General features: G+C 47.8%; 3 protein-coding genes across 3 annotated transcripts in view; all 3 read right to left on the reverse strand.

The window, feature by feature from the left end:
• Positions 1-25476: 25476 nt before the first annotated feature.
• LOC123148695 (YTH domain-containing protein 1) lies at positions 25477-33882 on the reverse strand. The gene is made up of 13 exons (XM_044568187.1): positions 33822-33882; positions 29605-29795; positions 29286-29478; positions 28965-29203; positions 28657-28863; positions 28458-28562; positions 28127-28229; positions 27633-28002; positions 27307-27550; positions 26970-27227; positions 26854-26892; positions 26520-26772; positions 25477-25784 (listed from the first exon to the last, which is right to left on the reverse strand). Exons 2-8 carry the CDS (start codon positions 29788-29790, stop codon positions 27998-28000), a joined length of 1038 nt encoding a protein of 345 aa, XP_044424122.1. The 5' UTR covers positions 29791-29795; positions 33822-33882; the 3' UTR covers positions 25477-25784; positions 26520-26772; positions 26854-26892; positions 26970-27227; positions 27307-27550; positions 27633-27997.
• LOC123148694 (uncharacterized) lies at positions 29969-32638 on the reverse strand. The gene is made up of 3 exons (XM_044568186.1): positions 30722-32638; positions 30550-30646; positions 29969-30431 (listed from the first exon to the last, which is right to left on the reverse strand). Exons 1-3 carry the CDS (start codon positions 32461-32463, stop codon positions 30417-30419), a joined length of 1854 nt encoding a protein of 617 aa, XP_044424121.1. The 5' UTR covers positions 32464-32638; the 3' UTR covers positions 29969-30416.
• A 34655-nt stretch (positions 33883-68537) lies between the features above and the next one.
• The window catches only part of LOC123150304 (putative ubiquitin-like-specific protease 1B), a 3733-nt gene continuing 181 nt past the window's right edge, over positions 68538-72089 (reverse strand). The window contains exons 1-10 of the mRNA XM_044570160.1: positions 71455-72089; positions 71159-71353; positions 70563-70700; positions 70113-70453; positions 69818-69989; positions 69618-69716; positions 69390-69521; positions 69182-69282; positions 68906-69083; positions 68538-68810 (exon numbers count right to left, since the gene is read on the reverse strand). The exon at positions 71455-72089 is cut by the window's right edge and continues 181 nt beyond it. Coding sequence (XP_044426095.1) covers positions 68754-68810; positions 68906-69083; positions 69182-69282; positions 69390-69521; positions 69618-69716; positions 69818-69989; positions 70113-70453; positions 70563-70700; positions 71159-71353; positions 71455-71592 — 1551 coding nt within the window. The 5' untranslated portion in view covers positions 71593-72089 and the 3' untranslated portion in view covers positions 68538-68753. The remainder of the gene's footprint in view (positions 68811-68905; positions 69084-69181; positions 69283-69389; positions 69522-69617; positions 69717-69817; positions 69990-70112; positions 70454-70562; positions 70701-71158; positions 71354-71454) is intronic.

The following is a 72089-nucleotide window of genomic DNA, read 5'->3' on the forward strand; positions in this document are numbered from 1 at the left end:
ACATATTTTTCGATTTCGTCTTTCGCTTGAGGACAAGCGAGGTCTAAGCTTGGGGGAGTTGATACGTCCATTTTGCATCATGCTTTTATATTGATATTTATTGCATTATGGGTTGTTATTACACATTATGTCACAATACTTATGCATATTCTCTCTTATTTTACAAGGCTTACATGAAGAGGGAGAATGGCGGCAGCTGGGATTCTGGGCTGGAAAAGGAGCAAATATTAGAGACCTATTCTGCACAGCTCCAAAAGTCCTGAAACTTCACAGAAGTTATTTCCTGAATATATAATAAATATTGAGCGCAAGAAGTACCAGAGGGGGGCCACCCACCAGCCACGAGGGTGGGGGGCGCGCCCTACCCCCTGGGCGCGCCCCCTACCTCGTGGGCCCCCTGGTGGCCCTCCGATGCCCATACTCTGCTATATGAGGTCTTTCGTCGAGGAAAAAATCATAAGCAAGCTTTCGGTAAGAAACTCTGCCTCCACGAGGCGGAACCTTAGCGGAACTAATCTAGGGCTCCGGTAGAGCTGTTCTGTCGGGGAAACTTCCCTCCAGGACGGGGAAATCATCACAATCGTCATCACCAACGATCATCTCATCGGGAGGGGGTCAATCTCCATCAACATCTTCACCAGCACCATCTCATCTCAAACCCTAATTCATCTCTTGTATCCAATCTTTGTATCCAAACCTCAGATTGGTACCTCTGGGTTGCTAGTAGTGTTGATTACTCCTTGTAGTTGATCCTAGTTGGTTTACTTGGTGGAAGATCATATGTTCAGATCCATTATGCATATCAATACCCCTCTGATTATGAACATGAATATGCTTTGTTAGTAGTTACGTTTGTTCCTGAGGACATGGGAGAAGTCTTGCTATTAGTAGTCATGTGAATTTGGTATTCGTTTGATATTTTGATGAGATGTATGTTGTTATCCCTCTAGTGCACTACTAGGAAAAGGGCTATAGATGAAATTGACAATAATGGCGCGCCAGAGAAGTGGTGCGCCACTACTATATACTAATGGCGTACCATGTGGTGATGCGCCATTAGTGTGGAAGACACTAATGGCGCACCAGGCACAAGGTGCGCCACAAGTAACAATTTTTTTTTCATTTTTCAAAACATACTAATGGCGCATCCTGGCAAAGTGCGCCATTAGTAGTTCTAACTCGTAAAGGCGCACCAGCCATGGAGTGCGCCACTACTGTGTTTTTTAATTCTTTTTTTGCGCCATTAGTATATATATTTTTTTCTTTTTTTGCAAAACTACTAATGGTGCACGGCCAGGAGGTGCGCCATTAGTATGTTGGGTTACTAATGGCGCATGGCTGTGTGGTGCGCCATTAGTAACCTGGGACCAGCTAGATATTTTGGACAGCCACACCTACACACTCACTTTCCCCACTTCATTCCCTCCACCTCCTTCTCCAAGCTTGTCGGCTGCCTCCTCCTCCTCACCTCATTTGCACCATAGATTCATCAAAATTAAGTGGTGAAATTACCTTTTTTGATAGGTAAGTAAGGGGAAAGCTATCTTCATGTTGTAGATCTACTTTCTTTCTGCCTAGCTTGCTCCAACAACGTGCACATGCACTTTTTGTGGCCTAGCTAGATCTATGTATGTTTGTGGTGTTGCATATGTTTGTGGTGTTTCATATATGTTTGTGTTTGCAGGTACCGGTATTTGAAATGCAATAGTTGCCAATATTTTGCCGGAATGTTGATTCATATCCGTTTCGGCGAGAATTTTGGCACTATGCATTCTTTTTGGTCCTATTTTTAGGGAAAGTCATGCCAAAATTTTTCTTCGTTCTAAAATATCATTTTGCTCTACCCCGCAGGCGACCATGGTCCGCACGATGACCGAAGGCATCGTGAATAGGTTTTTGAGCTCCGCGAAGGCTGAGATGCTTCAAAAGAACGAGACGGAGATAAGATGTCCGTGTCGAAGATGCAAACTGAAGAGCCTTATTGCGGACCCGGATTCCGGGCAGGTGCGGGACCACCTGCTCTTGCGTGGTTTCATGGATGGCTATCGGTGCCAAGGTGATGAAGATGACTATGAAGTCGTCCATGGGGGCCGGGCAAGAAATGAGGAAGGGCAGCAAGACAACCACCGCGGCTCGGGCGGGCGAGAAGGCGAAGAATCTCCAGGACATGATCACGACGGTGATGTTGTACGTAGTCATCATGTAGGAGATGCCGGACATGATGATGAGGAAGATGCCGGAGCAGACGAAGGGCATGATCATGAAGATGAAGATGACGGCGGATCAGACGACGATGGACCATCGATGGGCTGGGTGTAGGACCCTCATATTTAAGAGCTTCTTCTCAAGCAGACGGATAACGCAAGAGCTGCCGCCCGAGAGAAAGCCAAGCTGGATCAACTGGAGATAGACGCGGTTACTCCATTGTATGAAGGATGCAGACCCGAGGATACCCGCCTGAAAGTAACGCTCATGGCTCTGGAGATGAAGGTAAAACACAAAATGACCGACGCATGCTTCGACGAGAACATGTCATTCTGGCACGAACGTCTTCCCAAGGGGAACAAGTGCCCGACCAGTTTCGAGGAGGCGAAGAAAGTCGTGTGTCCTCTGGATTTACCGCACGTGAAATACCATTTGTGCATGAACAATTTCATCATTTATCGGGACGAGCACACAGAGTCTACCATATGTCTGGTGTGCGGCGTCACTCGATACAAGAAGAGGAAGAAAGCTCCTCGAAAAGTGGTGTGGTACGTTCCGATCACTCGTCGTCTGCAGCGGTATTTCGCGGACCCTAAGGTAGCAAAGCTCCTGCATTGGCATGCGGATAGGGAGGAGAAGAAGCGAGAAGATGATGCAAATGATCCGGAGATAAATAAAAAAGACAAGATGCTGAGTCACCCTAAGGATGGGAGCCAGTGGCAAACGTTGAACTTCGAACACCCAGAATTTGGGAAGGATCCAAGGAACATCGTGCTGGGCGCGAGCACCGATGGAGTCAATCCGTTTGGTAGCCAGAGAAGCACACATAGCACCTGGCCTGTGTTTGTGTGGATGTACAACCTTCCCCCCTGGTTGTGCATGAAGAGGAAGTACATTCACATGAGTATGCTAATTGAAGGGCCAAAACAACCAGAGGACGACATCAATCTGTATCTGGGGCTGCTGAAAGAGGAGCTAGACATGCTATGTAAAACGCCAGCCAATACGTGGGACACCGCAGAGAAAGAATATTTCCCTATCAGAGTCGCACTGCTCACGACGGTGCACGACTATCTCGGTTATGGATATCTCGCGGGGCAGGTGGTCCATGGATTTTCTGGATGCGTCAGGTGCATGGATGACACAATGTATCGCCAACTAGATAGAGATCCTGGGTCTTCGAAAATCGTGTTCATGGGACATCGAAGGTGGCTTCGCGATGATGACCCATGGAGGAAACGCAAGGATCTGTTCGATGGTGAAACCGAACCCCAAAGACGCCCGCGTACGAGGAGCGGCGAGGAAATAGACGGGTTGTTGAAAAATTGGAAAGATTGCCCACTGTCGGGAAAGAAGCAAAAGGCGCCAGAGCCGGGAAAGAAGCGAAAGGCGCCAGAGCCGCTGCTCAAGGTATGGAAAACAAGGTCTGTTTTCTGGGACTTGCCGTACTGGAAGATCCACCGTGTGCCTCACAGCCTTGATGCCATGCATATCATGAAGAACGTGTGCGAGAGTCTACTTGGTACCCTCCTCAACATGCCAGAGAGGACCAAAGATGAGCCGAAAGCAAGGGCAGACTTGAAATCAATGGGCATCAGGCAGGAGCTTCACGCTAATGATGATGATGAGGCGAAGCAGGACACAGAAAGTCGTCGAAAAGGCAAAAAGGCCAAGAAGACGGGAAATGACTACCCTCCCGCGTGCTTCACTCTAAGTCAGGAGGAGATCGAGCAGTTTTTCACCTGCCTCGTAGGAGTAAAACTTCCTTACGGTTACGCAGGGAAGATAAGCAGATACCTAGACCCAGCGAAGAAGAAGTTCAGCGGGATGAAGTCTCACGACTGTCACGTGCTGATGACGCAGATACTTCCAGTTGCAATCCGTGGGATCATGGACGCGCACGTCCGTGAAACGCTATTTGGCCTATGCAACTTTTTCGACGTCATCTCTCAGAAGTCGGTTGGCGTGAGGCAACTCAGAAGGCTACAGGAAGATATCGTGGCGATACTATGCGAGCTTGAGATGTACTTCCCGCCCGCATTCTTCGATGTTATGGTGCATCTGCTGGTCCATATCGTGGAGCATATCATCCAACTCGGGCCGATGTTCCTGCACAGCATGATGTCGTTCGAAAGGATGAATGGTGTCATCAAAGGATACGTTCGCAACATGTCACGTCCAGAGGGAAGCATAGCCAGGGGCTTTCTGACCGAAGAGTGCATCTCCTACTGCACGAATTATCTAGGCATTGAGAACCCCGTTGGTCTGCCCATCAACAGGCACCTCGGTGGGCTCGCTGGATGGGGTCACCGTGAGGGTCGCCGTGAAATGCATGTCGACTTCGAGGGTCGAGTCGTCGACTTTGAAAGAGCAAACCTTGTCGCGCTACAACACATAGACGTGGTCGATCCTTGGGTGGTAGAGCACAAAACCTTTATTGAGAAGACGTACAATGACCGAGGCCAACAGAGGATGGACGGAGATATAATCAAAGAGCACAACTCATGTTTCACGCATTGGTTCAAGCAGAAGCTTCTGTCGTACCCTTTACATGAGGATTCTTCCATGGAAGAACAACTCATATTCGCCTTGTCACAGGGCGCCGAGCACAACCTGATGACCTATGAGGCGTACGATATCAACGGCTACACATTCTACACCGAGGACAAGGACATGAAGAGCGATGGTTATCAGAACTCTGGGGTAGCGATGGAATCCTACACCTGTAACGACAAGGACAGATACTACGGAAGGATCGAGGAGATCTGGGAGCCGCGCTACGCTGGAGAGAAGGTCCCGATGTTCCGTGTCATATGGGCCAAGAGCGTCCTAAAAGAAGACCGGTATTTCACCACCATGGTTATACCCGAAGCCAAATCCAAGACCGCGGGCGCAAACGTCACCACGAAAACTGAGCCATGGGTACTGGCTTCCCAAGTGGACCAATGCTTCTTCATTACCGACCTGTCAAAGCCCAGTCGTGTTGTCGTGAGGATAGGCAAAAGGAAGATCATCGGAATGGATGGAGTAGCCAATGAGCAAGACTTCGACAAGTACGGCGACCCGAAGATCGAACATGACGACGACGATGAAGTAGCAGCATACACCACAAGAAGAAGCAGGACCACCCTACCTAAAGGACGTCCGTTCCACAGAAGAACTCCATTTGCGAAAAAGAAGGGCAATAAGATTGTGAATAGATAGCTAGCTAACATCGATTGTATTTAAATCATAGCCTTCATTTCTCGATTGTATTCATGGGCACTTTAATTTTGAACTCATGGATATTTCTTAAATTTCATGGACACTCGATCTCGATCCCCCTCCATCTCGATCGCTATCCCACCTCGCCAGATCCGGTCACCCTCGCCGCCGAGCACCCCCCGCACCCTCTCCCCCGCTCCATCGGCCGCCGCCGCCGACCCCCGCACCCTCTCCCCCGCACACTCCCCGGCCCGCTCCACCATCACAAATGAATGCAACTAAAATTGCAAAAAAAAACAAATTTAAACAAGTTATTACTGTTTTTATAAAAAATTATTACTATTATGATTTAAACAAGTTTGAACATATTTAAACACAAATAAATATCAAACAGCATTTTAAATGTTGTTAACATGGCAACAAACTGTATATTATTTTTCTACATGAAATTCTGAGCATCTAGCATATGTGACATGTTATATTTGGATGCATGGTTAAAAAGATATGTGCAAAGAATAAAATGCATAAGAACAAAAATTGGGGAGCCTGGGAATCGAACCCAGGACCTCCTAGTGTGTGTGCTATGTGCTGACCAGTCATGCTAGTGTGTGTGTGTTGTGATGGGGATACGGTTAGGGGGAATATAACCTGAGTGCTCGAACTGTAATCAAAACAAAATTCTAATGGCACACCAGGGGGAGGTGCGCCATCGCTATCGTTGTACTTATGGTGCACTAGGGGGAGGTGCGCCATTGCTAACCCTCCCCCACTCCACCTATTCCCCTCCCTCGCCAGATCCCCACTCGACCTAACTTTGCCCCCTCCGCCCCAACCGTATGCCGCCGCCCCGCCTTGCTCCGCCCCCTCCATCCGCCGCGCCTGCACACCGTCGACGACGCTGCCACCTCTCCTTCTCCGCCTTCTTCTTCCCTACCTTCACTGCCTCTCCTTCCCCGCAAAGAAGCCGCCCGTCCAGGCCCAGATCGAGCCCACCCCCGCCGCCCCCGCGCCCCCACCACCGCAGCTCCCCCGCGCCGCCGCCCCCGCTCCCCCTTCACAGACCTCCCCGTCCGCGCGCGGCTGCGCCTCCTGGCTATGGTCTTGCGCAGGCCCCGAGCCCTAGGGTTCTGGCTCCAAGGTGGGTGGCAAGCTCGCCGGTGCAACCCCGGCGCCGTGTACGACCTCGACTACATATTCGCAGGTGAGCCCCTCCCCTCTCCTCCCCCTTCCCCTTCCTTCTTCTTTGGGAACAATCAGTCATTCGGGAATAATAGATAGGTTTTTGGTGATAGGTTTTTGGTGATAAATCAGTCATTCATGAACCATGCAGTACCTGGATGAGAACGAGAAGCTAATCCTAGCCATTGTCGACAAGCGGAGCAAGGGGAAGGTGGATAAGTGTGCACGGTGAGCCCAATCTCTGATCTGATCTGGTATCCTTGTGAACTAGTAGCAACTGTGCTGTTGTAGCTGTGCACTCATGATGGAATGTTGCAGTGCTTTATGTAGTTTTTGCTATCTTAGCTCTTATGGTAACATCAGTTAGGAGTAGTGTTAGCAACAACTAGAATATGCTAGTAGTACTATGTTTGGACAATCAAATGTGTTCACAAATGAAATGATCCACGTAGGTCTTAATGGTGACAATACTAATTTTAGTATGTTGGTTGAGACCTGAGTTGATTTGTGCTAGTTCTAGGCTCATGAAAAAGTATCCTGCTGATATACACGTGATTACTGTGTAGAAAAGTACTATTGTTTCTTGTTAAGTGCACTTCTGATATATATCTATCAAGTGTTCGCGGTAGTGCCCAAACAATAGATAATGGGTTGTAGTGCTTTTTGTTCTACCTTAGTACGATGTCGCTTAGCATGGCAGATTAATCTGCCCTATGTATGTGTTTAATTATATTCATGGTTGCTTTATGTGTTTGTTGATTATGCAGGTTCCCTGGCTAGGCCTCTGGGTGAGTGCATCATCGGCTCCTGCTGCAGCTGCTCCTGCTACTTCCAAGGTTTGCTCCTACATGTCCCTTTGAGAGTTTGAGCACTTGAACTGTGGCTTTATTTGCCCCTTGAAGGCTTTTATTGTTACGTTAATAACTTCTATAGTGGCTGCAGCATGTGCTATAAATCTAGATTGTACTTCAGTTCCAGATTTCTATGCATGCCACCTTGTTGTGATTAGTTAGGTTAGTTTAGTTCCACATGTCTGAAATATATTTATTGTTCAGGGTTGATTGCAAATTAGTTTTGGTGCCTCTAGTGGAGTAGAGTGTGGAGAGCCAAGAAGCTTTATCTCTTTAAATTCAGTTAATTTCCTTACTGAAATTAGGTTGTTGCCTTGATATAGTATTGTACAGTGGCTCTGCCTCTGGAAATTTTATTTGATTGTGAGATGATTGGATTTTGAAATGTAGGCATATGGTACTGAACTATAGTACTGCTGTTGTATATAAATGGGCTGCTGTAGAACTGTTCTTCATCTTTACAGTGTTGTTGTATAGAAATATGCTGAATTCTCTGCTCTGATTGTTGCAAAAAATGGGGTCCTGGGAGACGCCGCTGCTACTTGAGACCCTTGAGAGGCCCTTCGTGTCGTGATGAATTTGCAGGTACCCCGAGAGGCCCTTGAGTTTGCCGGAATGTCAATGAACTTCTGTTCCGGCAAATTCGGGTACTCCATATGTCCTATTTTTAGCAAAGGTCATGCTGAAATTTTTCGTGAATTTTAGCATTACTTTGCTAAAAATCGGACATATGGGGTACTTGCGACTAATGCATGGGCCGGGGTATCTTAGTACTTAGTTAAGTAGGATCAACTGCCCCGCCATTCTTGCTGCATTAAACCATAGGTGGCAATAGAGCCAAGTGGTTAGGCCCAACTTAGAATTCTCCTTAGCATCGATAAACCCTAGATGATAAACCCAACATAGGTGGCAATAGAGCCAAGTGATTAGTGCCAAGTGATTAGGCCTAACCTAGGGTGCCTCGGCATCGATAAACCCTAAATGATGAAAACTTAACTTGGCTTCTATAGGGTGCCTCGGTGTCAATGAGAACCTAAATGATGTACGCTTAGGCTTTTAGGGTGCCTCAGCGTCGACAAACCCTAAATGATAAAAGCTTAGCTTTTAGGATGCCTCGGTGTCGACAAACCCTAAATGATGAGACCATGATCTTGTTCCTTGACAATAACCAACATTTTGACCAAACTTTTTTCCTATTTAGAGCTAAACATGGCCCACAACGATGAGGCCGGCGGTTCGGGCGGCAAGCAATTCTGGGAGCTACCCCAGGAGTTGGAGGAAGAACCTCACCGCTATGAGGACGCCGCGGAAGACACCGATCCTGACTAGACAACCCCTAGTGGCGTCGGGGATGACACCACTAATGATGGTGCCGCGGATGCCACCACTGATGATGGTGGCGCACGCATAGATGGCAGCCAACTGAAGAGGCAACGGAAGGACCGGCGCCCGAACGTGCTCGGCACCGTCAGGGAGGAATTTACTGAAGTGAACTCCGACGGGCATCCGACGGCACCCAAACACGTAGTCAAGGGGTACTCGGTTCAGCTCGGGTGCATTCTCTGGAGCACCATCTCGATCAACACCGAGAACCTAAGGCATAAGGACTGAGGGAATTTGCGCAGCCTCCTCTTCACGAAGCGGCACGAACGATACAAGTTCCCCGCTGAGTTTGCAAACACACGCCTCTCAGGGAATAAAGTGAATGGTGCCGCCCTCACGAGGATGAGCATGGCCCTGTCTACTTGGAAAAGCACGGTGAAGGCAATGATTGACAAAGGTGATAGTTATGAGAAGATCAAGGTGAAATATCCTTTGATGAGCGAAGATGACTACAAGGAGTTCAAGATCATGTGTGAGAGCCCCTCAACCTCCGAATCAAGTCAGTGGGGGAAAGAAATGCGGAAGTTGAACTTAGGGGTCCACCAACTCGGTCCCGGCGGTTACAGAGTGGCGGAGCCTATATGGGACAAGGAGGACACGGAGCGTGCCGAGCAAGGCCTACCGCCCTGCTTCGAGAAATACCATGACAAGCAGACCAGGAACTTTCTCAGGGCCCGGTACAAGGAGGACCCGGTAACAAAGGAGCTTACCACGGATCCGAAGACCAAGGCGCTTGAGCTTGTTCTGGTAAGGAATACACCCCCGCGTAATTACCTCCATATGGTTGCATTCTAATTAATCCCCAATATTTCTAAATGGTTCACGTTCCTTCCGCAAGACAAAGAAAGCACTAGCGCAGGGTCATCTCAGAGCTCCCCTTTCGACACCCCTTTGAATAGGGCGTTGAACGTAATGAAAAACAAGGATAAGCTCAGTAAGCCGACGTCAGCTGATCGTGTGGCCGGAAAAGGCTTGTCCACAAAATGGTCGTCATACTATACCGCTGGTGGGCGAAAGGAGAAAAAGACCAGCTCGGAAAGCCAGTCGCGCGAGGTTGAAGCACTCAAGGCGCAAGTGGCACGGATTCGGAGATGGTCCAAGAGCAAGTGCAACAACAACTGGGATCGATGCTCACCGGCATTATGCCTACCTTGATTCATGGGATAACGATGTGGATTGCGGGTGGCCAACAGGGGCCGCCCCCGATTCCCAGCTTCACGGCCAGCAACTCGCACAACGCGCAGGCGGCGCCATTGGTGTTTTGGCGGCGGCGGTATTGGTGTCTCCGGCGGCGGCGCCATTGGTGTCTCCGGCGGCGGCGGTATTGGTGTCTCCAACGCCGGCATTGGAGCTTAATGCACTCGGGTGTTGCACGCCCGCCGTCAGTTGCACGCCCGCTGTTGGCGGTGCCTCGACATTAGCCGAGCTCGATGCCATCATCACGGTAACTAATTAAGCTTCTCGGCCGAGGACTTCATCTCATTGCCTTTGACTGGGCATCCCTGACGCCCTACATGTTTTCGCAGGGCGTCGCCAACGTTCTGTGCACTCTCCTGCACTTCGTGAACGACGAGTTTGTCAATGTCGCCAAGGGCAAAATCGTTCAACCGGGCAACCCCGTGTTCCACGGTAAACCGATGCCACCCACCGTGTATAGGGTTCAACTGGTTCGGGTGCTGCCAGGCTGCGACGAGTTGTTACCTCCGATTCAACCCGCCGGGGCCGACGAAGATGATCTGATGACCCTCAGCACCTGCCTAAGCTGGCCCCTGCTTTGGCCGAAGAGCCAGATTCGTTTGGGGGCGGGGGACACCACCCCAAAGACAACACCGCCAGTCCTGCTGGCGCCAAGCCATGGCAAGACAGCCGCAACGCTACCGGATATGCCGGACATCCCTATGGCACAAGATCCGAACATGCATATGGCACAGGATCTGGACGACGACGACAACAACGACGGCCGTACATTTAGCAACGTTGATAAGTACTTTGCCGAACATGGGTACGATGACGAATTCTGCGGGCCTCTTTCTCAAGAACCAACCAAGACGACCGCGGTCTAGCTGGTACGGCGGAGAAACCCAGTTGTAACAGGCGTCGTCTGGCATTCAGTTCTCAGGAGACGCCTCCATCTGTCGACTTCACCGAGCCTCAGATAGTCGAGGTGCCAAATATTATCAGCCCCAACACACTCAAGAAGGCGGTCTGTGAGCAGAACTCGGTCCCATTACAACAGAAGAAGAAGGGACGGAAAAGAAAGAGTAACAAGGGTGCGAGCCAGCCGGGACCGAGTACAATCCATGCTCAGGACGGGCCACCTTCACCTAAGGATATCTCGAGGAGGGTGCATGTGGCGGGTAGGGCGATGCTACCGACAAATATGCTCAATGCTGCAACTAGTGCTATGCGCAGTCTGCATGACAATGTTCTTTCTTTGGAGAAGCGGAGTCTCAGAGAGAATGATGTGGCATACCCGGTTTTCGTGGCCAAGGTGCCATAGGGCAAGGGCTTTGTGGATGGTGCCATCGGGGGTACGATTGTCCTGCGGTTTGATGACATCTTTGCTATGTTTAACCTTCATCCGCTGCACTACACCTTTGTTCGGCTGTTTTCGCTGAGTATGGAGATGCGGATCATTAGAGACAAGACCCCGGACATCGTGATAGTCGACCCCTTCTACATGCGTGCCAAGCTCTTGGGCAGCGCTGGGGACCGCCAAGTCGCGAGTTCACACCTCGAAGGCGTCATTCTGGCAAACCCAGATAAGGATAACTTCCTCGTGGCTTACTTTCCCGAGTAAGTCATCCCTTAACCGCCCCGTAACATATGATTTCTTAGATTTCGATCGTTCTTTTTTTTCTAACATTCCGTGTTCTGTGCAGTGACACACATTGCACACTCATCCTCTTAAGCCTGAAATATTCCATGGCCACGTATTTTGACCCGAACCGTGACTCCAAGATGGACTACACAAATATCAAGAAAGTTCTTGATGATGTTCTCCCCGGCTACGCCAAATCTGGAGGCACCTTCACCAGGCCAGTTCGTAGGTATGGCAAGCACGTGTTTTCCCACAATACTAAGTTCTACTGCATCAAGCAGCCGCCTGGCGGTCAGAAGGATGCCTACTACGCCCTCCATCACATGCGGGCGATCGTAAGGGACCATAATCACCTTCTGCTACTAGATAATCTCAAAGATTGGGCCACGAGCTTGTCGGCAATCCAGGATGCGGACATCAGATAAGAATTCTTTCGCATCCAGTCGGAGTTCGCGGACATCATCCATCAAGATGTTCTTCATACCTCGGGGCAGTTCTACCTCAGATATCAACCGTCCAACGGGGAGATAGACGGAACGCTACAAATGCAGGCTGACAACACCCGCGATTTCATGACCATCACGACATACGGCGGCTTCATCCACGCTCCGGTCCCATGAGTCGAGTCGACAGTAGTGATGCTATGCGTAGTTCTGAAACATTGATTGGCTCATGTTGTAATTAAACTTTAATGAACTTGTATGTCTCTTTGGTTTGGACAGTCGTTCAACTTAGATGTAATCGATGCTATTTATTAGTAGGACCATGAATCGTGCTATTAATGTCATGTCTTGCTTTTCTCTTTCGATCCTTTTGTTGCATACTTATATATTGCTTATGTATGTATTGTCTGTTGTTTGGCTTGTGCATAGAGATGTCGTCGTATGTCGTGTACAAGGGTAAGGTTCCCGGAGTCTACGACGACTGGGAGGAGTGTCGGAGACAGGTTCACCGTTTCGGCGGTAACAGTTACAAAGGGTACACCACTAGGGCGGAGGCGGCATCTAGATACGCCCGCTATCTAGCGGGAGAGAGGAGGGAGCGTTGGAGGAACCGGATGAAGACCAGTTTCATCGCGATGATGCTCATCGTGATGACCGCAGCTCTCTTCTATGTGATGGTAGTTTAGATGATCAATATCGACTTGTAATGTGAAGAAAAACTCGATACTCGCGGTCTCGAGACTTGTAATGTTTTATCTTTGTTCGGTCTTTTGAATTCGGAGACTAATATGATGAATTGTATTCGGAGACTAATCTTCTATTGTATTCGATGAATCTGTTGTTGCTGTGTGTTGTTGTCTATATTCTGTCAAATAATATATTTTGTAACCTGTGCAAAAATCAGAAAAAAAACCTAATATTCATACTAATGGCGCATCACTATAGAGTGCGCCATTAGTATGCCAAAGTATACTAATGGCGCATCACACAACAGTGCACCATTAGTATGCCAAAGCACATGGTTAAATATGTCCCCCTGGGAGGCATACTAATGGCGCATGGTGTTCTATACTAATGGCGCACTGCGTGGTGCGCCATTAGTATACCAGATACTAATGGCACACCAGTGGTGCGCCATTAGTAAGAAATACTACTGGCGTGATACTAATGGCGCACCAGTAGTGCGCCATTAGTAGGCCTTTTCCTAGTAGTGGTGGTGTCATGTGAACATTGACTACATGACACATCACCATTGTTTGGGCCTAGAGGGAGGCATTGGGAAGTAATAAGTAGATGATGGGTTGCTAGAGTGACATAAGCTTAAATCCTAGTTTATGCGTTGCTTCGTAAGGGGCTGATTTGGATCCATATGTTTCATGCTATGGTTAGGTTTACCTTAATACTTCTGTTGTAGTTGCGGATGCTTGCAATGGGCCGGGGGTTAATCATAAGTGGGATGCTTGTCCAAGTAAGGACAGCACCCAAGCACCGGTCCACCCACATATCAGATTATCAAAGTACCGAACGCGAATCATATGAACGTGATGAAAACTAGCTTGACGATAATTCCCATGTGTCCTCGGGAGCGCTTTCCTTCATATAAGAGTTTGTCCAGGCTTGTCCTTTTCTACAAAAAAGGATTGGGCCATCTTGCTGCACATTATTTACTTTTATTGCTTGCTACTCGTTACAAATTACCTTATCACAAAACTATCTATTACCGATAATTTCAGTGCTTGCAGAGAATACCTTACTGTTGGGTTCGACACTCTTACTTATTGAAAAGCTACGAGAGATCCCCTACACTTGTGGGTCATCAAGCATCTGGCTTGAACCAAGATTTTCGACTGCCTGTGGGAGGCTGCATGTGTAGACGTGGTCTATCACAAATATTCTATTGATCGACTCGAGCATTAACATTATCCTTTGTCTTATCAGGAATGTTGAGGATCGTGTGAAAAAAGGACTCTGCGACATTCTTTTCGGTGCGCATCACGTCGATGTGGTATGGAAGTTTGAGGTCCTTAAAATAGGGAAGCTGCATGAAGGAGGTAATGTGAGTCCAGTTGTGCATCTCACCATATCATTCAAAACATTTTTTTCCTTTGCCTTTTCCTTTGCCCTCGCCCTCGCCCTTGTCTTCGCCTGTGGCTTTGCCTTTGCCTTTCCCTTCACTGGTAGGCTTAAGAGCTTTCAGCTGAGCAAGCACATCCCCACAAGAAAAAGTTGGAATCTCGTTTACTTCATGGACAACTTTGCCTTTTGTGAAGTTCTTCTTGTCTTCCCTATCAGGATGGTCTGGAGGGAGGAACTGTCGATGCAGGTCAAAGGAAACATACTTGCCACCCTTCTTCAGCCAAATGAAAATCAAGGCCTGCATGCACACTGGGCAAGGCATCTTCCCACTTGTACACCATCCGCAGAACAGGGCATAGCCGGGAAAGTCATGCATGCAATACTGTAGCCAAACTTTCATCAACAAAATTTTCTGCAGATGCCGGTCGTATGTCAACCTCGGGAAGTACCAAGAATGGTGCAAATCATCCACCAACGGCTGCATAAACACACTCAAATTATTCCTCGGATATTCAGGCCCCGGAATTATAAGTGACAGGAACACGGTCTTGCATTGCATTATGGCGCCGGGAGGGAGATTGAGCGGAATAACAAATGCGGGCCAGCAGCTGTATGGATTAGACGACATACCATATGGATTGAACCCATCACCTGATATAGCAATTATGACATTCCCAACCTCGGCTGCTTCCTCCGGGTACTCTATATCGAATGACTTACATGCTTCACCTTCTGATGGATGTACAATTCTTTTTGGATTGTACCTTTTTCCTTCCTTGTGCCACTTCATCATTTTGGCAGACTCCTCGGTGATGAAAAGGCACTGCAGTCTTTTATAAAATCAAGATACCGAAGAACCTTCATAGGGATTTTTAGCTGCTACTTTTGACCATGCTCATCGACCACCTCAATAACCGAGAGGAACCGCACTTCCTATAGTAGTTGTCATTCGCATACTCATGCCTAAACAAAAGGCAATTCTTTGGAAAAACATGTATTTTCTCATAATCCATGGAGAGCGCCTTCATGATTTTCTTCGTAGCGTACATGGTTTTCAGCAGTTCATGGCCCTCAGGCAGGATGTTAGCCCATACTCCTAGGAATGCTTCGAAGCAACCTCGGCTACAGCCTTACTCAGCCTTGACTGCCATCAGTTGCGAGATGGCATCCAGCACAGAGAGCTTGGCATCTTCATAAAGAGGTTTCTTTGACGAGGCCAAGATATCCAGGAAGGCCTTTGCGGTTTCTTCCGCTCCTCCGGTTTATTTGTTGAATGTGACGAAGGTGTCGGCTGTGCAGCAAAGACATCATCTAGCATGTCTCTAACACCATCGTCCTCATAACCAGCGATGCGTTGTCGTATCACCTCCTCTCTACCATGGTCCCGCTGGGTAAAGTTTATCGGCATATTAAAGTTGGGCATAAATCCATGCGTGCGAAGGTGCTTAGTCATCTCACTCTTATCTCTGCGCATACGTCTCTTACATTTGGCACACGGGCATTCTGGCACAATCCTCATTGGACTACGGAATATCTCTTTCAAAAACACATCAGTTTTCTCGACCCACTCTGTTGTTACTTGATTTCGACGGAAAAATCCACTATACATCCACTGATTACCTACCATCTCTACTTTATCGGAAGCCACACAACAAAATTAAGGATTCATTTAAAATACTCACATCAATATTTTATATTTTACAGGGTTGAGGAGAAATGACATTTAATCCACCTACATCTCTAATAGGTAAAGATGGGTCCTAATCCCGCCCGAGAATGTGTAGATTGAGTACGTTGTCCATGCTCTACCCCATTCCGAGACAAAATTTCGGCAGCACCTCCCCGTTGTTCTCCAAATACACGTCTCAGCAAAATGCCGAGAGAATGTGCATCCGAAAAACAACGGGGAGGCGCCGCCGAAATCATGTCTCGAAATGGGGTAGAGCATGGACAACGTACCCAATCTACACATCCTCGGGCTGTCCGTGGAAAACGCTGGACAATCCGAAAGAGCTGCGGTGCTAAATATACAATTGAATGCATATTTATTGATGCAACCCTTTCGGACGGGAGAAGCCTAGGTTACGCCACTTGATGTGAAAATGAAATATAGTGACATGGCAAAAAAGCAGACGAGTCCATGGAATTATTGCTCACCCTCCGATGTAGAGGATGTAGTCGATCAGAGGGATGATCATGGACCAACACCACCAACATCGGCGATCACTCCATGAAGATGGAACACCACAAATCCTGTTAATTCCACCGAGTGAAAAAAATTAGGTCATCACCTCACATTAAGCATTGGCACAACATTATGAATCAACATGAAACAACATGTCAAATTGCAAAAAAAAGCTTCATTATCTATTTTAGAAACTAAGTGTGTCGAATTGCTTCTTATGAATCAACATGACCTAACACTAACTTGACCAAATACTAACTTGACAAATATCCATCCATCTATTCATCTATATTTGACAAACTAAGTGTCTTAAACATTTATTAACCTGACTAACATCCATTCACAAACTTACTAAAAACTATCTACTATGCATCTAAAAACCTAATAAAACTAAACAAAACAAAAAAATACATTTTATTCAAATATCTAGCATACGCATCTAATATCCATTCATCCATGCATCTAATATCCATCCATGCATCTAACAGTGGCATTCATCTAGCAAATGAAATAAATTGAAAAAAGGCTCACCTCGCCGGAGAAGGAGCAAGCAGGAAGTCGGGGTGGGGGCAGGGCGTCCGGGGCAGGGGCAGAGCGGCGGCGGCACGCGCAGGTGGGGGCAAGTGGGCCGGCAACGACGCGGGTGGGGGTCGAGTGGGGCAGCAGTGGCGAGGGGGCAGGGTGGAGTGGGAGGCGGCAGGGCAGGGGCGAGTACAACGGCGGCAGCAAGGGGCGGGGAGTCGGGGGTGGGGTGGTGGTGGGTAGGGCGGTCGCGGCGGCACGGGGATGAGGTGGAGTGGGATGGGCGGCGGTGACGCGGGTGGGGGAGGCAGGGGCGGGGGCGAGGCGAGGGGGTGGGGGCAAGTGCGGCGGCGGCGAGTGGGCGGCGGCAGGGGGCGGGGCGAGTGCATCGGCGGCGAGTGGGCGGCGCCAAGGGCGGGGGCGAGATCAGCGGCGGCGGCGAGCAGTTGGGGTCGTCGGGGCTAGGCGCTAGGGGAGAATGAGTGGACACGAGCAGCCGCGAGGGGATAAGGCGATCTATGCCGACGGCTGCCATCTGCATAGACACCACGTCATCAATCTGCGTGACCCCGGCCCTATGGCCGCAGCGCCGTCGGCATAGTTATATTTTTCCTTTTTATTTCATATAGATTTGTTTTATGTTTTTTACGTATTATTATTTGATTAACTTACATGAACCATGTGTAAATATAAGCATACGGCGTCTCCGGAGTGTGCAAACGCCCGGCAGGCGTCTCCGAAGTGTGACCCCCTCACATTCGGGGTTATCGCAGAACGTCCACTACCGTGTCGTCGCCGTCCTTGAGGGGGGGCCACACCCCGGAGACGGGTGCCGCCTCTTCAGACATGCCACCACACCACTCCGCATGTATGAGGGGCCGGTGCAACGCTCCAGTAGCATTGCTAAGCCCCTCCCCTCCCCCAGGGCCCCCATCCCGCCTAACCCTGGAGCGGTTGACCACGAGATCTAGCCCTTTGACTTACCACGGACGAGCTTTGACCAGTGGACCTCTCCACCCGGTTGTGTTAGGTCAGCCTAGAGGGGCACCTGGGAGAAACATCCGGGCCAAACCCACAGCTAAATACCCTCCGTGTAGACCTGACGCGGCCGTTTCCCCCCTCCAGGTGCGGGCGGTGGCGCCGTCCGTGCGGGGGGCACACCCCGAAGATGTGTGCCGCCTCTTCAGACGTGCCACAACACCACCCCGCATGTATGAGGGGCCAGTGCGACGCTCCGATGGCATTGCTACCCCCCCCCCCAGGGCCCCCGTCCCACCTAACCCTGGAGCGGTTGACCACGAGATCTAGCCCTTTCACTTCCCACGGACGGGCTTTGACCAGTGGACCTCTCCACCCGGTTGTGTTAGGTCAGCCCAAAGGGACACCTGGGAGCAACTTTCGGGCCAAACCCACAGCTACATCCCATCTGTGTAGACCCAACGCGTCTGTCACTCCCTCCAGGTGCCGGCGGCAGCGCCGTCTGTGGGGGGCACACCCCGGAGACACATGCCGCCTCTTCAGACATGCCACAACACCACCCCGCATGTATGAGGGGCCGGTGTGACGCTCCGGTGGCATTGCAACCCCCCCCCCTCAGGGCCCCCATCCCGCCTAACCTTGGAGCGGTTGACCACAAGATCTAGCCCTTTGACTTCCCATCGACGGGCTTTGACCAGTGGACCTCTCCACCCGGTTGTGTTAGGTCAGCATAGAGGAACACCTGGGAGCAACTTCCGGGCCAAACCCACAGCTACATCCCCTCCGTGTAGACCCGACGCGTCCGTTTCCCCCCTCCAGGTGCCGGCGGCGCCGCCGTCCGTGAGAGGGGGCACACCCCGAAGACGCGCGCCGCCTCTTCAGACATGCCACAACACCACCCCGCATGTATGATGGGCCGGTGCGATGCTCCAGTGGCATTGCTACCCCCCTCCCCCCCCCCCCAGGGCCCCCGTCCCACCTAACCCTGGAGCGGTTGACCACGAGATCTAGCCCTTTGACTTCCCATGGACGTTCTTTGACCAGTGGACCTCTCCACCCGGTTGTGTTAGGTCAGCCAAGAGGGACACCTGGGAGCAACTTCCGGGCCAAACCCAAAGCTACATCCCCTCCGTGTAGACCTGACGTGTCTGTCACTACAAGAAACCTGTTAATACATGACGGATTTCTGGTGACGTTCTCAGATATCGTCACCGATGATGACAGTTTCTCTTATCCGTCATGGAAAGCGTCATGGATCAGCAGGATGTGACCGCACCCCCTTGCTAGTGCTTAGTCTTCTCTTTTTTTATACATCATTCAGACCGTCACCGATGGTTGCTACTGACGTGTCCCATGTGACTCTTTATTTGTCCCACCTGTCAGTTGGTGTAGCCAATGATTTATATTAAAACTAAAAGAGAATGCACGAACTTTCCAGAGAGCGCGCGGACATGTAAAATTTTAAGTCGCCCACGTGGGCCGGTGGCAATTTTTTTGACCCGGACTACTTAAGCCCACGATCCACACCCATCTAACCCTAATCCCCTTTCTCTCCTCCGTTTCCTCCGCCGCCACAGCTGCCCGCGCCCGATTTCGGTGATTGCAGCGGCTATTGCCGGCGCGGAGCACCCCACTGAGCTCGCTTCGCTCGGGTCCATCCTCCCCTCCGCAAGATTTCCCCCTCCCGGCCGCTCGCCGAAAATCCAGTCCCGTGCTAGGGTTTTCTACTCCGGCACACCCTTCATCGTCGGCGCATCTCCGGCGGCCTCTGGCAGCTCTTATTCGTCGTCTATGGCGCCCGCAGTTGTCGGTCCACCTCGAGCAGGTCGGCGCGGAGGATCTCCTCCCGCAGGTTCCATGGACACGGCGCACCCTGCAGTTGCTGGCCCGGGATGAGGGCGGGCACGGCGAGCCTTGTCCTGCTCGACGACGATGCCGGCGAACGCCGGTGCTCCTCCTGGTCGACCTCTAAGGAGGAGCGCCAGTACAGCATCAGCACGCCCTGCGGCTGAACCCCCCTTCTCCACCCATCCAGTGGCGTACAGTATGTCAGCAAGTCCAACACCCCCTTAGCCCTGCGGCCCTGCCTCCTATCCTCTAGCTCCAATAGTTTTTATTTACCGTTAAGGTACATGAATCACTCGTGGAAATATTCTGATATTTATGTACTGACTTGGTTCTTGGGCAGGAGGAGTTAGTGCAGAATCAATATCAGAACCATCAGAAGTTCAGGATTGGACGTGGTGTTATTTTGTTCCAGTTTCTAGACAGAGCCATATATGTACGTATATCTATGTTATATGCAGTATGCTGGTACATATATCTATGTTATATGCAGTATGCTAGTATGTTCAAATCATCGTTCCAATCCATATATACCACATTAAAAATGTATTACAGGCATCGGCAGTATTCCATCTCAATGCAAGCACAATGTCTCTCCCTTTGTCAGCTTGACAAACTGCACTTTGCAGTATCTCTGCTGCTTAGAGCTCTAAGAAGCTTGATTTTTGTGTAAAAAAATAATTCTTCGTGGTTTTATCCAAAATTTACATCCCTTCAAAAGCTTAGCATATATAAGAATAGGAGTTTTATGTTACTTCCATGTTTACATCATGAATGCCATGGTTTTCAACATTTTCAGTTGTATTTGGTAGTGCGAGGTTAGTTGTCCTCCTATAAAGCTAACAAGTTGTTTATTGTGCATGAACTCTTTCTGGTGAACATTAGGTGAAAAATGACCAAGCAAGAACATATCCATGAATTGAGTTACTTATTCCATGTATTCGGGCCTATTTTTTATCCTTTTTAGAACAAGACAGTGCATTCATGTATCAGCTACATGGCAAAATGTTGTGCTATCGTTTCTGGATAAATGGTGCTTAGGTGGTGTATAGTCAGTTCCCTTCACTCTCCCTCTCCCAGTTTTACATTCTTTCCCCATCTTTTTATTTCAAATTGAGACATTTATGTCAGTTTTCTGTTCATTTGCTACATAACAGTCGAAGGTAGGAGTCGAAGGTAGGAGTTTGTCGTTCTGTGATTGTAGTTGTATATGATGATTTGCACCATGTGTTTTCTTAAACTGTAGAAACTCTCTTACAAAAACTGTGTATACAGGAGGGGCACAACTCAACTAAATAGTTCATTTAGATGCCTAGTAGAGAGATAATAGGATCCCAACAGCAATACAATATAGTCTGAGTTGTTTTTAAGATAACTCGGACACCAGTTGGCAGGTTATGATAACCGTCGCTTAGAGGCTGATTTTTTACTAATAGTTATTGCTCATTCAGAAAGGGAGCATGACTCCACCAATGGACATGCACCTTTCCGTCGTTGAAATTTAAACGCTCGACATTCTTGTATTTTTCATGTATGTCGTAGTGGAGTCAAATATGGCCTCTTTTGTTAGGAAATTATATCTTCGGATATTTTGGGTACATTCCTTGAATTTTTGCATCCCAATCTCTCAGTAATACTCCTTCATTATGTTTCTAATGTATTTTGTTTGTTCTAGAATAAATCATATACTGCATTTTGCATCATTTAAATGCGCTGGTTCTGATCATATCTCCACTTTTGTCCTGTATGTTTTGCGAAATGGAGTAATTAACTTGAATTGTTAATGCGATTCAGATCTTTGGCATGTACAGTTCATATAGCTAATGCCTCCCTACAAATGACTTTGACCCCACTACAACTGTTCAAAGTTTACATGCATATTGTTTATGTTGGGTTCACTTCATATAGGAGCAAAATCTGAGAAGTTGTTGCGTTCAGGTTTATGTGAGTTCTTGGTATGGCTCCACTTCAACGCTGTTTAGTTGTAATATCACGCCTTTGAACGACTTTTTCATAATACTTCTGTTGTTACGCAACCTTAGCTGGGCTGCATTTCTTATCTGAGTTGTAGTGGAACTTTGTATGTCAAATAAGCACAACGGAGTTTAGTTCTTTTCTCCCTACCAACTCTATTGATCTATTACAGTTCATCATTACTTTTTGTTGTTGCTGGTTGTTTCTTTTCACATGTTCGATTAAGTTTGTTGCACTAGTTTGCATCCTGGGAGTGAAAAAATATCGTGATAATGTGTAAGCTACTTCTAGTTTTACCTACTAGCTATTACATCTTATAATGTGACGTAATTTTCATAATGTGGCAGATATTGGTTTATGGGAGCAGTTTCAACCACAACGACATGTGTTTTGATGACTTCGGTGTGCAGCCAGAAACATGGGATCACCCATAGTTGTTGTTTGATGAGAGTTGGCCTTGCTGATTTGGGTGGTACTGCCTGGAGAGTAGCATAGTGTTCTTTGAGACGTGCTTGTAAAATTAGTGTTTTCTGGGTCTTCCTTTTGCTATATATTTTTGGTGTATATTTGTAATTTTCTTTTTTTAGAAATGAGCATATATTTTTCGGTAAACTCTTAATAGCCTGAAATTTCCATGGACCAAGAGAAATGATTGATGGGCTGATGTCTTTGGATTGAAATTCGTGGGCCTTACCCGAAATTATTATGGGCTGTCCCTTTTGGACACCGAGCTGAAATATAGTGGCCCAAAATTTAGATGGGTTGATTACTATATGGGCTGCCACGTCATATCCATGTCAGATGATGATGTGGCAGGCAAATTGACGCCGTTATGAGTATGTCAGTTAGGTGCCATCCATGACAGTAAAGAACCGTCATGGTTCATGACGGGTTTTGGATGATCCGTCATGGAGTGTGCAGTGGTTAAATTATGACGTGATATACATGACGGATTTTAAATCCGTCACGTATGCCCTTCCACGACAGCTTTGCACATGCCTGTGACGGACTTAATGGATTAACAGAATTCTTGTAGTGTGTTTCCCCCCTCCAAGTGCCAGCGGCGGCGCCGTCCGTGCGGGGAGGCACACCCCCGAGACGCGTGCCGCCTCTTCACACATGTCACAACACGACCCCACATGTATGAGGGGCCGGTGCGATGCTCCGATGGCATTGCTCCCCCCCCCCCACCTGGGCCCCCGTCCCGCCTAACCCTAGAGCGGTTGACCACGAGATCTAGCCCTTTGACTTCCCACGGATGAGCTTTGACCAGTGGACCTCTCCACTCGGTTGTGTTAGTTCAGCCCAGAGGGACACCTGCGAGCAACATCCGGGCCAAACCCACAGCTACGTCCCCTCCGTGTAGACCCGACGCGTCCGTTTCCCTCCTCCAGGTGCCGGCGGCGGCGCCGCCCGAGAGGGAGGGCACACCCCAGAGACGCGTGTCGCCTCTTCAGACATGCCACAACACCACCCTGCATGTATGAGGGGCCGATGCGACGTTCCGGTGGCATTGCTACCCCAGGGCCCCCGTCCCGCCTAACCCTGGAGCGGTTGACCATGAGATCTAGCCCTTTGACTTCCCACAGAGGGGCTTTGACCAGTGGACCTCTCCACCCGGTTATGTTAGGTCAGCCCAGAGGGACACCTGGGAGCAACTTCCGGTCCAAACCCACAGCTACATCCCCTTCGTGTAGACACGACGCGTCCGTTTCCCCCCTCCAGGTGCCGGCAGCGGCGCCGTCCGTGAGGGGGGCACACCCCGGAGACGCGTGTTGCCTCTTCAGACATGCCACAAAACCACCCCGCATGTACGAGGGGCCGGTGCGATGCTCCGGTCGCATTGCTACCCCCCCCCCCCAGGGCCCCCGTCCCCCTAACCCTGGAGCGGTTGACTACGAGATCTAGCCCTTTGACTTCCCACGGACGGGCTTTGACCCATGGACCCCTCCACCCGGTTGTGTTAGGTCAGCCCAGAGGGACACCTGGGAGCAACTTCCGGGCCAAACCCACAGCTACATCCCCTCCGCGTAGACCCGACGCGTCTGTTTCCCCCCTCCAAGTGCCAGCGGCGGCGTGCGTCTGTGCGGGGGGCCACACCCCCGAGACGCGTGCCACCTCTTCAGACATGCCACGATACGACCCCGCATGTATGAGGGGCCGGTACGACGCTCCTATGGCATTGCTACCCCCCCCCCCCCAGGGCCCCCGTCCCGCCTAACCCTGGAGCGGTTGACCACGAGATCTAGCCCTTTGACTTCCCACGGACGGGCTTTGACCAGTGGACCTCTCCACCCGGTTGTGTTAGATCATCCCAAAGGGACACTGGGAGCAACTTCCGGGCCAAACCCACAGCTACATCCCCTCCGTGTAGACCCGACGCGTCCGTTTCCCCCCTCCAGGTGCCGGTGGTGGCGCCGTCCGTGAGGGGGGGCACACCCCGGAGACGCGTGCCGGGCGTTTGACATGCCACCACACCACACGGTTGTGGTAGGTCATCCCATTTAAACACCGGGCGTTTGACCCGATGCGGCTGTTTCCCCCCTCCAGGTGTCGGCCGCCGACGGTGGCGCCCGTCCATGAGGGGGGTCACACCCCTCCATATAGATTGAAAAAGTAAGGTATTTTTGCTTATATTAACACATGCTACATGTAAGTAAATTAACTAATAATACGTAAAAGGAACAAAAAAATTCTATAAGAAATGCAAAGAAAAAAACTATGCTGACGGCAAAGCGGTCGGCATAGCCTAGGCCAGGGCTGATGGACGGCGCGTCGCGGATCAATGACGTGTCATCTGTGCCGACGGGAGCCGTTGGCATAGGTCTTGGTCGGTGCGGTTTGGATCGATGACGTGTCACCTGTATCTATGTCGACGACCGCCCATCTCCGTCGTCGGCATAGATCCGACGTCGTTAGCCGCCCGTCACGAGCGTGGTCAGCGGGCCCGCATGTATGTTGACGGCCAGTATATGCCGACGGCAGCTGTAGGCGAAGTCTGGGATAAGCCAACGGCTTTTCTTTGCCGACGGGGGCCATCGGCGTAGCCGCGGATAGCCCAACGGCCATTGTGCGCCGACAGCCTGGACCCAGCTGTCGGCATAGCTTGGAGTAGGCCGACGGGGGCCGTCGACATACATTTGGCCGTCAGCATCGAGCCCTGTCTCGGTAGTGGCAGTAGCACAAATCTGGCATGCTCTTCACATTTTTCATGAACTTTTTGTGATTAAATAAAATGCAATTGTACACATACGCCACGAGTGCACTACACCACGGACATCAATAGGAGGCACTTTAAAATGCCTCGAAAGGGCCATATAATGCCAGCCTAGAGAATATAAGGCATTTTTAAAATATGCTAGAGATGGTCACGAAGGGAAAGGTCTTTGAAGGCACTTTTCTAGAACGCCTCAAAAGATCAACACAGAGGCATTTTTAAAATGCCAGCAAGCTCAATGGGAGGCATTTTTCAATAATGCCTCAAAAGGAACACAAAGGCATTTATTTTTTTTAAATGCCAGCAAGCTCAATTTGAGGCATCTTTAGGAATGCCTCCAAAGACTATTTGTAGCATTTCTTATACTGCCTCAAAAAATTTTGTGTGGCATAACTCATACTGCCTTCAAAACCTTTTTGTGGCATTTCTTAAGATCGCCTCGAAAACCATTTTGTGGCGTCTTTTGACTTGCCTCCAGAATGTTTCTGAGGCACATAAGAATGCCAGAAATTTTACACAGGCATATGAGAATATGAATTAAAACATTGTTACGGCAAGCTCACTAATTTGCAACCACCGTACAAACACATATATACAATAGTAGAACAAGATTGAGAGGCTTGCATGGACTAGAAGTACCATCGTGCAAGAGAATAATGTAAAGCATTAGAACATCTTCACAAATTCGAAAGCAACATCAAAGTATCAATCAGCAACACAGGGCCAACAATGTAACACAAGTACACTGCCTACTGTTGTGATAACAATGTAACACAGAGGTACACTGCCTACTATTGTAAAAACAATGTAATTAAAGAGCGTTCCAGCTTGATGCAATCAATTGGAAGTACAGAAACCAATCAGCTGTGTGTCACCTTCAACTTCGACTTTCGGATGGCATCTACAAGAGCAAAGACTGTTCTTAGCATTGTAACAGGGTTAAAGAGACAGGCATGTAAAATGATGTAAATACTAAAACTTAAACATATTTTTGTTTGCGCCATTAAACTTAATCTATCATTCAAACAGCAACAGCATGCACGAGTAGGTAAAAAACAGCACTGTAAAATGTAAAATGGGTAAATTATAAAGATCATTAAGGGGTGTCAGGTATTGCTTTAAATCTGGACCATTGGTCATTGCCTCCATGGATTGAATCACTGAATAGATGATCAACTTGGTACTAGCAAAAAAAGGATAAACTGAAACCTATGCCTGTTATTCCATCTGATCCTACTTGCGCGTGAACCATATGACTAGATTTGTCATTTTGGAGAAGCACCACTGGCCATTAGAATGTCCAGGTTCCACATGACACTAAGACACCAAGCACTATTTTTAAGAACTGAAACATGGAGCCATCAATTCAAGGTGCAACCACTGTACAGACTTTACACATGTACAGTACCTACTGTTGTTTAATATTGTACAGCAATGAAACATATCTTCAAAAATTCAGAAATGACCAAAGCTACTATCACAACTTAAGTGAGCATCTTAGATCACAATATTGTACTGTCAAGGATTGCAGAGAAGAGGATAGTAGACGAACTGATTACTAAGTTCAGGTTAGGAAATTATATATCCACAGAAAATCTTGATGCAAGAGTAACAGGAAAAGGCATGTACAACTCACCTATGACCATCTTTCATGTTTCCCTGCCTGAATTCCTAAGTATGTTGTTTCCGGTTGTAGTAGAGATTGCTTGAGTACCTTTTTTCATTCTTGTTGTCTCAGAAACTTTCTTTCTCTTTAGTGTATTCCTCACTGCACCTTCTGAAGTACTGCAACCAGTCTGATGGTTGGTCACCTGAGTTCCAGTAGTTGTTTCGTTGGGATCCACATTCTCGCTATTGTTGAAAGACATCTGACTCCAAACACTAGAAACCTACAATTGGGTAAAAACAAAAATCATGTATAGTTATATATAATATGAGCACAAAACAACAACTATGAGCTATGACAGTACCTTAGAGTGCAGCACGGTAGTACGGTCTGTTTGCGTAATCTGCATAAAAAAGAGTTCAGAATAGTTGCATATGCAAGAACAGGGCGAATGAGTTAGCAAAGTGTCATGTATCATACATTTTTGCGTGGCCATGGAATACACCTAGCTTGGGCATTTCCTATCTTGTTTATTTTCCCTTGTGCACGAGGCAGCTCAGTTGTTTCTTTGAGCACGACGTTGACAAGAACTTCAACACAATCAGCTAGTGGTTGGCCATCAGTAGCTTTAGCTTTTCTATCAGTTTTCTGAATTGTTCCCATTGCCACCACACTTGCACTGTTTGGCGACGTCAAACTAACTTCCATGCCACACTTTATGGTATCTTCTAATCCGTCCTGTAAGTTGCAATAGTATTAAGTAACCCTTCTAATTTGCTAGTTGGTTAATAAGTTGAGACAAATATAGAAAAATCACCTTTGGCCCCTTTTGGAGCGGTGTTTGAAATATTCCTGGTTTCTTATGTTTAGTTGTCTTTGTCTTCTTTGGTTTTGGCACAGGCGCAAGACTTGGTAGTGCTGATTCTGTTTTCTTTGATTCCAGTTGGGATGCCTTCACCAACTTAGAGTAGCCATTGCCTTGGATCAGCCATTGCCTCGGATGCCTTGGTAGTATATGAAAGTGAAGTTGCTTGTTCTTCGTCATTCCTGATTTCCAAGTCCTAGTATGTGGAAACTCATATTAAGCTAGTAGTAAATGCTCAAATAATGTGACTGAATATAAGAGATGAAAATAAGAATCACCTTAGAAGGTTCTTTATTTGGAAGCTCCTTTTCTGGAATTCCTCCCATTTCAACAGACCCCCTAGAAGCTATGATCAAACTCTTTAGCTCATTGTACTGTTCTGCCATTCTCTCACTCTTGGCCATTATTGAAGTTTGATTTGCCACCAGAGTATGCACCACATGCCGAAGCTCCATGTTCTCTTGTTTAGCAACATGTAGTTCAGCTTCAACTTGAGCAAGGCACTTCGAAGCGACTCCACCTACTAATAGACCAAGGCCACTTGGCCTTCCTTTCTTTCCTTTTGGGAAAATTGATGAATAAAGATCACCATCACGGGCCTCCTCACCAATCAAAGAAGGATCTTCCTGAATCCTTTTTAATTTCATCCTGAAAGGTTCATATAACAGTAGGATTGCAAGCATAAATTTTATGAAGCACTGAACACAGCAGTATCAAGTGAAAGCTAACTAGGAATATAATAGAACAGAGCACTATGAAGTGAACTACATACCATTTTTACTCCGCCTTTGTTGGTTGACTGGATATCCATTGTTTTTTGTATGCGTAACCATGTAAAGCTCGGCACGCCCAATTTCACTACCCTCTACCATCTCCTGAAGCAGAGATGAAATTTTGATACACTAGTTACACAAGTTAAAAAGGACAAAGACACTAAGGCAACAGATCTAGACAGCAAATCTGTCCACAATTCAGTTGTGTACATATGAGAGGCGGAATAAGTAAGGTCAGCCTTCCTCGACATAGCGGTGTGGGTCCCGTTGACACAAAGAACATGGCAAATGAATATTATGGGGTAAAATAAAACAAGGAATATTGATTACCATTTGATCAAGGACAACTGCAAAACTTCGTGACCCAGCCGTGTGGGTCCCGTTGCATCCCTCGAGTTGTGATGCCCGAGTGGCTTTGTTTCTCTCAGATTTTTCCTGGACACACAAATATGGTGAAGAAACTCATAACAAGCTTATATGTGGAACACATATTTAGCATAGGATAAAAACTACACCATTGAGTACTCACCTTAGCTTTCTCTGTTCTCCAGTGTTTTACTAGCCACTCCCACTGTCCAATTGGAATTCTATTATCACAACCATTAAGAATATTCCGTGCCCGTGACAAATCAGCTTTGTAGTATTTCCTCTTTAAAACAACCTTGAAGTCTTTCCATTTTTTACTAGCTGATCTCAACACCCATCTTTTGTATGACTCATCAATGTTGAAAAAAGCCTATTATAAAATACATTTGTGACAACTTGTTCGTTGAAGAAAAAAATGACTTGTTTGTTGAAGATGCAAATATATATATATGTTAGATTGCGTTGACATACCTGGACAGAACCCCACAACTTTTCTTTCTCCAACTTTGGTACTTTGCTCCAGTTTTGAGCAGCTAAGGACATTTCTTTTCCTTTCACTAGGGTTCCAATAAAATTTGACAGCTTGCAAGTATTCAAACCACATGGCTGGCCAAATCTGTTGAACTTCAAATTAATCTTGTTATCAACATCATGTTCTTTCCAGAAGCGCCTCAAGTGAGTAGGTCCTCTTCTAGTCTTCTCTACAACTTCTGGTATGTGAACAGATAGGAACTACCATTAGGCCCATGCAAAACAAGCACATGTAAATTCTTTTATGCCCTCAGAACTAACCATGTGTTTGCTCTTGTTCTTGTCGAACTTCCTCTTCTTCTTCATGTTCATCTTCTTGTCTAGACTCACCTTCTTCATCTTCCGATTCAGTTTCATCACCATGTTCAGAGCCATCTTCTCCATCTTCCGATTCAGTTTCCTCACCACTTCCCTCATGGCTCCTTAAGTCAACATCTTCTTCAGCTCTGGAATCCTTCAAATCAATACAAGAAAACAAGATGAGAAATAAAAACAAGTTTTCAAAGTTATCCATGTTGAGCTCCTCAAGACCATCAGAAGTAATAAAAACAAGAGCTCACCAAGTATTTTAAGAGCTTACCATAGTGAAGTGTTTTAATTTATCCCTGTTTGAAGCTTCTGTTTTCATTTGTTTCATAACATTGATGCATTCCATTTGTGGTAGATTAACTTCTCTGACTTTATATTTCAGCTCATTCAGTCTTCGTTCATGGTCAGACACATGGGACTGATTGAATGCATCAGATCTTGATCCCGAAGTCATCATATTTCCTGGCATGTATAATTTGAAACTCGGTTAGAAAAGACAGTATCAAAACTAAGATAAAAACAATCAACGACACTTGAAATTTAGTCCAAAAACAATCAATAGCTCTCACCTAATCCTAGCCTAATATTCTTCATGCCCATCAATTCTAGCCTCCATATCAAAGAAGTCTCTTGTAGGTGGATGAACCACAGCGTACCAATCCTTCTCTATAGAATCTTGTACATAATATACTTGGGTGGCTTGAGTTGCGAGGATAAATGGCTCATCAAATATGTCGCTGCCACTGCTTAGCAAATGGTTAAAATTCACCTCAGTTATTCCATATGGGTCCTTTCGAACCCCAGCATCAGGGTGAACACTGTCGACCCAATCACACTTGAATAAAACCATGCTGCCTTTGTTTAAATAATTCAGCTCAACTATTTCAGTGATTCGGCCATAATAAACAACATCTCCTAAAGCTGGATTCTTATCTTTAGCACTTGAGAAACTAGATGTCTTTGCAATCATAGATACTCCGTCACATTGCGCTTCTTTTCCGTCACCATATCCCCTTGTGTGGAAAGTGCATCCATTTATAGAGTAGGCATTGTACTTTCTCACCATCCGATATGGCTTTTGTGCTAAGACTTTAACTTCTGCAGGGATCTTAACATTACTGGAAATCAATGATTGAACCTAGAGACATAACATAGTCAATGCAATATCACTACATGAAGCGCTTCAAGAATTTTAGCGTGAGATCATAGCACTTACATGGTCAGCAAACCAAGTGTGGAAACTATTGTGATGGTCATGTTCTACATCACGTATCCTTTTGCCTTGACCCGCTGATAGAATATCATGATGTTGTCTACATGCACATGAGAGAGGGTTACTACTAGTTCAGAGAGTATGGAGAGTGTGGAACAAGTGGTGAGAAACTTACTGGACATATGGAGCAATGTGGGGGTAATTGACCAACACATATCTTTGAGCTTGGATCGATGACGTGTAGTCTAGTTCTTCAACACAAGGACCAAATAAAGGACGACCGACTATTCTCAAGTATGTTTGATGGTTTGTCGAGTCATTGGGGCCAATACAATCATTATGTCGTCCTGTTTGAGTGAATATGGTTGGACAACCATGCAAATATCTTGAGCAAAATGTAAGAGTATCACCCAAAACATATCCCTCTGCTATTGATCCCTCTGGGTGACTTAGCGTATGGATCATACTCTTTAGCTTGCCCAAAAACCTCTCAACAGCCCACATGCTTCGGTAATGCACCAGTCCAGCAATCCGTACTTCAGTTGCAAGATGAATGGTCAAGTGTTCCATGATGTCAAAAAAGGCAGGAGGAAATACTTTCTCCAATTGGCACATGATTTCAGGAATCTCATCCTCCAACTTTTGTATCTCACTCACATTGATAACCTTAGAGTATAATTGCTTGAAGTAGTTGCACAAACGCATCAATGGAATACAAACATCTTCAGGCAAAGTTCTCCTAATGGCTAAGGGCAACAGATCACTCATTATAATATGACAGTCATGGCTCTTTAGTCCATTTAATCTCTTTCTCACTATATCCACTTTGTTGTGCAAGTTGGATGCATAGCCCTCAGGAAACCTAGCATCCTTTAGAACCTGGCAAAACATCTTAGCACCGTGTGAATCCAAGTAGTATAATGCTGGAGGTAGGTATGGTTTACTCCCAGTTAAATCTGGATGTTGGTCTTGGCGTATATTCAATTGTTGTAGGTCAAGACATGCATTTAGATTATCCTTTGATCTTTTGCTAACATTCAGAAGGGTATGGGCAATATTCTCAAACACATTCTTCTCTATGTGCATAGGATCCAGATTATGACGCAATAGAAGTGTTTCCCAGTATGGCAGCTGAAAGAAGCAACTTCTCTTTCTGAATATTGAAGTGTCTTGCTGCACGCTTATATCATTCTCATCTACCTGATTACGGTGTCGCTTCCTGCTGCTCTTCTGCTGCAGTTTCCCATATGTAGTTTTCATGTCCTTTGTCAATATTGAAATAGCATGTGATGAAAGGGGAACGGGAGGCTCTCGATGTTCCTCAAAACCATCAAATGACTCAGCATCAAATCGAAACTCGTGATTAGGTTCCAAGAATCTGCGATGTCCCATATAGCATTTCCTATGTCCATTCTTTAACCAAAGAGAGCATGTCTCTGATAGACAATGGGAGCAAACTACTATATTTTCTCCAGACGATGATCCACGCCCAGGCCAATCACTTATTGTCCATAGTAGTGCGGCACGTAAGATAAACTTCTTAGATCGAGAGGCATCATAAGTCCAGACTCCATCATTCCAAAGATCCAGAAGATCATCTATGGTCAGCTGCATGTAAACATCCATGTCTTTCCCTGGAGATTTTTTACCAGGAATGATGACAGAGAGGATAAAGTTTGATTGCTTCATACAAATCCATGGAGGAAGGTTGTAGGGGATCAAGACGATAGGCCATATGCTATATGAGAGATTCATATTTCCAAAAGGGTTGAAACCATCAGCTCCCAATCCAAATCTAACATTGCAAACTTCTGAACTGAAGTCTTTGTGAATAGCATCAAAGTGTTTCCATGCAGGTGAACCAGCTGGGTGTCGTATCAAGCCGTCCTTTGTGCAGCCTTCGCTGTGCCACCTCATATCTGATGACGTCTTTGTAGAAGTGAACAACCTTTGGAGTCTCTTCTTTAGCGGGAAATGACGAACCACCTTTTGAGGCACCTTGTGGACATGCCTTCCATCAACTCCAGTATTTACGCTCTTCCATCTACTTGTGCCACACACTGGACATGATATGGCATCAGCATGTTCCTTCCTAAATAGAATGCAATCATTTTTTCATGCATCTATACTATCATATCCAATACCGATGGCTCTCACAAACTTTTTGGCCCCATGAAAATTTTTGGGCAACGCCTGACCTTCTGGAAGTGCCTCCTTAATTAGCGTCAATACCTCATCAAAGCAGACATTGCTCATTCCCCTCATATTCTTGATATGAAGCAACCTCACCAAAAATTGCAGCTTCGAGAATCTTTTGCAACCCGGGTACAACTCTTGGCGTCCATCATTAACTAATCTATAGTATGCCTTAGCATCATCGTCCAAATCATCTTCAGACTCTTGCTCCTCTCCTAAAGTACGAGTATCGTACATTCCAAATCCTTCTAGTAGCATCTCATCCATCTCATCACTATCAGCATATTCTTCAAACTGTGAACTAGGACCAGTAGTTGCTTCGGAGGGCCGCATACTTTCTCCATGGTGAATCCATGTGGTATATCTGGACATGAATCCATCGCAAATCAAATGATCATAGACTTCATGCTCACCTAACCAACGAGAGTTTACACATATCTTGCAAGGGCAGAGAATCCTACTATTTTTTGCTGACTCACAAAAAGCAAAATTGTATGAAGTTGATAGTTCCTTCAGAATACTCAGCGGAAGACCTTGCTGCTCGCATCCAACTCTTATCCATTCTCAACTGAACAGACCCAAGTTCTACGACACGTTAAAGCGGAGACCACATAAAATTCTACAATAAATATTTGAATGCATCAAAGAGAAATTTCTAAAAGCAATATCAGTTTACTATTAGCGGAATCAAAGGGATGTTCAATATAGAAGACCTCACGTGTAGCAAGAAAACAGTGTAGCTGAAACCTGATGCAACAAGATTAGAAGTAACACAGTAGGGATGTTTTATATAGAAATGACAAATGCACCTGCAGTTTGATTATCAGTCTATCTATATAGCTTACTCCTTGTGTGAAGTTTTCTAACATGAACAGAAGGCCACCATGCACACAAGGCAACAACAAACAAACTCCAATTTCAACAGGACAAGTTGCCACACTCCTAGTATAATTACAAGAAGAACATGACACACAGTACAAGTTAATCCTAGATGTCATCGCATAATGATTCTTCATCGATAAGTCTAGCACCAACAAAAACTGGAAGAAAAATGAACTACAAAAATGAAGAGGCATTACCTCGAACACCTTGTGCGCAGTAGAGCGTCAGATCAGCAGCAACCTGGCATGGGCTTCTCTGGCATGGGTTGGGGGGGGGGGGGGGGGGGGGGGGGGGGGGGGGGGGGGGGGGGGGAGGGGGTCACCGCTGATGAGTTCGTGGCCTGGACCACTTGATCTTCCTCCTCCTCTCCGAGCTTGGATCTCCCCTTCTTCTTCACCGCGCACTACGAATCCCACCCCGAGATTGGGGACGAGAGAGGGAAGGCACGGAGTGGGGATGGCGGTGCAGGTCGCGGTGGATGCAGAGGCTCCGGCGTGGAGCGCCGGTGGCGGAGCAGGCGCCAGCGGCAAAGACGACGAGGCGCCCACCGCGGAGAAGCTCTGTTTTTTGATTTTCAGGAACAAACGACGACAAGGTGTTCCTCTGTTTTTTGTTTTTGGAGGACCTCTGTTATTTTTTACCTTGGAACGCAGCGGGGAGGGTTGTTTCACACCAAAACGCTGGCTACTCTCCGTGGCACTTTTGTAGAACGCCTTGTTTTTCCCTGTTTAGAAGGCATTTTCTAAAACTGCCCTTGAAGGCTGCGAGCTTCGGAGGCACTTTTGAAAAGTGTCGTCAATACCATGATTTTGAGGCGTTTAGCAAAAACACTGGCAAAAAATGCCTCCTAATGACATACATGTTGTAGTGGTGGTAGCTGGTAAGTACAGCATGGGGTTTCGGAGGTACCAATTCTGGAAACGCGTAGGCAAACATTCACAGATAGACAATTTTTTTAGAATAGCAGTGTTGCTCTAGCCGGCTCCGTTACTAGAATGAAGCCAAAGCATACGCATCAGCTCAGAGACCAGTCCATGAAGTAAAACTAGCTACCAAAATGTAAATAAGTGGTGCCAGAGGCCTAATGCTACGATACCAGTTGGTGATTAATGCTGCAAAGCAACATGTCATCAGAGCTGGATGTGTTCATCCGGTGGCTTGGGGGGACAAGGTGGGGCATCATGAACTAGTCGGATACCGTCCAGGCGTTCCACACTTCCACTAACGACAGAGAACAGCATGTCCATGCAGAGCAAGCCAAATAGTACGTGGGGCAGTTAGCTTCGGAGGCGCCAAAGCTGCACCGGAGCACCAACTGCGTGACCAGGATGGCACACACGTCCATGTTGTAGCCTTGCAATCCCTGATGCCTCCTACTCCTAATCTTGCAACTTGTGCCTCCGCATTGTGTGAATATATTATCTCGGTACCAATGAAAATACATCAAGGTAAGCATCGTCTGTATACATCTCCCTTCACTCTTCCTACTCACAGGTGAGTTGCTTCTCTGATCCAGTGTTTAAGGAGTTTAGCTATGGCTTCCACTGACCACAATTGCTAGGACTATGGGACAAAGTAGCCGAAATCACTCTCTAGTGGTCGACCGACCTTACTACTACCTAGTAGTAGTATCTTGAGATATTGCAGATATATATATAGGTCCATGCCATGGCTATTATTAAATGAAGGACATGGTTGGTCAGAGGATTTCAATTCTCCTTAAATCAAGAACTTTTACATGCTTGCAGCACCTTATGAGTGTGACCGGAAAAATGTAGAAACTAAAAACCATAAGGTCACCCAAATGGCCAAATGACTCACAAAGTAACCATTTGCAACAAAACCCCATTGTTAAGATCAAACACATGGATACTAGTACATACCCTCAGCTTCGGGGGTGAACAACTCACACATCACCATGAGAATAGAGGAAAAGTCGATAGTGATGGTGATGGAGGAGATGACCCCCACGGCGTTCAGTCGCCACCAGAGGAGACGAGCAGGGGGTCCTCCTTATTCTTCTTCCTTGGCCCTCAGGGGGAGATGGAGCTCTCCCCTAGATTGGATCTCTCTGTTGTCTTCTGTTTCTACATCCCTGTCTCTGGCAGAAAACCATTTTTTATATTCCCGGAGATCCCTAACTCTTATTGGGATAAAATTTTGAGGGGATTTTTATCTAGAAATTATCTTTCTTGCGGCGAAATAAGGGCATCAACCGACCTACGAGGTGCCCACAAGCCACCTGGGCGCGCCTAGGGGGGTGGGCCCACCCTGGTGCCTCATGGGGCGCTTGAGAACCGTCTTGCATTGATTCTTCCTCCAAAAAATCATATATATTCCAAATAAATCTCAGCAAATTTTTATCGCATTTGGACTTCGTTTGGTAGGGTATTTCTGCAAAATAAAAAACATGCAAAAACAGGAACTAACACTGGGCACTACATCAATAAGTTAGTCCATAAAAATAATACAAGAGTGCACGAAAATCATATAAAACTCATGTAAATATAGCATGAATACTTCAAATTATAGTTACGTTGGAGACATATCAACCCGTAGAGTTGCATACTCTCATTGACATAGTCACACACGCACAACCACAGAGATGCATGCTCTCGTCGACATAGTCGCACGCGCATGACCGAAGAGTTACACACTCTCGTCTGCGTAGTAGCTCATGCACGGCCATAGAGTTATGCCGACGGCATAGTCGCACACGCACGACCAAGGATTTGCACACTCTTGTCGGCATAGTAGCTCACGCACAGCCACAGAGCTGCACACTTTTGTCGGCATAGTCGCACACGTGTGGCGGCGGAGTTGCACACTCTCGTCCACATAGTCGCGCACGCACGGCCGTGGAATTGCATACTATCGGTCGCATAGGTGTCCACTCTCGTTGGCTACGGGAGTTGCACAAGCGCGATGGAGTAGTTGCTTACAAGCAATTGCAGAGAACACCCCTGGTCGACATAGTTGCTCATGCACGGATTGCATAGTTGCACACTCTTCTCCAATAGGTTATCACGGATGGTTGCAGAGTTGCACACTCTCGTTAGCATAGTATATCACATGACTGTGGGAGTTGCACACGCGTGATGGCATAGTTGACCCAAGCACGGACATGGAGTTGCATGCTTTTGTCGGCATAGTTTCTCACGCACGACTATGGTAGCTGCACACACACGGGAGGGGGGAGTAGTTGCTCACGCACGACTGCGTAGTTGCACTCCCTGGTCTACATAGTTGCTCACGCACGGACCGTAGAGTTACACACTCTCGTCGGATAGTTTCTGACGAACGGTTGTAGAGTTGCACATGCACGGCAACTACCAGGCAGTTGGTCCGGGCAGCAAACGAAGTTGTACATCTCACTGGTATGCGATAGTTTGGAGTGGAGGCGTCATCAACGATTACCACATGTACATGGGTTGGGGGAAATTTGCACATCGACTGCCAGGTAGGTGTACGTCAACGGCTAGACAGTTGCACCAAACGGTGACTAAATTGCACACAAAAAGGTCATCGAAAATAACTACACGGGATCTAGTTTCAAAGAGCGCGTCGCGAGGATTCCTATAGTGAAATCAGATCTTAATTCCTATGTTCGAGCCAAAAGTAATGATTTTTTAGAAAGTTGGAAACCCGAATAAATGTCTTAACACATGTTTGTATGACTATAAACAGCAAGTCCACGAATAGAGAGAAAGTTGCACAATAACTATCAGCCAGTTGCACATCGACTTCTAGAGAATTGCACCGAACGGGCACTAAATTGCACACAAAACAAGTTCGTCGAAACATACCAATGCGGGATCTAGTTTTCAAAAGCACGTCCCATGCATTCTAATGGTGAAACGGATCTTAATTTTGACGCACGGTTTAAAAGTTATGCCTTTCTATAAAAAAAAGAAAATATATAGAAAATGCACTCACATCTATTCACATGAGAGCTTTTGTAATTATTTCTCCTTTTTTCTGTTTACATGATACTTTCCTAGTATGGATTGGAATTTTCCTTGTATAAATATAAGAGGAGACAAATTATTTCCTTTTATATATTAGGAGACCAAATATTTTCTTTTTTGGCAGGCCACTCCGGAGCGCTGGGGAGCAGTCGGCCACTCCCTAGACGCGTCCAAAAAATTATTACCACCTCGGATAGTAGAAGAAAAATAAGATATGAGTGAACGGATAAGAAAAATCAAAGAAACACACCTTACTTTATTAGTATGTCATCCCTCTATTTCTTTATGTAAGGTGTATTATTTCTAGCACGGTGACCAAGGCATGTAACTATAGATAATTTAGGACCAGATTACCCCTATCTAATTCATTTATTAGAGGCAAGTAAAACATTTAGGCAAGGGAAGAAAGAGATACATACAATCAGGAAAGAGAGATATATTTTCCTATTTTTCTCAACAAGCAGTGATACATGCAATCAGGGGAGATATAATTTCCTTTTTCTAGAGGGTCAGAAAAGGAATTACGGGGAATTAGAAGAAATGCACCTTACATTGTGGAATTTTATAAAAAAAACAAATACACCGTATATAGAGGAACGGAAGGTATAGGTATAACCCGCTCTCGATAAATATAAACTAGTTATAATTAAATAAAACGACATTGTACACCCACGCCATGAGTAGTACTCTACTGGCTGATAAGTACAGCATGGGGTTTCGTAGGTGCCTGTTTTGGAAAATGCGTTGGCAAACATTCATACATTGATGTTTTTTTTTTGAATAACAACGCTGCTCTCCCGGGTTCCATTACTATAATAAAGCCAGAGTATACGCATCAGCTGAGAGATCAGTCCAGGAAGTAAAACTAGCTATCAAAATGTAAATAAGTGGTGCCAGAGGCCTAATGTGAAGATGCCGATTGGTGATTAATGCTGCAACGCAACATGTCATCAGAGCTGGATATGTCAATTCGGTGGCTTGACGAGACAAGGTGGGGCCTCATGAACTCGTCGGATACCATCCGGATACATCCGGATGTTGCACACTTCCACTAACAGCAGAGAGCAGCGTGCCCCTGTGGATCCAGACGAAGCCAACTGGTATATGGGGCAGTTAGCTTGGCACGTGCTGAAGGTGCACCGGAGCACCAACTGCGTGACCAGGATGCCACACGCATCCCTGCCGTAGCCTTGCAATCCTTGATTCCTCCTACTCCTAATCTTGCAACTTGTACCTCCACATTGTGTGAATATATTAGCTCGGCACCCAATGGAAACACATCAAGATAAGCATCTTAGCTCGGCACCCAATGGAGACACATCAAGCATCGTCCATCTACATCTACCTTCACTCTTCGTACTCACAAGGGAGTTGCTTCTCTGATCCAGCGTTTAAGGAGGTTAGCTATGCCTTGCACTGACCACAAGTGCTAGGACTGTGGGACAAACTAGCCGAAATCACTGTCTAGTGGTCGACCGACCTTACTACTCCCTACATTCCACAATGTAGTGCTTCCTCTATCCACGTGCTTCAACTTTGACCGTAAATTTAACTATCAAGATCGATTGCGGCAGGAAAAAAAATTATATCAGTGAATTCGTATTCGAAAGAAGTTTTTAATTATATAATTTTTTTCTCCCGCCGCAGTTGGTCTCGTTGGTTAAATTTATGGTCAAAGTTGGACCTCGGAAAGCGCGGGCGCACCATATTTTGAAATGGAGGGAGTACTAGCTAGTAGTAGTATCTTGAGATATTGCAGATATATAGGTCCATGTCATGGCTATTATTAAAGAAGGACATGGTTGGTCAGAGGATTCGATTCTCTTGAAATCAAGAACTTTTGCATGATTGCATCAGCTTATGAGTGTGACCGGAGAAATGTAGAAACTGGAAACCGTGAGATCACACAAATAGCGAAAGGACTAACAAAGTAACCATTTACAACATAAATCCATTATTTAGATGGATCCTCCAAAAAAAGTCCAATCTAATTTATCTATGGTTATACAAGGTAGAATTCCTTATTTACATATAATATGCCCAACTTTACAAGGATATAATTTATCGTCACTCTTTTGGAAAAATCAGGGCCGGTAAATATCCAAACGTGTGTGCATTCCTCCCTGAAATTCTGGGAAAGACAAGACATACTGGTCAGAAACTGATTTCAATGGTTGGATTCAGTATATGTACAGTTATATTAGCTAGATTTAAATCACTCAGAGCACGTGATTGGTCGCACCGGTTTAGAGCCCACAAAACAGAACACTCAATTTAATGCAGGAGAATAGATAATACATGTGCCGGTAAAATGTCCGAAATCCCTACAGCCTCTTCTCCATGAAGTGATGTTTTCTAGTTCCTAGTCAAATAACTTGGGCATCATCCGATCATACAGTTGCATCACCAGACATTAGCACACAGAGTAAGCAAAAGAAAGTGATGCGCAAATGATCGAATGAATATGAATACTGTAAGAAGGAGCTGGGAAAGCACACTCAGATGCATGCATCCAGTTTATTTTCTCACATCGGTGACGTGACATGAGTTCAACAGTAATGCATATGTATGTTCCTCGAGTCTCGACTAATGTCTGGTGATTAGGAATGTACTTTCCTGCAGTACTTTGAAACTAAATGCAGTACTTCACACAGTGATTAGGAATGTACTTTCCTGCAGTACTTTGTTGTCTTTGATCTTCGAGCTAAATGCATGCCATTCGTACTTTGCTGCACTACTTTGTTGTCTTTGATGTTTCTCACTAATACCATACCAAAAACAACATAGATAGCATACAATTAATTTGGCTAAATCCCTCAATGAAAATCTAATCACAATTTCCCGCGGCAACCAGGGGGCGTGACCCTAGTAGAGTATCGATTTCTCCCTTGTCCTGATTTTTGACTCTGAAACAACATTTATTTCTGAGAGAATTCCTTATTTAACACCGTGTCTAAAATTTATGCCCTATTTGACATTGACAAATAATGTGTTCCCTATCTAATAAGGAGTCTAAATTTTATGCCTTTTATAACACTTATATCCATTTTAAGCCTAAATGACATCTGAAATGACTATTTTGCCCTCATGTGGTATGTTTGTGTGCGCGTGCCTGTGATGTTGCGTCTGTTTGTGTGCGCGTATGTATGTGCTACTGCTGCATATGTGTGTGTGTGTGTGGTGTGTGTGTGTGCACGCGCGTGTGTGCTGTTGTGTGTGAGTTTGCTGCTGCGTGTGTACGTGCATGCTGTTGTGTGCATGCGTGGTGCGTGCAGTGGCGGAGGCAGGAATATTTTTCAGGTGTGGCGGAGTTTATGAAGGAGAAAATCATGTATGATATAATTTTGAAAGAACTTACTACAATACTGGATGTATATTACTTCGCTGTGTGTGTTGCTGCGTGTGTGTGTGTTGTTGATGCGTGCATGTGTGCTGCTACCTGTGAGTGTGTTGCGTGTGTGTGTGTGTGCTGCGTGTGTGCGTGCTGCTGTGTGTGTGTTGTGTGTGCTACTGTCCTCGCGCTGATGTTGCGTGCGTGTGTTATTGCCCCGCACACACACATACCACATGAGGGGCAAAAGGATCTTTTCAGTTGTCATTTAGGCTCAAAATAGACAAAAGTGTTATAAAAGGCATAAAATTTAGACTCGTTGTTACATAAGGAAGAAAAAGTTTTTCAGTGTCAAATAAGGAAACGAAATTTAAGATAATGTTAAGTAAGGAATTGTTTCTTTATTTCTCCTCTGTCCTGGTTACTGAGCACATTTGACTCCGAAGTTACACCCATTCTGACATGATGAAATTTGCCCTAAAGAAGGGAACAGAGCATTACTAAACATTAGCCCAGACATACTTAGCAGGAAAAAAAATGGCAAAAAAAAACAAGGGGATTACCTCCCGAAAGAAAAGCGTTACCAGAGACTTATCAGCGGTATTCTTATTCTTTGGATTTTATCAAAGTCATCCTGCCACACAGTGACAAAGTTCGTCCTTTCCAACCATCTAGCCTTACTTTATGTTTCTCTTCTAGTGCAACCCTGTTAGACGCATGTAATTTTTTGCAACGGACTAGCACTCCAAGATATTTGACAGGCCCGGGCGACATTGGAAGGAATAATTCATATGGTTCGCAGTCCTACAAACCAAACGAGCAATAGAATTATATTTCTAAGAAGATTTCTTAAAAAATTCTATGAAAATCCATTGACCCAAAGAGGGTAGCTATGCTTAAAAAAAAAGAGGGTAGCTATGCAACTCAGCAATATATGGTGATTATTATTGTTCTCGTCCTTGGACAGTTAAACACCACAACCATCTCCATTAGACCGTAGACCATTATAGCAGTAACACGAATCTCACCGGCTCTTCACATCTTTCATGAACTATTTATGATTAAATAGAACGACACTACACATGCACATGCGAACACTAGAAGTAGTAACTTTTTTTTTCACGAATATGCAACGGCTTGCGTATCATTCATTGATAGGAAGAAAAGGAAGTACAAGAGTACAAGCTGAGAGAGGGGGGGGGGGGGGGGGGGGGGGGAGGAGGCAATGTGGTTAGTCGTACGCATGGATGGCAACCACCACATCGCGAGCAGAGAGGGACGTGGGTTGCTCAGCCCACACTAAGCTCTACTCCGCTACGGCAAGACATTGGCGAGTCCAACGGCCCCCGCCCTGGCCCAGGTTTTAGCTTCTTCCTTAATGGAGCTGGAGAGGAGGGGTATGGAGGGCTGTTTTCCGTCAAAGATGCACCCATTGCGATGCGTCCAAATGGACCAGACAATGGGGAGAATCATGGAGGAGAGACCCTTTCTAGATGTCGCGGGGCAGCTGGAGCGCGCAAAATGCCACCACTCCAGGAAATCATCCGTAGGCCCAGGGGTAGGCACCGCCAGGGAACACCACGCGAGCATGTCACTTCAAATCTGCCGGGAGAAGGGGCAACCAATAAGCAAGTGATGCATAGTTTCCGGCTCCTAGTCGCAAAGGCGGCAGCGCGGATCATGGGGGAGCCTGTGTCTGGCAAGGCGAGCTGCCGTCCAACAGCGATCCTGGAGGGCGAGCCATGCGAAGAACTTGATGCGCAGGGGTGCCCAAGCCTTCCAATGAAGTCGCCAGTGAGGGGCGTGGGTGGATCCGTGGAAGAGCACCAGGTAGCAAGAACTGGAGGAGTACACGCCTGAGGCAGTCCAGCGCCAAGAAAGCTTGTACGGCTCCGAGGTAAGGGCAACCTGGCCGAGCAACCGCCAGAGGTCGATGTATTCCACCATGGCCATGGGTGACAGGGCCCCTGGATGTCCCGAATCCAGAAGCGCTGAAGTAGACACTCAGCGACGGACCTCCTGCTGCGCCGGTGATGGGGGACGAGGGAAGAGAGCGTGCGGCGATCTCCGAGATCGATCTGCCATCAAGCCACCGATCCGACCAAAAGCGGCAAGTGCGGCCGTCGCCAAGCGACCAGGAGGAAGAAGCCCAGAAGATGGCGGCAGTCTCAGCATCAACAGGGATCCGAAGATGGCTCCACAGACAATCCGGGTCCGTGCGCTGGAGCCAGCACCATCGGGCGCGTAGAGCAATGCCGAAGCGGCAAAGGTCAGGAATACCAAGCCCGCCCAGGGCAAGGGGGCGGCAGACCTTTTACCAATTGACCAAGCAATGACCAGCGGAGGCGTCGCGACGGCCGTGCCAGAGGAAGTCCCGGATGATCCGATTGATCTGCTTGAGGGTTGGAGCGGACAGGGCGATGGCCATCATAATGTGTGTCGGCATGGCGGAGAGCACATGTCTAGCAAGGGCGAGGCGCTCACCCCTGGACATCATCGAGGCACGCCAGGTGGACAGCTTGGTAGCCATGCGGTCAACCATGGGTTGGAGGGCAGAGGCAGGCACCTTGCGGAGCGACAAGGGAAGGCCCAGGTAGGTCAGAGGGAAGGCGGCGACGGGGCAGTCGAGCTCGCTAGCCACGGTCTCGACCTCCTCCGGGGAGCGCCGGATGGGGGTGGCCGAGGATTTAGCCATGTTGGAGTGGAGACCAGACACCTCGCCGAAGATCTGCATGAGGGTGCACACAGCCCGAAGGTCGTCGGCGACAGGGTGGTAGAAAATGGCGACGTCATCGGCATACAGGGACACATTAGAGGTGAACAGCCGATCAGTGAGCCGACGCAAGATTCCGGCACGGATAGCGTGATGCAGAAGGGAGTTTAAGACGTCGATGACCAACATGAAGAGCATGGGGGAGACTGGGTCGCTCTGCCGGAGCCCTTTGGCGTGCAGGATCGGCGGCCCCGGCGAGCCGTTCATGATGACCCGCGTGCTAGCCGTAGACAACAGGATAGTCACCCACTCGTGCCATCTCCGGCCAAAACCGAGGTGACGAAGGACCTGGAGCAAGAAGGGCCAGGAGACGGAGTCGAACGCCCGAGAGATGTCGAGCTTGAGGAGGACCCGATGGGCACCAGCCTGGTGGAGGTGTCGCGATGTCTGTTGAACGAGCATGAAATTGTCATGAATGCAGCGCCCAGCGATGAATGCGCTCTGGTTGACCGAAACAAGCTCACCAAGCCGCGGTGCGAGTCTCAGCGCGAGAACCTTGGCCACGAGCTTGGCAACCAGGTGAATCAGGCTCATTGGCCGATAGTCTGACAGGAAGAAGGCATCGGGGCGCTTCGCAAGAAGGATGATGAAGGCTTCATTCATGCAATGGAACCCACGACCATTCATGTGGTAGATCTTGTCAAACGCCGCCATGAAGTCGCCCTTAATCGTGTCCCAATAGTGTCGCAGGAACTCCGCCGAGAAGCTGTCAGGGCCCCCCGCCTTGCCGGTGGGCAACAGCTTAATAGCCCGCCAGACCTCATCTTCGGAAAAAGGGAAGTCTGGCGCCGAGAGGTCAAATTGCCTGGGATCAATAGAGTCGAGACGAAGAGTGAAGGCGCACGCATCCGCAGTCCCCAACATGGCCGAAAAGTGCTTAAAAGCGACCCTAGAGAGATCGCAGGCTCCAGAGATGACCTCCTCACCGCAACGGAGCGAGAGGATCCTGTTCTTTTGCTTGCGCTGCAAGGCATGGATGCGCAGGAAGGCGGAGGAAGCCTCTCCACTGCGAAGCCACGAGAGCCGAACGCGCTGACGTAGAATCGAGCGCTCGAGGGATGCAAGGCCGAGGTAGGCACACTTGAGGCGGCGACGGAACCATGATTCAGCATTGGAGAGTGGGCGGCAGTCTTGGGCCGCGTCAAAGCGCGCGATGAGCTCGCGGGCAACTTGGAGCTGGAGGGAGATGTTGCCAATGGACCTAGCGCTCCAGCGTTGTAAGTGCCGGGCAGCGGAACGGAGCTGGAGGAAGATACGCCTGAATGGGTCTGGCTCCTGGCCCTCCTCCGCCCAGCCCTCCGCCATAGTTTGTTGGAAGCCTTCCATCTTAGGCCAAAATCGCTCAAAGTGAAACCGACGCGGCCCGGGGGCAGACGCCGTGCAGTCCACCATGAGGGGGCCGTGGTCGGAGGCAGCCGAGGAGAGACATCGAAGAAGGCAGTGCGGATAGGCCTCGTTCCACGCGGGGGTGCAAAGAACACGGTCGATCCGGACAAGCGTGGGATTATCACTCTCGTTGGACCAAGTATATCGACGCCCGTGGAGGTAGAGGTCCTGCAGCTCCAAGTCGACCAAGAATCATCGGAAACGCCGCAGCATGCGCAAGTTGAGGCGTGGGTTGTTCTTGTCGGCGGCGGAAGCGATCATATTAAAGTCGCCGCCAAGGACCCAGGGGCCAGCGCAGTTAGCCCTTTCCTCATGCAGATCGGCCAGGAAATGCATCTTCTCGGGGTCACTCTGAGGCCCATAGACCCCGGTGAGCCACCAGTGCCGGTCTTCATCGAGCGAAGAGACCGCCGCCGAGAGGTGATGGGCACCATAGGAAGGGTTGGAGACGCTAACGACGGAGCTACGCCAAGCAAGAAGAATGCCTCCACGGGTCTCGTCCGCGGGCAGGAAGAAGAAGCCATCAAAAGAAAGTCTGAGTGTATCAACCACAAGCGGCAACGTGACAACGTCGAGCTTGGTCTCCTGAAGGCAGACAATGGAAGGCAAGTCGGAGACGACGACACTACAGACAACGGAGCGCTTGGCCCCAGAGTTCAATCCGCGCACATTCCAGAACATACACTTGAGGTTGTGACCCATTACAAAAGGATGAAGAACCGGACTGATAGCGGACGTGTAGATGGCTACGCGGCCACAATAGTGGACGAGGATGGTTGGTGCAAGGCGAGTATCATCTCCTCCGAGGGCACCTCCCATCCATAGAATTCAGCAAATGCCTGGATCACGTCGACGGCGAGCGGGCGCTCGAAGAGCTTGGTATATTTGTCGAGGGTCGCGTTGGAGATGATCTCATCGTCCTGCAGAAGGCCAAGGCGCCGTAAAAGGACTCGCTTGGCCTTCATCTCCAAGTTCAGACCACGATCAGCCTTGGCGAGGCGATCGCTCCTGCGCGGGGTGAAATCCAATGGGACAACACACCGGCGCCGACGTGGGGTAGCAAGGAGCGGAGGAGCAGCGACGGTGCAAACGGAATCCACGTAGACAGCTGGCGAGCACAGCAGCCGGAGGAGGGCTTGGTACGTGGCCGATGTCATGCATGGGCTGCATCGACAGGGAGGGGCTGGACGGGCACTCAGCATAGGGAGCAGAAGCGGGGTCCACCTGTCCCGACAGAGCAGGCGCGAAAGGGATCAGGACCGTGGGGTCGCCCGTGGGCGCTGTCATGCATGGGCTACATGGCGCCACAGAATCAAGCTCAGCCGCGCAGGTGGAGCCGGACGGAGTCTCTGCGGAAAGCTGCTGGCAGAGGAGCAGCGCGCAGGCAGCGGGCGGGGGGCACGCGCCTTGCAGAGCGGCCAGAGGGGGCGGGCTAGCGACCAGGGGGCAGGCGAAGGGTCTGCCACCCTAATGTCGCCAAACGGCACGCCCGCAGAGGGGGACAGGTATGTCACCCTGATGTCGCCAAGCGGCACGCCCGCAGAGGGGGACAGGTCTGTCACCCTCATGTCGCCAAGCGGCACGCCCGCAGAGGGGGACATGTCTGTCACCCTGATGTCGCCAAGCGGCACGCCCGCAGAGGGGGACATGTCTGTCACCCTGATGTCGCCAAGCGGCACGCCCGCAGAGGGGGACATGTCTGTCACCCTGATGTCGCCAAGTGGCACGCCCGCAGAGGGGGACATGTCTGTCACCCTGATGTCGCCAAGCGGCACGCCCGCAGAGGGGGACGGGTCCAAGGTGACCAGGTCCATCCTGTTGACCATGTTTGAATCCAAAGCAAGGAAGGTGGGAGAGGAGGCGGCCGAGCGCGGAGAGGGACCATGGCCCGGATGCGGCAACTCGACGACTTTTGCCAAGGGGGGAGATCAGGCAGCTGGACACAGGTGGCCCACGACGCGTGCAGACCGCAGAAGGGTGTGGGCCCAGGATGCCTTGCCAACCCCGAGGCATAGGAGGGGAGGAGCACCGGCGACGATGGCTCCCACCCGCAGCAGAGCCACCAGCGACATACAGGGGAAAGTCATGGCGACGGGGATAGGGCGGCGGGAGCGGCGGGGAGGGGGCGGAGTCCCCACAGGATCACGGTCACCACCGTCGGGAGTGCGGTCGGGAGCATGGGCGACAGGAAGGCGGTAGTCCTCAGAGGCGGAAACACGTATGGAAACTGGGAAGCGCAGTAAGGCGTGACCAAAACGGAACACCAGGTTCGGGTCAGCCCTTTCCACCGCTGCGCTCAGCGCGGTGAGGAGGAGCTCAGACGAGCGAGGAATGGCATCGGGGTTGAGAGTCCAGGCGGAGAGCCAGAATGCCGTCATGTCCGCCATGCTGATCGTCTCGGGCACGAGAGCATCGATGTCGCAGAAAGGAGAGAGCAAAGTCTCAGCGGTAGCACGCTCCCATGCATGGTCAGGGATCCCGCCCAGCTCCAGGAGGACGAAGAAGCGCGCGGTGACCGGCTCAGCCCCGGCGGAGTCACTCCAGGGGTGGATCAACAGGCAAAAGCGCCGACAGCGGAAGGCGGACGAGGCGACACGCGCGCAGTCAGCAGCGGCGCGGAAGCGAATGAGGAACTCATCGGGGCGGCGACGGTGCAGGAAGAACGCATCAAGAGCTAGGGAGCACTTGGCGCGGAGCAGGGCCGCGACGTCCTCGTCAGATACGCCGAAGCGGGCGCCGGCGATGATGATGATGAGCGCGCGCTGCTGCTGTGTGGCCTCGGCTTCCACAATGGCAGGCTACGTGGGAGGTAGCACACGGCGCTGGCCGGCCTGCGGGAGGGATGGCCCGACATGGCCGAGATGGCTTGGGTATCTGCAGAGCCAGGGTCAGAAGCAGGGGAACCTGACGAGGACGGAGGAGGGGAGGCGGCGGCGGAGGGTGCAACCGACGACTAGGGGTGGACCATGACCCAGAAAGTGCCGGTGCGGCACCTCCAGTAGACTCGAAGGACACGGGTGACCCGGAGAACACGGGTGTCGAGCCGCCAGAGCCCAAGCACACCGGCGTCGCATCAGAGAAGACCGGCGTGGAGCCGCCCGACCCGGAGAACACAGGCGTTGCGGAGGAGTGGGGCGAGGATGCCCTGGGGCACTTGGAGGGAGGAGCGTCGGAGGGGGAGGCCGGGGAGCGCGTCCGGTCGTAGTTCCGGGCGATGTGCCTGAAGAATCGACAGCGGCTGCACCAGACATCTTTACGGCACTCCGACAAGGGGTGGCCATCCCTCCCCAGGCACCGGGGGCACTCACCAGGGCCATGGCAGGGAGAGCGGCGTTGGCGGGCAGCACGGGGGCGTCGCTGACGCTGCAGGCGCAGGGCCCTCCGACGATGCCCGCAGGGCACCTCCAAGCGGCCAACAGGCGCGTCGACAGCAGCAGGCGGGGCCTCGACAGCGCGGTGGAGCTCGGACCGGGGCCAGGCGCGGGGAGCGAGGTCCGGGCAGACCACTGGAGCAGGGGAGGGTTGAGGCGACGGGAGGGGCGGCGAAGCACAGACGGCCTCGCGAAAGGAGGCCGGCAAGGGCCAACGGGCACTGCTCCCAGCGGAAGAAGGGCTGGATTCAGTCCACCGAAGGTCCCGGGGCCGGCCGCCAGAGGCAGCAGGGGAAGCCATGGGGAGGAGAGGGAGGGCACCGGCGCCGGAGAGGCCAACGGCGAGGGCAGGAGGGTGGGCGCCGGGGCCGGAGTGGCCACCGGTGAGAGGGCAAGGTGAGGGCTGCTGGGCTCAAGTCACGCCTCCACGAGGGCTCTGTGTGCTGTGTTCACACACAAAAATCAGAAGTAGTAACTAGTAAGTACAGCTTGTGGTTTCGGAGGTGTCATTTTCTCAAGTCTCGGATGAAGGCAAATATGTAGGCAAACGTCCATAGATAGATGATGTGTAGCGCTGCAAATTACAGATACACAGCCATGTCATCAGAGCTCATGCATGTGGTGATCCCATGGTTTGACACGACAAACTATTTGGCTTGACGTCTTGAACTCGTTGGGCTCGGACACTATCCTCCCGTTCTGCACTTTCGCTAACGGCAAAGAGAGCGTGTCACTGTGGATCCGAAGGCTGACTTGTATGCAGAGCTGTTAGCTTGTGAGGCACTGAAGCTGCACCGGAGCATCTACTGGATGACGATGATTCCACACAGTGCTTTACCGTAGCCTTGCAATTCCCAAGCTTTCCGTGGGAAACTTCCCGCGGCTGATCAAATTCGAAAAAGGAATGGTCCGGGTTCTGATAGATGCGCTTTATGTGGAGCCATTGGAAACACCGACCATATTTTCTTTCTTTACTCTCTGGCTAAATTTGTGTGGAGCTGTATTCACTTCTGGCTACAAGTGAACTGGAATCCTTCGTCTTTCGTGGACTTAAGGAGACTTTCCAGCAGCTTATCTGGTGCATCTAAAATGATTTTCTGGGTTGGGTTTATGGTGATCTGTTGGTCATTGTGGACTATTCGCAACAAATTTACCATCGAGCTTTCCTTCCCGGCTAATCCTGTGCGTTGCTGATTTAAAACTGGTGCATTTCTGAGTGGAGATTATTGATTAAAGAGGCGGACCTCGAGGCTTTCGACGCTATGACATCCAAGATTCGGTCCACGGCTTCCTCCTTGATGCAGCGGATTCGGGCGGCGCCTTAGTTCTGCTATCTTCTTTCTTGTCTTTTGATTGCTGGCCTGCGTGCCAGGATTGGCTCGTTTGCCATGTACGCTAAACTCCCTTCTGTTGGTTGCTACTGTGTTGGCTTGGGTGGTGGTGGTTGCTTGTGATACTCTGCCTGGTGGCTTTATTTATAAAGTCGGGCTTATGCCTTTTCTCTAAAAATTCCTAATGCCTCCTACTCCTAATCCTTCAACTTCTACTGCCGCATTGGGTGAATATATTAGCTCGGCACGAATGGGAACACAGCAAGATAAGCATCGTCCATATACATCTTCCTTCACTTCCTACTCACAAGTTAGTTGTGTATTTGTTGTGTTATGAATAAATACATATCTCACCTTCTCTCCTCCAACTTATAAGGAGGGTAGTTATGGCTTGCACTGAGCAAAGTACTGGGACTGCGGGACAAAGTAGCCAAAATCACTCTCAAATGGTAGACTGACCTTACTAGCTAGTAGTAGTATCTTGAGAGACTGCAAATATATATAGGTCCATGTCACGACTCTTATCAAATAAATGAAGGACATGGTTGGTCATAGGATTCTGATTCTCTTTAAGTCAAGAACTTTTACATGATTGCAGCGTCTTATGAGTTGTGGCCGAAAAATGTAGAAACTGGAAACTATAGGATCCCTAAATGGACAAAGGACTCACTAAGTAACCATTTAAAACAAAACCCACCATTTAGCTGGATTCTCTGGTGGAGCGGTGATTCAACCTACACACTGATGGCGACGGATCTTGACGGCGTGGCGCAGTGCAGATTCGGAGTTCGCTGTGGGAGGATGGACTCGCGCAGGAGGATGACGCTGTCGGACGTCGTGGTGGCGTCGATGGCAGAGAGACCTGGTATAGTACATGCAACAATACAGCTCTGAAGATGGATTGGTGGCAGGTGGCTGCGGCGGCCTCATACCTGGCAGGCGTCCTGGTTGAGGAGTGCGCCGGACTGATAGGTGCCCCATACCCGGCAGGCGTCCTGGTTGGGACCTCAGGTCTTAGATGTTTATGTTTGGCTGCGATGTCTGTTTGGTATTAGGCCCAGACTATCTGCGCCTCTTCATCAATTGGATAGGTGTAGCGACAGTTGTTGCTTAGACGGTGGTTTTAGTCTTACTGTTGTATGGCTTTGTAAGGTCTTGTGAGAATAATTAATAAAGTGACCGTATGCATCGCCCAGATGCAGAGGCCGGGAATCATCCTCTTTTTCAAAAAAAAAAAAGCCGGATTCTCCTAAAAACGCGCAATCTGATTTATTTATGATTATGCAAGGTAGCCTTCCTTGTTTGCATATAATATGCCAAACTTTACAAGTATATAATTTATCATCACTGTCTCGGAAAAATCTGGACCCGTAAATATCCAAACACTTGTGCATGCCTCCCCAAAATTTGGGGGGAAACAAGGCATACTGGTCACAAATTCATTTCAATGGTTGGATTCACTATATGTAAAGTCATATTCACTATATTTAAATCACTCAGAGCACATGATTGGTAACTGTATCCCACAAAACAGAACGTCCATTTTAATGGCAGGAAAATGGATAATATATGTCCAGTGACACGTCCAAAATCCCTACATCTTCTCAATGAACTGCCATTTTCTAGTTCCCGGTAATAACTTGGGCATCACGGATCATTCAGTTGCAACACCAAACATTAGTGCACAGAGTAAGTGAAAGAATGCAATGCACGAATGATCAGATGAATGCTTAATGAATACTTTAAGGAGCTGGGAAAGGACACTCAGACGTCCACAGGTGCTTCATTCGGTGATTGGAAATGTACTTTGCTGCACTACTTTGTTGTCTTCAATCTTCGATCTAAATGCATGCCATTCCTTGTTTCTCGCCCATGCTTACTGCACCATAAGAGCATCTTCAACAGACGCGCGGTTGCGCTGCATGCTTTTTTTTTTGCAGCGCCAAAATAGTCTTTTTGCGTGTGGGAGCAACGAAGAGGTTTGTCAGATACACAAAAACACCAATCCGGCAGCCCCACCTGTAGTAGACCAGATTTTGCAGCGTGCACGAGTGGGCGCACCAAATACGCAGCGCGCGATGCTGTATTCCCCAGCGCGCTGAACCTTGCTTACCAAGCGCGAGATCTTAGCACGGTTGCTGGAACGCTAGTTTTGGTCGCGCGTGCTATATAGCTGTTTTTTTCAGCGTGCGGGTTATCTAGCATGTCTATTGGAGATGCTCTAACAATAGATGAAATGCAACTAATTTGGCTCAAACCATCAATGAAAACCTAATCACAATTATTTGCGGCAACGAGCGGGCTTGGTCTAGTACAATATCTATTTTCTCCTATGTCCTGGTTATTGAGACACGTTGGTCTACTAGTAAAATGCCCGTGCATTGCTACGGGCTATATTGTATATAAATGAATCAAATAAATGATTAAAGCCATCTTGAAGATCAAAGCTCATTTCTCCTTCATACATACATGTGTGTTTGGATATTAAACTGGCGCCTAGCGGGCCAGTCAAAATCCAATCATTTGGACAGTTTCGATTCCTTCAAATCCAACCATATGTGTTGGTGAAGTATGGTTGTCTAACTATCTGTCATGTTATCTCCAATAGGCAGTCCCGACCAGGATGGCACACACGTCCGTGTTGTAGCCTTGCAGTCTTTGATGCCTCCTACTCCTAATCTTGCAATTTGTACCTCCGCATTGTGTGAATATATTAGCTCGGCACCAGTGAAAACACATCAAGATAAGCATCGCCCATATACATCTTCCTTCACTCGTCCTACTCATAAGTGAGTTGCTTCTCTGATCCAGCATATATTGAAGGAGGTTAGCTATGGCTTGCACTGACCACAAGTGGTAGAGCTGTGGGACAAAGTAGCCGAAATCACTCTCTAGTGGTCGACCGACCTTACGGCTAGCTAGTAGTAGTATCTTGACATATTGCAGATATATATAGGTCCATGTCATGGCTATTATTAAATGAACGACATGGTTGATCAGAGGATTCCGATTCTCTTTAAATCAAGAACTTCTGCATGATTGCAGCTGCTTATGAGTGTGACCGGAAAAATGTAGAAACTGGAAACCATAAAATAAGCCAAATGGCGAAAGGACTCACAAAGTAACCATTTACAACACAAACCCATTATTTAGGTGGATTCTCCTAGAACGTCCAATCTAATTTATCTATGATTATGCAAGTTAGCCTTCCTTATTTGACAGACAGACCGGTTCCCCCCCCCCCCTCCCGCGGCTCCCGCATCGTCCCCCTTGGGCGACTCGGGGGCGACTAGGGTTTCCCCCGGCGCCGCCACCCCCTCCAGCCTCCCCTCCCCTTGCCGCCGCCAGAGGTACGCTAGCCTAGGCGGCTGCCGATGAAGGTGGCGGCGAGGCTCCCCGTCGCTTCGTCCCTTGGCGAAGGACCCTGGACGCCGGGGCGGCGGCCCCGGACGGCGAGGCGGCGCCACCTTCGCGGCAGGTGGCGGGCGCGGGATGCGGCGGACGGCCTCCTCGGCAGCTTGGGCAGCGAGGAGCCGGCAGGAGGTGGTCGTGGTGTGGGCTTCTTCCACTCCAGATCTGAAGGTCGTGCTTCTCTCCTCCTCTGCTCCACTCCCCCCTCTGGCGGTGTCCGATATGTGGCTTTGGCTATCAGATCCGGTGCTGGCGGGGTGATGGTGGTATAGGACTGCGTCTGGGGTAATCCCTTGGCCGGTTCTCCGGCCACGGCGGTGACGACGCGTGCGCGCATGGTTTTCCTCCCTGGAGGCGCCGCTGAGGACCTGTTTCTTTCCACCCCCGTCCCAGATCCCGGGTGAAAGCCTAAAACCCGTCCCGGGTTGGGCGGCGGCGGCGCCATGCGCGTCGTTCTCTCCTTGGAGACGCCGCCTGGGGCTCTCTGGTTCTTCAGGAGAGTGGTTGTGAGGTTGGAGAGCGCTCGTCGGCGGCGAGCCCAAGGGGTGATTTTTTTGTGTAGGGTGTGTGTTCCTGCAGGTGTATGCCTTGACGGAGTAATGCTCTGCGGCGGCAAGGTCGTGGTGTGTCATGGTGGCTCTGCTCCTGAGCCGAGTTGGAGGGGGATAGGGTTCCTCTTCCCGTTGACAGCCCCACGACACGCACCGCAGAAGCCTCTTCCCTTGTGCGGACACTGGAGCGGCACCTGGTGCTTCCAACTTTCTTCCCTGGTGCTCTGCATTGCTTCTTCGACGATCCTCCCGGCAGCTTTCCTTCTGTTTCTCGGTGTCCAAGGAAGGTGGCAGTGCAGCGGATGTGGTGTGTCTTTGGTGTGGCGAGGACCGATAGTTTACTTGCTCCGGTGTGTCGGCCGGCGCCTGCTCTAGCTCTCGGGTGAGCTCCCAACGATCCGATGGTGCGGCGCCTTCGAGCCTAGGCGAGAGGATAGGGTTCCTCTTCGGCGTTGGAAGACAGGTGCTCGTTTTGTCCGATGCTCCATGGTCAGGCGACCCCCGGTGCCTCCATGCTACTGACTGAACCTCGATGCTTCTTTGTTTTCCTGTCTTTGGTCCCGGGGTGCAGCGGGCTTCGACATTACTTGCAGGACGTTCTCGTGTATTTTCTTGGTGTGCAGTAGTGTGTGTTGCGTTGTAAGCTGCTCAGCCAGCTCCCATGTATCTTTCGGTCGCTCATACTTGGTGGCCTTGTGTAATCCTGGCCGGTTGATGGCTTTGTTAATTCAAAGCCGGGCTCTTCTTAAGCCTTCGTTCAAAAAAAAAGCCTTCCTTATTTGCATATATACTATGCCCAACTTTACAAGTATAAAATTTAGAGAAAAGTTCACTTTACAACCCTTAACTAAACACAGTATTTGATTTACCCCCCTCAACTTCAATACCGATTAGAATACACCCTAAACTATTGAAACCGCGTACTTCACCACCCTCACACAGTTACACAATGGTTTTGTTTTGAGGTGGCATCCAATTGACCAGTCAATGCTGATGTGGCAATATAATAAGCATTAAATTAACAAAAGGAGTGGCGGCTCCAACATGTCAGTCTATAATATGCTAACGGGGGATTACCCCAAACAAATCACACCAAGTCTAGACCCCCTGTCGGTGTCTCACCAGCCCTTTCAACACCGGCAAGCGCGCACGCGGCGTCTCTCGGTACAGCGCAGGAGCACGCGAGAGAGCTGCACGAGCAGGCGGGAGGAGAACGTATCCTGCGCACCAGCTTAACTCGTGCTACGGATGCGCCGGCTGATTCTGGGCCATTGGATGGAGAACAGACAGACTGGATGTTAGTACTCGGTGGCAGCTGGTACATTTCGCACAATGGACCTTGTAAAGGCACTCAACTGCGTAAAGCAGTCCTTCCGAGATCCCATTGCCTTCTTCCCTTTGCTCTGCTCGTACCTGTACACCGGCGATTTGCAAGCTGGGGTTAGCAATTTGCTCTGTCGCCTCTCTCCCCTCCGCCCCTCCTCTGCTGGGCCACTCGACCTCTTCCCGCCTGGTCATGTATGTAGTTTCAGCGTTGTACAAGCGCCAGCGCCGCTCCTCTCCCCTGAAACAGTCGCACTGTCGGCGAGCGCGTACATGTAGCGCCGCCATGCTGTAGGCCCGGGCAGTGTCGACCCAGGCATCGCAAAGAAGACGGCCATCTTCTGCAGCTTAAGGTATCAAGGTATGATCTCCTATTCGATTATTCCAAAGTATTACGTTTCTTCCCATTTATCAGTTTTCCCCAATTGCAGCAATGGACTAGAAATCAGGCAAAAGGTGTGCTCGTTGTTCCATACTTAAGTCGTAAACAGTATCTATATCTCCTGCAGGCTATAAAGTAAGATTTGTGCATGAATGTTATGACTTGTATGTGAAAAATGGTTACGAGCCTGGAGTAGATTATATTTTGTTGTGTGTTCTTTTGATTCATTTTGTTGATCTTAAATCGAAACTGCACTTTGATGTCTAGTTGAACTTTCTGAAATCATTAGTAGTTCTTCTTATTCATGACTGCGATGCACTTTCTAACAATGCTTTCAAAATCCCCTAAAAACAATGCTTTAAAATCAACAATAATGATCTGGCGTACATGCCTGGAGTCATCTCAACAATTCTTGATACATGTAACTCTAATACCTATAAATTTTAATTCTAGGTATACACTTGCTTTCATTGGATGATTCTGAATAGGTTGTGCAAGCTAGTTAGAGGCTCATGTGTCAGTGCTAATGATGTCCCAGAACACATCTAGAAGGAACCATGCTGCGATTTCACATCTTCTCGCATGGTCGATCATCAAGCGCTCTTGCTTGGCAACATTTATTTTGGCTGTTGATTTAGCTTGTACTCTGGCTATCATTATTTTTGTTCAACTGTTTCTTCTTATCCAACCAGATAATTTTGTTGACCTTTCATATTGGATATGCTTCTAAAAATACATGATGTTCCTATTTTTTCAGGTATTGTCGGCATGTTCAGTTGCAAGCTCATCTCTAGCGAAAACAAAAAGTTCGCTGTGCAGACTAATGTTGTAGTTGTATCCACTTTGTCTCTTTCAGCCAACCAAGATATCTCTGTTAGATGACGATGGGAGCTGCATGGTGCTCAACCTATTGCTCAAGTCAGGATATATTGGCATCTGAAACGAAGTGTATCTATTGTAATAAAGTGACTGGTAATAGAGCACAGCAGGCCTTCTTTTCGGGAGTTGTGTACAACAAAGCTATCCTTGTGAAATACGTTACATCATATATATGTGTACAATGTTTGAATCCGACTTTGTATACGACAGCGGGCCTTCTTTGATGCATCTGTTGTTCCTTTTCTAAACATATTATATTTCTCGCATAGCATTTATTCAGTGGTCATGACTTCAGTGCAAGGTTAGAAACTACACTTATTTTTCCAGTTGCTTATTTCAGCACAAAATTCAGAATAGAAGGCACAACTAGAATCTGAAAAGGGCATGACAAAGACAATAATACCAACTGTAGTCTGATTTCTATTTTGGACATAGCAAATGCACACACATCAATAGGAGAAGGCTCATATATACAAGAAGTTCAATGATATCCGCCGTAATCAGTAATCAGGAGAATATTCTTAGCTCTTTTTTCGTTGCGCCTGTGAAATAAATATGCAACTCACGATCTGAATAAAGAAAGCAACTCAGCTTGTTAGGAATTTGCGATGGCGTTGAATCTGAGCCTGCAACGGCGGCGGCGGACCGGCGGTGACCAGGAGTGTGCGTCGGTCCTGCCAAGCCATAGTCAGCACCGTTGTGGACAGGGATAGATTGTGGAGATAGAGGGAAAAGGGATTGCAGCCATCGGGGTGAGAGTTTTGCTGAAGAGATAGGTACACAACGGGACAGAGCAAGGGAAGGAGTGGAATTTCGGTAGAACTTTTGCGCAATTCAATAACTTGACAAGGTCTATTGTGTAAATACACCCGCAGTCACGTTATGATAACATCCAGTCCGTCTATTCCCAATCCAATGGCCCAGAATCGCTCGGTGTACTGGGTGCACGAGTTGGCTCGTTGCACAGGATACTTCCTCCAGGCGGGAGAGCATGCTAGAGCGGGCACGTCCGAGGAAGCAAGCACGGCGGCTGCCGGAGCTAGTAGGAGAGAGGAGCCAGCCCCCTTTGGATCGAGCACGCGCACAATGCAAAACACGCAGCAACGCACGCACACTCTGAGGTCTGAGCACGCACACAACGAGAAGATCATGTATGGACACACACACAACGTGCCGCTCGACTGGGGAGGTGCGCACGCCAGCACTGTATCTCGGCCCAGGCGAGAGCTGGAGGACGCCGATGCAGGCGCCACGTGAGGGCCGGTTAGCGGGTTCTGGACTTCTGGAGCCAAGAATGTTGCCGGAGCACCGCCGCACACCGAATGCGTCGTCGACTAGCACGGCTCTTTTAGAAAAATCTGGTCCGGTAAATATCCAAACGTTTGTGCATGTCTCCCCAAAATTCGGGGAAAGACAAGGCATACTGGTCAGAAATTGATTTCAATGGTTGGATTCAGTATACGTACAGTTACACCCGTTCTTTGATCTCACCGATGCTACTGCACCGCAACAGAAACAACATAGATGGCATACAACTAATTTAGCTAAAACCCTCAATAAAAACCTAATCACAATTTCCCGCGGCAACCAGGCATGGCCCTAGTACAGTATCTATTTCTCCCCTGTGCTGGTTTTCGACTATGAAACAATTTCTCCTCTATCCTGGTTACTGGGACACGTTCGACTCTGAAGTTACACCCGTTCTGACATGAAGAAATTTTCCCTACAGAACAGAACAAAGCACCGCTAAACATTAGCCCAGACATACTAGCAGGAAAAAACAAAAATGGCAAAAAATAAAAAACAAGAGGATTACCTCCCGAAAGAAATGCGTTACCATAGCCTTATTATCAGCGGTATTCTTTGGATTTTGTCAAAGTTATCCTGCCACAAAGTGACAAAGTTTGTCCTTTCCAGCCCTCTGGCCTTACTCCATGTTTCTCTTCTAATGCGACCCTGTTAGCCGCATGTAATTTTTTGCCACGGACTAGCACTCCAAGATATTTGACAGGCCCGGGTGTCATTGAAAGGAATAGTTCATATGGTTCGCAGTCCTACAAACCAAGCGAGCAATAGAATTATATTTCTAAGAAAAAGATTTCTTCAAAATTTCTAAGGAAATCCATTGACCCAAAGAGGCTAGCTATATATGCAACTCGGCGATTATTATTGTTCTCGTCTGAACGGACAGTTAAACACCACAACCATCTCGATTAGAACGTAGACCCCCTCGCAAAAGAAAAAGATTAGACCGTAGACCATTATAGCGGTAACACGAATCTCGCCGGCTCTTCGCATCTTTCATGAACTATTTATGATTAAATAGAACGACACTACACATGCGAACACTAGAAGTAGTTGCTAGTAAGTATAGCTTGCGATTTGGGAGGTGCCAGGTTCTCAAGTCTCGGATGAAGGCAAATACGTAGGCGAACATCCATATATAGATGGAGATGATGTGTCGCGCTGCAAACTATAGCGCCATGTCATCAGAGTTTAGTGTGGTCATTCCGTGGTTTGACGCGAAAACTATTTACCTTGACGTCTTGAACTCGTCGGGCTCGGACACTATCCTCCCGTTCCGCACTTTCACTAACGGCAAAGAGAGCGTGTCCCCGTGGATCCGAAGGCTGACTTCTATGGGGAGCTGTTAGCTTGGGAGGTGCCGATCGAAGTTGCACTGGAGCGTCTACTGGATGACGATCATGCCACAAAGGCCTTTATCGTAGCCTTGCCATCCCTGATGCCTCCTACTCCTAATCTTGCAACTTGTACCGCCGCATTGCGTGAACATATTAGCTCGGCACACCAATGTGAACATATCAAGATAAGCATCGTCCATACACATCTTCTTTCACTTCCTACTCACAAGTGAGTTGTGTATTTGCTTTGTTATGAAGAAATACGCATCCTAGCTTCTCTCCTCCAACTTATAAGGAGGGTAGCTATGGCTTGCGTTGAGCAAAGTCCTGGGACTGTGGGACAAAGTAGCCGAAATCACTCTCTAGTGGTCGACCCACCTTACTAGCTAGTAGTAGTATCTTGAGAAAGTGCAGATATATATAGGTCCATGTCACGACTACTATCAAATAAATGAAGGACATGGTTGATCAGAGAATTTTGATTCTCATTAAGTCAAAAACTTTTACATGGTTGTAGCATCATATAAGCTATAGCCGAAAAATGTAGAAACTGGAGACTGTAGGATCCCTATGGCCAAAGGACTCACTAAGTAACCATTTACAACAAAACCCACCATTTAGCTGGATTCTTCTAAAAACGCCCAATCGGATTTATCTATGATTATGCGAGGTAGCCTTCCTTGTTTGCATATAATATACCCAACTTTCCAAGTATAAAATTTATTGTCACTCTCTCAGGAAAAATCTGAACCCGTAAATATCCAAACGCTTGTGCATGCCTCCCCAAAATTTGTGGAAAACAAGGCATACTCGTCACAAATTGAAATTTTTTTTTTGCGGGTGTCACAAATTGATTTCAATGGTTGGATTCACCATGTTTAAAGTCATATTCACTAGATTTAAATCACTCAGTACACATGATTGGTAAGTGTATCCCACAAAACAGAACACCCATTTTAATGGAAGGAGAATGGATAATACATGTCCGGTGACACGTCTAAAATCCCTACAGCATCTTCTCCATGAACTGCCATTTTCTAGCTCCCAGTAATAACTTGGGCATCGGATCATGCAGTTGCATCACCAAACATTGGGGATTTGGGCCCCAGGCCCCTTGGGCCCAAGCCCGGGGCGTGGCTTTTTTGTAGTTATTACCTAGCCATGTTTTCTGAATGGGCCCGGGGCTTAGCCCAAAACACAGCCAGGGCCCAGGTTGTCCATCTTCACACTCGCGCAGGCAGCCCAGCTCGCCCTCGACGCGCAGACCAGTCACGCCCCGACTCCTCGTCGCCCGTCCACTGCTTGCCTGCGCCCTCCGCCGCTCGTGACGGCCGCCGGTGACTCCGCCGTTCGCCCGTGCCCTCCGCCGCTCGTGACGGCCACCGGTGACTCTGCCGCTCGCCCGCGCCCTCCGCCGCTCGTCCGCCTGGCCTGCTCCGCTACTCGCCCCGCCGTGCGTCCGGCCGTCCCCTGCTCGCCTGCTGCCCTGCTCCGCCGCTCGCGCAGCCCAGCTCGCCGCCTCGCCGCTGTGCTAGCTCCTGCTCTCCGCCACACGCAGGACTGGCACACGCCGTCTGCTCTCTGCTGCCCAGGATAAGTGGCTGGGTACACCAAGACTATAACTTGTTGTATTCTGAACATTTTTGGTCGGCTAGACTGCTGTAATGTTTGGATTTGCTACTAGTAGTGATTATCAAACATTCAATTTACTTGAATTGTATTCGAATGTGAATGTTGTTGTTGCCACAGTTACTATCAATTCCATTTCGTTTTATAGAAATAAAAGATGAAGAGATAGAGCATGAATGGTTTGCTGTCAAAATTTGGCTAGCCAAATGTTGGCATTGCCAAATATTGGTAATACCAAGACTTGCCAACTATTGGCAATTTTATGTGAGATAGGCAAGCTAACTCGACAACCAACCAAGTAGTAGCCAAATTTTGGCTTGCCAATTTTTGGCACCAAACCAATTGTGCTCATATTTTTCATCCGTGGCCACAACAGAAGTGTGCAATATTGAGCGAGAAATATTTGTAAAGGTTGATGATGATGCTATTATATATCGCTTTCAATCCTATAAATCTCGCAAAGGAATTCTACCTCCTCATAGTAGTAAGTTTTCAACTTTGTACAATGTTAGTTGTTTCACTTGATGTTTATGTCTTCTCTTATGAAAGTTTGCTTTTGATTTCTCTAAGGTGTTGGCTCTTCTTCCACTGTTGATCAAGTTATGGAAGACTCTGATGAAGCAAGCCATTGATTTGGTATTCTTTTTACTGCACGTATTGTTCGTAGTTTTTGTCATCTTTTTATCTATTTTGTTGTATCTCTAAGAATTGATTTTAAATTTTTGGGGCAATTCAGCCATATTTGAGGTAGCTATAGCTTGATGGACGTTAAGTTTTTCTCTCGCGCTGAAAAAAAAATTTAGGCCCCGGGCTTGCTCCAATCCTGGATCCGCCACAGTCCACAGGTGCTTCATTCGGATTGGAAATGTACTTTGCTGCACTAATCTTCAATCTAAATGCATGTCATTTCTTGTTTCTCGCCGATGCTTACGGCACCATAACAATAGATGACATGCACCTAATTTGGTTCAAACCATCAATGAAAACCTAAACACAATTTTCTGTAGCAACCAGCGGGCATGGCCCTAGTATTCTACTTCTCCTTTGTCTTGGTTATTGAGACACGTTCGTCTCTGAAACAATATCTATTTCTCCTCTGTCCTGGTTACTAAGATGCATTGGACTCTGAAGTCACACTCTTTTTGACACGATGAAATTTGCCCTGCAGAAAAGAACAGAACAGAGCACCACTAAACATCAGCCAGACATACTTAGCTGGAACACGGAAGTGGCAAAAAGAAAAACCAAGAGGATTACCTCTCCAAAGAAATGCGTTACCAGAGACTTATCGGCGGTATTCTTTGAACTGAAGAACAGCTGATTCGCATATTGTATCTTTATATTTGGAATGTTGACTCTTGAGAAATAATCATCAACAACAACTCTAGGGATCCAGATTTTCACACATTTCATGACAAAGACACGACAATCATTCCTAAAAACCAAATAAAGAGAATATCAATACAAGAAAACGTATTTCATAAATGTCTGGCAATAGACATCAAGAAACACCTGGCTGTAGATAGCATTACCCGTTTCCTTGTCTTGGCATAGCAGGATAGAGGATTATGAAATTATCAAAGCTATACTCTAGACCAACTATCTCCTTCCACAAATGTTTGAAATTACCAACCTAAATTACAGGAATTTTGCTAAAGGTTGACGTGCTGCTTGATGAGACCTGCCATTTTTATTTTATTTTTTGGAAAAAATGATGAAACCTCCTTTTTTTTTTGAGAATCGTGAAACCTCCTATATAGGATGCGGGCGGCGGTCAAGTTGAGGTGGCTTCGGAAAGAGCATGCAAACTCGGCCGGCCCATTTGAACAGAAAAGACAACAGAATGACACTTTAGCGAGTGGAAGATGTTCTGTAGCGCCCGGATTTACTGTAGCTATCCGTACTGTAGCATTAAATTTACTACTCCTGTGTCGGACTGTTTTTTCAGTCGGTTTTTTCTTCGAACATTTTAAAGTACACACTGAACATTTGTAATATACGTTGAACATTTTCTTAATATACAATGAACATTTTGATAATGCATTCGGAACATTTTTGTAATATACCACGAATATTTTTAAATACAGTGAACTTTTTTGTAATATACGGTGAACACATTTTGAACACAAATTGAACACTTTCTAAATATGTTGAACATTTTTATACACAATGAACATTTATAATGCATGTTCAAGTTTCCATAATATAAGATTAACATTTTCTAATGAACATTTATGTAATAGGCGCTGAACTTTTTATATGTCAGACAAAGAATAGAGGAAAAACATAAAAGAAAAATAACGAAAAAGAGAAGTAACAAAAGGAAAAAGGAACCCAAAAATACCAGAAAAAACCATCGAAAAACAGGAAAACATTGAAAAAAATCGGAAGCAAAAAAACAGAGAAGAAAAACTAGAAAAATAGATGAAACAGAAGCAACAGGGAACAAATAACACATGATTCCATACGTGGGCCAGCCCAAGCTGAGGCGCGCCTCAACGAAGCCACGACAATTTGACACTCATGAGCGTCAAAATAGGATCTGCCCTGCTTGACAGCCGTCACATCCTCATCCTGCTGCCACCATAACACCATGTATATATCCCAAATCACTAATTAAGAAGTACTCGTTGTAAAGAACACTCCACTTTTTCAGGTCGCGATAAGTGGCACACATGCAGCGCGTCACTTGTCGCAACCTGAAAGTTTTCCTTTTTTTCGTAGATCTGTTTATTCAAAACGTTTTATCTTTTAACAGTTTTGCTAAAGCACATCTAGATGTGCCATAAGTATTGCACATCTAAGTCATATGTCATTGATCTTACATTAAGATTCGTGTGAATATTTTCTTTCTCTTTTACTTTTTCTCTTTATGCTTGATTCACTGACTTAGATGTGCAATAACTATGGCACATCTAGATGTGCCCTAGACACACCCATCTTTTAAACCGTGCGTCCAAATCTCGAACCGTTTTCACCATTGAATTCCTTGCGTCGAGATCTTTAAAACTAAATCCCATGTTGATAGGTTTTGACGAACTTTATTTTTCACGAAAAAATAGGCGAAAAAACCGAACCGGGAGCATGGTTTTTCCCTTTCCAAAAGAGGCACGCTCGTGCCTCTCGCGAAATCACACCCGTGCCTCTCGTGAAAGCAAAACCATGACTCTCGTGGAAGAAAAAAAAACAGAAAATGCGTTTTTTCCGTTTCCGAGAAGCACGGCCGTGACTCTCGCGAAAGCACAACTGTGCCTCCCGTGGAAGCAAAACCGCGACTCTCGCGAAAGAAAAAAAAAATAGAAAACACATATTTTTTGCCCTTTCTGAGAGGCACGGCCGTGACTTTCGCGAAAGCACAACTGTGCCTCTCGCGGAAGCAAAACCGTGACTCTCGTGAAAGAAAAAAAAACAGAAAACGAGTTTTGTTTTCCCCTTTCCGAGAGGCACGGCCGTGACTCTCGCGAGAGCACAACCGTGCCTCTCGCCGAAGCAAAACCGTGACTCTCGCGGAAGAAAAAGAAAGAAAACATGTTTTTTTCGTTTCCGAAAGGCACGGCCGTAACTCTCGCTAAAGCACAACCGTGCCTCTCGCGAGAAAAAAACCGTGACTTTCGCGAAAAAAAAGAAAACGCGTTTTTTCGCGTAATTTTTTTCGATTTTTTTATCGAGAAGCTAAGGAAGACCGGTGGAAAACCAAAACGTCAAAAAAACCTAGAAAAAGACCATTTAAAAAGTCAAAAAGGCGTGCGGAAAAATAAAAAAACAAAATCCGGAAGGAGCGTCCAGAGCGCGACACGTGGCGAATGACTGAGAGCGCGCCAAGTGGCGAGATCGTTGCGATGCTGCCGAAAGAGCGCTCGTTAACTAGTTGCTCCCGCATATGTCAGGCTGGATGTGTCGAGCGGGATTTTGGCCCGGCTCGTGGCCCGTTATGGACCGGACCGCGCAGTCCTGTCCTAGTAAAAAAAATCGATTGGTCCGAGAAAACGTCGGTCCAATCCGGACTTTAACCAGTCTGCTTGGTCAGACCGAGAAAAGGCCCAACACACGCACGAGCACACTTTCTTCGTTCGCTCGCTCAATCCCGGTACCGCCGCTGGCCACTTCCTCCCCTTCCCTGCCTCCCACCTCGTCGCTGCCATGGACCATCTCCTTCCCCTTCCTCCCCGGTGACACCTTACGTTCGAGATGGAGCGCCAGCGCACGCACAGCTGGGTGTAGGCAGACCACTAGCAGAGCATGCACGGCCACGGCCTGCCCGCAACGAACAACCTTGTCTAGGAGGTCGGCAACCTTTAGGTTTCCTTCCCCACGCAAGAACTCTGCCAGATTCACCCCAAAGTCGTCGCCATCATCCTCCAGCTCCAAGTCCAGGCACCACCGTTCATCGTCAATTACCTCGCTGTCACTACTTCCGTAGCCTCATCAGACCGATGGAGTCAACGTATATTTTCCCTTCATTTCCCCCTTTGATCAGGACCCGTAGTTGTGAATTGCCATCGTTGCCGACGCCATGTCACTATCACCTCGCCGTGTCCGGTCCTCTCGGTCCGGCCCATGCTTTGACACCACCGGTCCGGTCCCTGAAAACAGGACCACGAAGCTGCTCGGTTCGGTCCGGTCCACTCTGATGCATATGCAGGCGGATCAAGATTGAACCAACAAACATGCTTACTGTGGACAAGTTGTGGTTCTTCACATATAGTAACGACATGATGTTGTAAGGAAGGTAGGCATGTACAATATATTTAAATGAGATTTGGTCATACGGAACATGAATATATTGTTGGATTACTAATTAAGATCCACATAGTTGGAATAAACATATTCAATATAAGTTGCATGCATGGTTGCCTTTTGAAGTACGCAGTTTCAAATGCATGGTGGCATGGTTAGATATTAAGAGAAGTATATTTAGTTATAATGGTTCATGGTTCTACGAACCAGACAAGCATTAGAAAAATTTCTAAGAAACAAATCATCCAAAATTCCTATGGAAATCCTTTGAACCAAAGAGAGGCTGGCCCTTCCAGTTATGCAACTCAACAATACGGCAATTATCGTTGTTGTGGTCTCGAAGTTAAACACCACAACCATCTAGATTAGATCTCTTATCATTACGGCGGTAGCACAAATCTGGCATGCTCTTCACATTTTTCGTGAACTATCTGTAATTAAATAAAATGGCACTGTACACACAGGCCACAAGTGGTAGCTGGTAATTAAGTACTGGATGGGGTTTCAGAGGTGCCAGTTTTGAAAAATATGTAGGCAAACACTCATAGATAGATACATTTTTTTAGAGTAACATCGCTGCTCTCCCGGGCTCCATTACTGGAATGAAGCCAAAGCATACGTATCAGCTCATAGACCACTCCAGGAAGTAAAACTAGCTACCAAAATGTAAATAAGTGGTGCCAGAGGCCTAACATGACAGATTCCAGTTGGTGATTAATGTTGCAAAGCAACATGTCATCATAGCTTGATGTGTTCATCCGGTGGTTCGACGCGACAAGGTGGTGCGTCTTGAACTCGTCGGATCCCATCTTCCTGTTCCGCACTTCCACTAATGGCAAAGAGCAGAGTGTCCCTGTGGATCCGGAGGATGCCGAACTGTAGGAAGAGCAGTTAGCTTAGGAGGCGCTGAAGCTGCACCGCAACTTCTACTGGGTACCGAGGAGCCCACAAGGATGTGAGCTGTAGCCTTGCGATCCCTTATGCCTCCTACTCCTAATCTTGCAACTTGTACTGCATTGTGTGAATATATTAGCTTGGCACCAATGGAAACACACCAAGATAAGCATCATCAATATGCATCTTCCTTCACTTTCTACTCACAAGTGAGTTGTGTATTTGTTGTGTTATGAAGAAATACGTACCCTAACTTCTCTCCCCCAACTTATAAGGATGGTAGCTATGGCTTGCACCGAGAAAGTCCTGGGACTGTAGGACAAAGTAGCTGAAAATCACTCTCTAGTGGTCCATGTCATGCCTATTACTAAATGAAGGACATGGTTGATCGGAGGATTCCAATTCTCTTTAAATCAAGAACTGTTGCATGATTGCATTTTGCAGCATCTTATAAGTTGTGACCGAAAGCTGTAGAAACTGGAAGCTATACGACCCTAAATGATCAAATGACTCAGTAAGTAACCATTTACAACAAACCCACCATTTTGTTGGACTCTCCTAAAAACGCCCAATCTGATTTATACTGTATATGATTATGCAACATAGCCTTCCTTTTTTTTTTGCATATTTTGCGTACAATATGCACAATTTTACAAGTACTATTTATCATCACTCTCTCGGAAAAATCTGGACCCATAAATATCCAAACGTTTGTGCATATGCCTCCTGAAATTTTTTGGGGAAAGACAAGGCATACTGGTTACAAATTGATTTCAATGGTTGCATTCACTATATGTAAAGTCATATTAGCTGGATTTGAAACACTCAGAGCACATGATTGGTAACTGTATGGCACCGGTTTAGAGCTCACAAAACAGAACGCCCATTTTAATACATGTGCCAGTAACACTGTCTAAAATCCCTACAGCATCTTCTCCATGAACTGCCATTTTCTAGCTTCCAGTAATAACTTGGGCATCAACGGATCTTGCAGTTGCATCACCAAACATTGGCGCATAGAGTAAGTGAAATAATGCGATGCACGAATGATCAGATGAATGCTTAATGGATATTAAGGAGCTGGGAAACCACACTCAGGCGGCCACAGATTCTTCATTTGGTGACTGGGAATGTACTTACCGAAAAAGGGTTTCCCCCACTTTGTATTCCAAAACAAACCACCATGATACATATTGCAATGTTGGGGCGAGCAGCACATCAAGCCCAAAGAAAAAGAAAAAGAAATAAATGCCAACAACGGCAGCTCGACAAAGCGCGACAGACCCACGACCGCTGCGTCCTCCGGATACAAACTACCACAGCCCGAGGCTCCGATCTACCGCGAACTAAGCAGCACCTCCAAGAAGGGATGCGACGCCGACGACGCTGCTGCCCGGACAAGTCCTAGGGTTTCCCTCAGTACGCGGAGGGAGGTGGGGGATAGGTACTCCCGACACCCTCCAAGAAGGGATAGTGGCACCTGCCGGTGTCACCGCATCGGAGCCGGACAAACCGGCAAGGATTTCTCCCGCACGCCAAACCCCACCGGCCAATCGGAGCTGACCAGCCAAACCACCGCCCAACCATGCGCCATCACGGTTGCGCCGCCACCAAAGCCGTCTTGCTGCGAGCACCATCATGAGGCCAAGAAGACCGGAGAGAAGATCCAAGCGACGGGAGAAGCAGCACCGAGGCCGAGCGGGAGGGAACCACCTCCACCACCGTCGTGCGGGAGGCTCGCGCCTCCGACACCGTCACGGTAGCCGTCCGGACACGGCAGTGGGGCATACCAGGCCACCCCTGGCCCGGCCAGGCCAGAAAATGGGCCCGCTAAGCCCCGCCGGCCATGCTGCAGCAGGCTGGCGTCGATGCCACCAGCCCCCGCCGATCATCGCCGCTCGCCACCGCTTCCTGATGGCCACGCCAACGCCACGCCAGGCGCCGGCCCGCCCAGGCCCAGATCTAGGCCGGGCGTGCGCCGCCAGCCCGCGCCGCCGCGCAGCCCCGCCGCCGCCTGAAGACACAGCCCGGAGCGCTCCGTCCCGCGCCGGAGAAACCCTAGACGGGTAAGGGCCAGGGGCCGCCGCCGCCAACGTCGCCCGAGCCAGGCCCGCGGCGGGCGCCGGCGACGGCGGCAGGGAGGAGGTGGAGAGAGGGGGAGGGCTCACGGGGAAGGGGGGAGGCGCGGCCGGCCGCCCGTGGGGGCGGCGCGGTCGCGGTCGAGAGGAGAGGGGGAGGGGGGGAGGGGGGGGGGGGCTCGGGAATGTACTTTGCTGCACTACTTTGTTGTCTTCAATCTTCGATCTAGGTGCATGTCATTCTTTGTTTCTCGCCAATGTTTACTGCACCATAACAATAGATGACATACAACTAATTTGGCTAAAACCATCAATGAAAACGTAATCACAATTTTCTGCGGCAACAAGCGGGCATGGTCCTAGTACAGTATCTATTTCTCCTATGTCCTGTTTACTGAGACACATTCGTCTATGAAACAATATCTATTTCTCCTCTGTCCTGGTTACCGATACGCGTTGGACTCTGAAGTTACACTCTTTCTGACACGATGAAATTTGCCCTGCAGAAAAGGACAGAACAGAGCATCAGTAAACATCAGCCAGACATACTTAGCAGGAAAAACCGAAGTGGCCAAAAGAAGAACAAGAGGATTACCTCTCGAAGGAAATGTGTTACCAGAGACTTATCAGCGGCATTCTTAGAACTGAAGAACAGCTGATTCGCATATTGTATCCGTATATTTGGAATGTTGACTCTTGAGAAATAATCATGAAGAACAACTCTAGGAGTCCAGATTTCCATACATTTCATCACAAAGACACCGCAATCATTCCTAAAATCAAAGAAAGCAGAAACATCAATACAAGAAAATATATTTCACAAATGTCTGGCAATGAACATCAAGAAACACCTGCTTGTAGTTAGCCTTACCCGTTTCCTTGTCTTGGCATATCAGGATAGACAATTCTGAAATTATCGAAGATATACTCTGGATCAACTATCTCCTTCCACAAATGTTGGAAATTACCAACCTAAATTACAAAACATCAGCATTCACATGACTAAACATTGAAGGTGAACATACTAAAGAAACTAAGTGAAGAAACAAAGAGGAAGATTTGCAAATGGAATTACTTACAAGCATCTCGCTGACCACAACTTGATAACGAGACTTCTTATGGAACAAGGAATCCATAAATACAAATTGACGGTTTTGCAGGTCGACAACAAATAAAAACCAGTGCTTACAATGGCATATAGGAAAGAATAGCTGCAACCGGAAAATATATTTGTAAGAACCAGTTCATATATTACACTAAAATAAGAGACGAGAACTAGGATAAAGAGAAATAACAAAATACCATACCAGTTCACATGCATCAATTTTCTTTACTAGACTTGCACCTTTAAAAGTATTTTCTATGAGTTTAAACTGATCTTTATTATTGTATTTTAGAATGTTTTCCTGCAAAATATATAAGAATCAGCAGCCAAACCATAACAAAACAGATTTTGGCACGTATATATGTGGAAACAGATGGAGCTTCTAATGAAGAGAATTATTACCCCAATATAAGAGAAGAAGTAATGTTTTTTAGAAACTGATGGATGGCAATCATCAAACAATTTCCGGCAGAAAACAGAAATCAGAAAGTTATTGACATGACCCCCTGGCATCAATGACTGACCAAGAGAGAGGTAGGAGCAGCGGACCTTGCGATATATAATGGCAGTCATGCTGCTCACATAAAGATAGAATATAAATGTTAATACGATGCAGCGAAGTATTTCTTTTGCATAATGCAGAATCAGAAGAACAATAATTGAGCTACAGAAATGAAACAGGAAAGAGCATATATACCACTGATATCTTTCACTCCGTGCAAGTCTGCAAAACACCGCATAATATCTCCTCTCAAGAGCAGAGACTGGAAATCGATTTGTTTCAGGGACAGAAGGACTGGATGAGAGAAGAACTCTCCTCGGATCATGAGGTGTTTTCTTTCTTCTAGAAGAACTAGTGCTAACCTTGATTACATACTGAACTTTGGATGCGGGGGTATAATCGGAAGAGCGATTGTCATGAGACTTTGCAGAACTGATAATGCTATTAGAATCATCATCGACATTTTTACACAATTGACGGCAACTCACGTCGAACTTCCTTTCATCAGAAATCTGCACATCTGGAGAATCATTGGACTGCAACAGAAAAATATTAATATGGTTAATATGATGGTGTCATGTCATGATCAGCAGAGGGAAAGCAACACAGCTCAGAGATTTTTTTTAGCAAATAAAAATGACTTACAAGTGGAGCTTCTGCAGTTGTGTCAGCAGCAGAAACAGGGGAAGTGAAACGTCTGCTCGTAATTATCACACATTTTTTACCGGAGGGATTAGCATTTGATTGCTGAGAGTGATCCAGAGTAACTATGACATTGTGATTCTGCGCACCAGGAACAAAATTAGATCTCAAGTGGAATGGAAAATGAAACTGACAAACCTAGCTTCTAAATAAACTGGAGGTAAATATTCAGACTCATCGGCATCACAGAACTGGAAGAATAGAGAGTGGAGATAATTTTTCATACCAAGACCTAGATTACCTAGTATAAGTGGACAACCTTACAGAAGTTGCATATATACTATAAAGCTTAAATTAATTAGGACTACTTATACTGAACAGGCGGAAAATAAAGCATCCAGAAATAAACACATTTAATACAGGAGATGCGCAAACAAAGCTTCTTAACATAAAAGTGACAGATAGTTTCATAAAATTGAACCTTGCTGGCTAATAAATTATACTCCCTCCGTCCCATAATGTAAGACGTGTTTTGACACTATACTAGAGTCAAAAAATGTCTTAAATTATGGGACGGAGGGAGTACAATATAGACTAACCTTGTCAGTAATACTCTGGCTGGGCATCACAGAACAAACTGGATAGAAATCGTCCATTTCATGGTGAAGATCAGAAAGAGGTCTGTGGACATTGACCATTTTCTCAGCAGGTTCTTTCAAATTGGCATTGGGAAGGAAGAAGTGAGCTTCAGCAGCAGCATCATCTGGTTGCTGAATGTCAGTGTTGTCCAACACCTTGATTAAGTTAAAGATGTGTATATACCAACTATTAGTGTGAGGAGAGTGATACAAGGAATTAACAGTAAAAGCCAAAAGTGTATCTGCACGAGTTTTACCAGGTTTCTGCCATGATGGAGTAGGCGGGCGAGGAGCTCGTCAGAGTTGGCCGCTGTCCTGAGAGCGACGGCCGCCGCCGCCGCCTGCAGCCTGCCGCATGCGGCGCCCGAAACGGACGTCAGGCGGAGACACTCCATGGGGAAAAGATGTCAGTCCTCATGCTGGCTAGGCGGCTTGCTAATTAAGGTTGACGTGTTGCTTGACAACCATCACATCCTGTTGCCACCATGACAACATTGCATATGCAGGCGGATCGAGTCTGAACCAACGAACATGCTTACTGCGGACAAGCGGTGGGTCTTCACACATAGTGACGACATGATGTAGTAAGGTAGGCCGCACATGTTGGAGATTTCTCTCATCGTTTCCATGTACGCACACATAATGACGACATGGAGCTGATGCTATTTCTGCTTCGTTCCACCTTCCTCCCTTTTCTAATAGGAGTATGTATAATGAGTACCTGGTCCAGCTGATAAGCTATCGCGTAGTTCAAATCGCCGGCAACGTCCGCCACCAACCGCCAACTTCCCCGCGCTGGTCAACTACCGGAGGACGTCGCGCCCCCGGCCAACCGACTAGAGGCAGCGACGGCCGTCGCTGCTCCTGTTCACACCGCCCAGCCCGTTCCAGA

The sequence above is a fragment of the Triticum aestivum genome, chromosome 7A, assembly GCF_018294505.1.
Source record: "Triticum aestivum cultivar Chinese Spring chromosome 7A, IWGSC CS RefSeq v2.1, whole genome shotgun sequence".
Lineage (NCBI taxonomy): Eukaryota > Viridiplantae > Streptophyta > Magnoliopsida > Poales > Poaceae > Triticum > Triticum aestivum.

Excerpts from the sequence above, each read along its gene's own strand:
- LOC123148694 (XM_044568186.1), bottom strand. The coding sequence starts at position 32,463 with ATGAGGTGGCACAGCGAAGGCTGCACAAAGGACGGCTTGATACGACAC. Across the intron at positions 30,647-30,721 it reads CACATTGCTCCATATGTCCA|ACAACATCATGATATTCTAT; the intron begins GTAAGTTTCTCA and ends ATGTGCATGTAG.
- LOC123148695 (XM_044568187.1), bottom strand. The coding sequence starts at position 29,790 with ATGATGACTTCGGGATCAAGATCTGATGCATTCAATCAGTCCCATGTG. Across the intron at positions 29,204-29,285 it reads AGAACAAGAGCAAACACATG|AAGTTGTAGAGAAGACTAGA; the intron begins GTTAGTTCTGAG and ends TTCACATACCAG. Across the intron at positions 28,563-28,656 it reads GGAGAACAGAGAAAGCTAAG|GAAAAATCTGAGAGAAACAA; the intron begins GTGAGTACTCAA and ends TTGTGTGTCCAG.